This window comes from Heteronotia binoei, chromosome 18, assembly GCF_032191835.1.
Source record: "Heteronotia binoei isolate CCM8104 ecotype False Entrance Well chromosome 18, APGP_CSIRO_Hbin_v1, whole genome shotgun sequence".
In the NCBI taxonomy this organism is placed as follows: domain Eukaryota; kingdom Metazoa; phylum Chordata; class Lepidosauria; order Squamata; family Gekkonidae; genus Heteronotia; species Heteronotia binoei.
Genome location: NC_083240.1, coordinates 52,131 through 113,161, shown reverse-complemented (window position 1 = coordinate 113,161; position 61,031 = coordinate 52,131). Strand labels below are relative to the sequence as shown.

Here is a 61,031-nt window from a genome sequence, read left to right as displayed (position 1 = left end):
ATGTAGGCGGTCGCTGTCCCCGACCAAGGACCTGCTGCTGCTGAAGCCCTCTGCCTCGCAGGCCCCTCTCTCACCACCCCCACCAGCGGGGCGGGGCAAAGGAAAGGCCAATCCCGGGAGAGAGGCGGGGCCGGCGAGGCGACCAACCGAAGCGCCGAGCGGCTCGGGGCCCAGGGGAGAACAGCGCCCTCGCACTTCGGGTCCTGTGCGGGCCCTTCCTCCTCCACTGCGGGGCGGGCGGCCGGGCAGGGACTGCATTTGAGGAAGCGAGCGTTAGCCGCCTCCTCTCTCTCTCTCTCGGAGGGAGGTCCGCCCGCCCCCATCCCGCGTCCTTCCGCCACTCCCGCCCACGGTGTCGAAGGCAGCCCGGAAGTCGGGGGAGAACGCGCACAGCCGGAAGCTGGGACGCCGCCGTCCGGTCAGGAGCATGCGCGACGCCTCTAGCCCCGCCCCGCCAGAGGCCCGTATTTCCGCGCTCCCCGCTGAGATGGCGGACGGCGGGTACGAGTCGGTGCTCTGCGTCAAGCCGGAAGTGCTCGTCTACCGCCTCCCCCCCCGCGCCTCCAACCGCGGATACAGGTCGGCCCCGCCCCCCACCGTCGCCCCCGCGGCCGGCCCCAGGAACCTCCCTCCCTCCCTCCGCTGGCTCGCTTCCCCCGGGAGGGATCCAGGACCCCCAGCGCCGCCCCCTGGGACTCCCCTGGGCCACACCGCCTGCCCCCAGCCCCCCCCCCCAGTAGCTGCCCTCCAGGCCCCCCGCCCCCCCCTGGGCAAGGCGAGGGATTCCCTCTCTGGTTGTGCTTCTCCTCCAGCTGCACCCCCCATGCCTGCAGCCCCTCCCCCTCCCTCCACCCCTCCCCTCCAGGCCCTCCGCCCCGCCCCCCCCCCCCCCCGGCAAGGCGAGGGATTCCTCTCTGGTTGTGCTTCTCCTCCAGCTGCACCCCCCATGCCTGCAGCCCTCCCCCTCCCTCCACCCCTCCCCTCCAGGCCCTCCGCCCCGCCCCCCCCCCCCCGGCAAGGCGAGGGATTCCTCTCTGGTTGTGCTTCTCCTCCAGCTGCACCCCCCATGCCTGCAGCCCCTCCCCCTCCCTCCACCCCTCCCCTCCAGGCCCTCCGCCCCGCCCCCCCCGGCAAGGCGAGGGATTCCTCTCTGGTTGTGCTTCTCCAGCTGCACCCCCATGCCTGCAGCCCCTCCCCCTCCCTCCACCCCTCCCCTCCAGGCCCTCCGCGCCCCCCCCCCCCCCCGGCAAGGCGAGGGATTCCTCTCTGGTTGTGCTTCTCCTCCAGCTGCACCCCCCATGCCTCGCAGGCCCCTCCCCCTCCCTCCACCCCTCCCCTCCAGGCCCTCCGCGCCCCCCCCCCCCCGGCAAGGCGAGGGATTCCTCTCTGGTTGTGCTTCTCCAGCTGCACCCCCATGCCTGCAGCCCTCCCCCTCCCTCCACCCCTCCCCTCCAGGCCCTCCGCCCCGCCCCCCGGCAAGGCGAGGGATTCCTCTCTGGTTGTGCTTCTCTCCAGCTGCACCCCCCATGCCTGCAGCCCCTCCCCCTCCCTCCACCCCTCCCCTCCAGGGCCCTCCGCGCCCCCCCCCCCCGGCAAGGCGAGGGATTCCTCTCTGGTTGTGCTTCTCCAGCTGCACCCCCCATGCCTGCAGCCCCTCCCCCTCCCTCCACCCCCTCCCCTCCAGGCCCTCCGCCCCGCCCCCCGGCAAGGCGAGGGATTCCTCTCTGGTTGTGCTTCTCCTCCAGCTGCACCCCCCATGCCTGCAGCCCCTCCCCCTCCCTCCACCCCTCCCCTCAGGCCCTCCGCGCCCCCCCCCCCCCCGGCAAGGCGAGGGATTCCTCTCTGGTTGTGCTTCTCCAGCTGCACCCCCATGCCTGCAGCCCCTCCCCCTCCCTCCACCCCTCCCCTCCAGGCCCTCCGCCCCGCCCCCCGGCAAGGCGAGGGATTCCTCTCTGGTTGTGCTTCTCCAGCTGCACCCCCATGCCTGCAGCCCCCTCCCCCTCCCTCCACCCCTCCCCTCCAGGCCCTCCGCCCCGCCCCCCCCCCCCCCGGCAAGGCGAGGGATTCCTCTCTGGTTGTGCTTCTCCTCCAGCTGCACCCCCATGCCTGCAGCCCCCTCCCCCCACCCCTCCCCTCCAGGCCCTCCGCGCCCCCCCCCCCCCGGCAAGGCGAGGGATTCCTCTCTGGTTGTGCTTCTCCAGCTGCACCCCCCATGCCTGCAGCCCCTCCCCCTCCCTCCACCCCTCCCCTCCAGGCCCCCCGCCCCCCCCCCCCGGCAAGGCGAGGGATCCTCTCTGGTTGTGCTTCTCTAGCTGCACCCCCCATGCCTGCAGCCCCCTCCCCTCCCCCCACCCCTCCCCTCCAGGCCCTCCGCGCCCCCCCCCCCCCCGGCAAGGCGAGGGATTCCTCTCTGGTTGTGCTTCTCAGCTGCACCCCCATGCCTGCAGCCCCTCCCCCTCCCTCCACCCCTCCCCTCCAGGCCCCCCCCCCCCCCGGCAAGGCGAGGGATTCCTCTCTGGTTGTGCTTCTCTAGCTGCACCCCCCATGCCTGCAGCCCCCTCCCCTCCCCCCACCCCTCCCCTCCAGGCCCTCCGCGCCCCCCCCCCCCGGCAAGGCGAGGGATTCCTCTCTGGTTGTGCTTCTCCAGCTGCACCCCCATGCCTGCAGCCCTCCCCCTCCCCCCACCCCTCCCCTCCAGGCCCTCCGCGCCCCCCCCCCCCCGGCAAGGCGAGGGATTCCTCTCTGGTTGTGCTTCTCTAGCTGCACCCCCATGCCTGCAGCCCCTCCCCCTCCCTCCACCCCTCCCCTCCAGGCCCTCCGCGCCCCCCCCCCCCGGCAAGGCGAGGGATTCCTCTCTGGTTGTGCTTCTCCAGCTGCACCCCCATGCCTGCAGCCCCTCCCCCTCCCCCCACCCCTCCCCTCCAGGCCCTCCGCGCCCCCCCCCCCGGCAAGGCGAGGATTCCTCTCTGGTTGTGCTTCTCCAGCTGCACCCCCCATGCCTGCAGCCCCCTCCCCTCCCCCCACCCCTCCCCTCCAGGCCCTCCGCGCCCCCCCCCCCGGCAAGGCGAGGGATTCCTCTCTGGTTGTGCTTCTCCTCCAGCTGCACCCCCCATGCCTGCAGCCCCTCCCCCTCCCCTCCAGGCCCTCCGCGCCCCCCCCCGGCAAGGCGAGGGATTCCTCTCTGGTTGTGCTTCTCCAGCTGCACCCCCCATGCCTGCAGCCCCCTCCCCCTCCCTCCACCCCTCCCCTCCAGGCCCTCCGCGCCCCCCCCCCCCGGCAAGGCGAGGGATTCCTCTCTGGTTGTGCTTCTCCAGCTGCACCCCCCATGCCTGCAGCCCCCTCCCCCTCCCTCCACCCCTCCCCTCCAGGCCCCCCGCCCCCCCCCCCCCGGCAAGGCGAGGGATTCCTCTCTGGTTGTGCTTCTCTAGCTGCACCCCCCATGCCTGCAGCCCCCTCCCCCCACCCCTCCCCTCCAGGCCCTCCGCGCCCCCCCCCCCCGGCAAGGCGAGGGATTCCTCTCTGGTTGTGCTTCTCCAGCTGCACCCCCATGCCTGCAGCCCCTCCCCCTCCCTCCACCCCTCCCCTCCAGGCCCCCCCCCCCCCGGCAAGGCGAGGGATTCCTCTCTGGTTGTGCTTCTCCAGCTGCACCCCCATGCCTGCAGCCCCTCTCCCTCCCCCCACCCCTCCCCTCCAGGCCCCTCCGCGCCCCCCCCCCCCCCGGCAAGGCGAGGGATTCCTCTCTGGTTGTGCTTCTCTAGCTGCACCCCCATGCCTGCAGCCCCTCCCCCTCCCTCCACCCCTCCCCTCCAGGCCCTCCGCGCCCCCCCCCCCGGCAAGGCGAGGGATTCCTCTCTGGTTGTGCTTCTCCAGCTGCACCCCCATGCCTGCAGCCCCTCCCCCTCCCCCCACCCCTCCCCTCCAGGCCCTCCGCGCCCCCCCCCCCCCGGCAAGGCGAGGGATTCCTCTCTGGTTGTGCTTCTCCTCCAGCTGCACCCCCATGCTGCAGCCCCTCCCCCTCCCTCCACCCCTCCCCTCCAGGCCCTCCGCGCCCCCTCCCCGGCAAGGCGAGGGATTCCTCTCTGGTTGTGCTTCTCCAGCTGCACCCCCCATGCCTGCAGCCCCTCCCCCTCCCTCCACCCCTCCCCTCCAGGCCCTCCGCGCCCCCCCCCCCCCCCGGCAAGGCGAGGGATTCCTCTCTGGTTGTGCTTCTCCAGCTGCACCCCCCATGCCTGCAGCCCCCCTCCCCCTCCTTCCACCCCTCCCCTCCAGGCCCTCCGCGCCCCCCCCCCCCCGGCAAGGCGAGGGATTCCTCTCTGGTTGTGCTTCTCCAGCTGCACCCCCCATGCCTGCAGCCCCCTCCCCCTCCCTCCACCCCTCCCCTCCAGGCCCTCCGCGCCCCCCCCCCGGCAAGGCGAGGGATTCCTCTCTGGTTGTGCTTCTCCTCCAGCTGCACCCCCCATGCCTGCAGCCCCCCCCCCTCCCTCCACCCCCCCCCTCCAGGCCCTCCGCGCCCCACCTCCCCCCCCCCCGGCAAGGCGAGGGATTCCTCTCTGGTTGTGCTTCTCCTCCAGCTGCACCCCCCATGCCTGCAGCCCCTCCCTCCACCCCTCCCCTCCATGCCCTCCGCCCCCCCCCCCCGGCAAGGCGAGGGATTCCTCTCTGGTTGTGCTTCTCCTCCAGCTGCACCCCCATGCCTGCAGCCCCTCCCCCTCCCCTCCAGGCCCTCCGCGCCCCCCCCCCCGGCAAGGCGAGGGATTCCTCTCTGTTTGGCTTCTCCAGCTGCACCCCCCATGCCTGCAGCCCCCTCCCCCTCCCTCCACCCCTCCCCTCCAGGCCCTCCGCGCCCCCCCCCCCCCGGCAAGGCGAGGGATTCCTCTCTGGTTGTGCTTCTCCTCCAGCTGCACCCCCATGCCTGCAGCCCCCTCCCCCTCCCTCCACCCCTCCCCTCCAGGCCCTCCGCGCCCCCTCCCCGGCAAGGCGAGGGATTCCTCTCTGGTTGTGCTTCTCCAGCTGCACCCCCCATGCCTGCAGCCCCTCCCCCTCCCTCCACCCCTCCCCTCCAGGCCCTCCGCGCCCCTTCCCCCCGGCAAGGCGAGGGATTCCTCTCTGGTTGTGCTTCTCCAGCTGCACCCCCCATGCCTGCAGCCCCCTCCCCCTCCCTCCACCCCTTCCCTCCAGGCCCTCCGCGCCCCCCCCCCGCAAGGCGAGGGATTCCTCTCTGGTTGTGCTTCTCCAGCTGCACCCCCCATGCCTGCAGCCCCCTCCCCCTCCCTCCACCCCTCCCCTCCAGGCCCTCCGCGCCCCCCCCCCCTGGCAAGGCGAGGGATTCCTCTCTGGTTGTGCTTCTCCAGCTGCACCCCCCATGCCTGCAGCCCCCTCCCCCTCCCTCCACCCCTCCCCTCCAGGCCCTCCGCGCCCCCCCCCCCCCCGGCAAGGCGAGGGATTCCTCTCTGGTTGTGCTTCTCCTCCAGCTGCACCCCCCATGCCTGCAGCCCCCTCCCCCTCCCTCCACCCCTCCCCTCCAAGCCCTCCGCGCCCCCCCCCCCCCCCGGCAAGGCGAGGGATTCCTCTCTGGTTGTGCTTCTCCAGCTGCACCCCCATGCCTGCAGCCCCCTCCCCCCCCTCCCCCAGCAGCTCCCCTCCAGGCCCCCCCCCCCGGGCAAGGCAAGGGATTCCTCTCTGGTTGTGCTTCTCCTCCAGCTGCACCCCCATGCCTGCAGCCCCTCCCCCTCCCCTCCAGGCCCCCAGCCCCCCCCCGGCAAGGCGAGGGATTCCTCTCTGGTTGTGCTTCTCCAGCTGCACCCCCATGCCTGCAGCCCCCTCCCCCCCTCCGCCTCCTCCCCCAGCAGCTCCCCTCCAGGCCCCCAGCCCCCCCTGGGCAAGGCAAGGGATTCCTCTCTGGTTGTGCTTCTCCTCCAGCTGCACCCCCCATGCCTGCAGCCCCCTCCCCCCACCCCTCCCCTCCAGGCCCTCCACGCCCCCCCCCCCCCCGGCAAGGTGAGGGATTCCTCTCTGGTTGTGCTTCTCCTCCAGCTGCACCCCCATGCCTGCAGCCCCTCCCCCTCCAGGCCCTCCGCCCGCCCCCCCCCCCGGGCAAGGCGAGGGATTCCTCTCTGGTTGTGCTTCTCCAGCTGCACCCCCCATGCCTGCAGCCCCCTTCCCCTCCCTCCTCCCCAGCAGCTCCCCTCCAGGCCCCCCCCTCCCCGGGCAAGGCGAGGGATTCCTCTCTGGTTGTGCTTCTCCTCCAGCTGCACCCCCCATGCCTGCAGCCCCCTCCCTCCCCCCCCAGCAGCTCCCCTCCAGGCCCGACCCCCCCCCCCCGGCAAGGCGAGGGATTCCTCTCTGGTTGTGCTTCTCCTCCAGCTGCACCCCCCATGCCTGCAGAACTCCAAAGGGTTAGTGAGGCGGGACTTCCCTTTGCAGAAACCATGCTGATTTCCCCTCAGTAGGCATTATTTCTCTACATGCCTAATAATTTTAACTTCGATTACAGTTTTGTATTGATTTGCTTAGGACAGACATTCGGCTGACTGGCCTGCACTTTCTTTGTTCCTCTCTGGACTCCCTTTTAAAAACAAACAAAAATAATGCAACATTTGCTGTTCTTTGGGCTTCTGGCACAGTGGCTAAATTTAGAGATGGGGAACCTATATGGGTTAGTAAGTAGATGAAGAGTTGCACCTTTGCGTTTCCTTAGAGGCATCAGGACCTGCAGCCTTCCTGTTTTTAATTTCCCCAGCAGATGTGGAACTTCATCTGTTGTCCTCTCAACTGGAGCCCTGCATGGGCGCATGCCCACTCTTTCCAGCATATACAGATGCAAATGGTTCATTGAGCTTCTGTACCATCTCCCTGTTTCCTCTTCTATTTCTGCTGCTAGAGCTGCTGAGTGGCAGTTGGACCAGCCGGCATGGAGCGGCCGGATGCGTATCACGTCCCAGGGGAAGGTCGCCTATATTAAGCTGGAGGACAAGACTTCAGGTGCATCCAGGAGGGGAAGTGCTGTGGGCCCCCGTCTGCCTGGAAACCCCCCTGGGCTGGAAGCAGCTGCTGCATGCAGCAGGCATTGGAAGTTGGGAGGCTTGGGAAGGGAGGACGTTTTTCATGCCGGTGTGCAGACAGGGAGGCTCTTGTCCCCCGAGGAAAGGGCAGGTTCTCCTTGCCTGTGCATTTTGGACTCCAGACACCCGCAAGGCAAGCCTCCAGCTGCAGGTGTTTCTGCACTGCTTGCCCCCCTCCCCGCCCCCGAGTGCCAGTTGCTGCTATTGGCCCATGGGGAGGGCTGGCTGGTGCTGCATCGCCGACTCCTGCCCACCTGCCTTCTTCCCCCCTTCAGGAGAGCTCTTTGCTCAGGCCCCAGTGGAGCAGTTTCCTGGCCTTGCTGTGGAGGGCGTGACAGACTCCAGCAGGTATTTCGTCCTCCGGATCGAGGATGGCAATGGTAAGGGGGTCTGGAGGTGGGGCTCGTTTGCTTCCCGCTCTCCTGAGTCACAGAGATTCACAAAACCTCACAGCATCTTGCTTGGGATGGGCACAAAGGGTTGCCAACTGAGAGCCGAGGAATTTCTGGCGTTTTGGAGATGGAGCCTGGGCTTTGGCTGGGGGGGGGGGACATGGTTTATGAGAGAGGTGCTGGGAGAGGACTCCCTGCTGAAGGTTGTCTCTGGGGAAATCAGGCCAAGGGCACCTTCTCCCAGCCCATCTGCTGCCCAGTGCCCAAGATGGCGGGACTGAGCTTGGCCGCAGCTCTCCATGCCCTGAAGGAGGCCAAAGCCCTGCTCCATCCCTAGCTCCGCTGAGTGGGGCTTTGAGCAGCCCTCTGGGGCCCATGCTTGCAGTTCAGCGGAGGCAGAGAGCTGGCTTGTTCCCAGAGCTCCAGTGGCAGAGGTGTGGCTAGGCTGGCTGGGAGGGGAGGCCGGAGGCTATGCTGCTCACAGCATCTGGTTTTCTGTTCCAGGGCGCCGGGCTTTCATTGGCCTTGGCTTTGTCGACCGAGGCGACGCCTTTGACTTCAACGTAGCACTCCAAGACCACTTCAAGTGAGCCTTCACCCTCTCTTGCCTGGTTGCTTCGTGCACAGCACAGTGCTGGGGACTGGAGAGGAGTTACAGACTCGAGAGCATGTTGCCCCGGGAGAGCAGCAGCAGGGGCGTGGCCTGTCATGCCAGCTTTGGGGCGGGAGGGTGCAGCCCCTTTCTCCTGCCGCTCTCCTTCCCCGCACTGCTGTGCATCTAAGAAGCAAAGGTGGGTTTGCTCTTGTGTGCCCCTCCCCCTGCCCGCACTTCTGGGCCACGTAGGACAGAGGAGGCTGTTGGCCTCCCCCCCTTTCCCACCCGGCCGTTTCTCCTGTGCCTGGCAGGTGGGTGAAGCAGCAGAGTGAGCTGGCAAGACAGGCCCAGAATCCAGAGCAGGGCCCAAAACTGGACTTGGGCTTCAAGGATGGCCAGACCATCACGCTGTGCATTGCGGTGAGGGCTTCCCCGCAGTCTCGGGGAGGGAGCAGTGACTCCTGTGCAAAGGGAGTTGCAGCTTGTCCCCTTGGGGGGTGAGGCTGCTGAGCAGCTGGAGACAGGAGCTGCAATGCTTTTAACCCTCCTTTTAGAATATGAAGAAGAAGGAGGGGACAGCGGGGAGCAGATCTCGGCCAGGAGGCTCAGGGGGGCCCAGCCTGATCCCCCCCCCTCCAGGAGGGAAGGCGTCACTTGTCCCTCTGCCCGAGCAGCAAGCGTCATCCCATCCAGCACCGTCTCCACCAAGCGCCCAGGAGCAGGTCGGGTGGAATTGGGTGGGGCTGTGGTGGGGGGAGGAGCTGCGTGAAGGCCACCCCCCCCCCCTGCTGAGAAGGATGGCTCCACTGCCTTGCAGAGCTGGCCACTGGGGCATTTGGGGTGTTTCAGGAGCAGGGCTGCCGCTAGCCAGTAGGCAGTGAAGCTGTCTAGCTCAAGGCCTGGATGGGAGCGGGTTGGTGTGCTCCCCCATCTCTAGGCAAAGGCTGCCCATGGAGCGGGGTTTTTTTTGGGGGGGGGGGTGCTGCCAGATGCCTCCTGGACCCATGCTCTGGCCCGGCTGAGCAAGGGAGCTGAAGCACTGAGCCAGGTAGAAAGAGGACCCGGTGGTCTGCGTGCTGAGCAGCTGGGCTGCACCATCACCTCCACCGTTTGAACCAGGAGTGGATCGTTGCTCTGAGACCCACCCCCACTGGAGGGTGCCAGAAACTGGCTGTCTTTGCAAAATGCAACCTCTTGCGAGGGGGGGGGGGATGGTAAATACCTTGGCTCATCCCTAACTCTGTCTTACTAGCAGAAGCATCCATGGCTTGGCCACAGCACCACCAGGCGCTTACAGCTGACGCCGCTGCTGACACCTGGGGAGACTTCACTCAGGCGTCTGGGTGAGGAGACTGCTGGGAGAGGGGGGGTCCCAGTTGGAGGCCAGGCTTGAAGCCCTTCCTGCTCTCCTCCTCCTCCCCCTCTTCTGGAAGGATTTTGAAAACTCCCAAACAGGGAGGAGGGCCTTCTCTGAGGGTCTGCGTTTCCATCATGCCCATGACGGGGGGGGGGGGGGGGGGGGGAGGGGAGCGACATCTCTGCAGGAAGCTGCCCCTCCCTTGAGCCCTGTGCTAAAAGCCCCTTGCTTCTCTGCTTCCTCGTAGGGCTGCTTCTGGACCTGCTAAGCAGACAACAGGCTGGGTCCAGTTCTGATCCAGGAAGGCCAAAGGCCAAGAAGAGCCAGCCCCCCCCCCCCCCCCGATGCCTTTCAGCATTTGCCTTGGGCAGGAGGGGAAGGAACGGGGGCTTCTTTCCACTGCTTATAACTGCTGAAGGGAACTCTTTTTCCTGTGCTCAGATCAGCGTGGATGGAGCCTGAGGGACATGGAAGCGCTGCAGTGGATGTTGAGCCTCGGGGCTGCCTCCTTGTGTCTCTGGTGAAGCCCCTCCCCCCCCCAGGAGAGGAGAGCAAGGCGCCCTTGAGGAGGGGGGGCTCTGTCTTTAAGGCCTTGGGCTATTGTAGCCACCCCCATGCACTCAGGAAGATATTGCTGGATTCATTCCTCCTCACCCTCCCCCCCGGGCACTGAGGGGGGGTCTGCCCTCTTGGCTGCTCTCAAGGTGGCTGGACTGTCCTGCGTCTGATGGGCTTTTAGTTTCCCGACTTCCTCCGAGTTGGACCGCAGGGCAGATGGTGATGTGGGGGCTGAATCTTTAGTCTGCGCGTGGTGGTGGGGGCCAGGAGCGAAGGTGGGCTGAAAGCTCCCCTCCCCGGGGTCCTTCCCTCTTTCCGCCTGCTGCCCCAGTGCCTCCAACTGCGTGAGCACCTTGTCCCATTCCCTCTGGTTCTGGCGGGGGAGCCCAGTCCCAGCCGCCCCAGGGCAGACGTTCCGCAGAGCTCCTGCTAGGCAGCGCGGCTCAGATGTCGTCTTTGGAGGATTGGACTTGAATTCTCTCTTCAAAACATCTATTCTGATCTATTTATACTGAGGCAAAGACCTCTTTTTCAAAAAGTTTTACTCTTTTGCAGCCATGCAGAGTATTTTGCAGTGTTTAAAAAACTGGTTCCTAATTAAAGCAAATGCTGAAAGGCTTGTCTCAGTGTGCTGGGGAGGGAGGGGGCACTTTCTGCAGGGGGGGCACTTTCTGCAGGGTGGGGGTTCCTGACCTTGCAGCGAAAGGGAGGCTGCATGCCTGGTGCCCGCATTCCCAGCAGCCCAAAGATGGGGGGGACACTTTCTGAGGGGGGGGGGGTTCCTGACCTTGCAGCGAAGGGGAGGCTGCATGCCTGGTGCCCGCATTCCCAGCAGCCCAAGATGGGGGGCACTTTCTGCGGGGAGGGGGGGGGTTCCTGACTTTGCAGCAAAGGAGAGGCTGCACTCCTGGTGCCCACATTCCCAGCAGCCCAAGATGGGGGGGCACTTTCTGCGGGGAGGGGGGGGGGGTTCCTGACTTTGCAGCAAAGGAGAGGCTGCATTCCTGGTGCCCGCATTCCCAGCAGCCCAAAGATGCAGGGGGGGGATGAGGGAGGGGGCACTTTCTGTGGGGGGGGGGGGGTCCTGGCCTTGCTGCATGCCTGGTGCCTGCATTCCAGCAGCCCAAAGATGCAGGGGGGGATGAGGGAGGGGGCACTTTCTGTGGGGGGGGGGTCCTGGCCTTGCTGCATGCCTGGTGCCTGCATTCCAGCGGGCAGCCCAAAGATGCAGGGGGGGGGGATGAGGGAGGAGGCACTTTATGTGGGAGGGGGGTTCCTGGCCTTGCTGCATGCCTGGTGCCTGCATTCCAGCAGCCCAAAGATGCGGGGGGGGGGGATGTGGGAGGGGGCACTTTATGTGGGAGGGGGGTTCCTGGCCTTGCTGCATGCCTGGTGCCTGCATTCCAGCAGCCCAAAGATGTGGGGGGGGGGGATGTGGGAGGGGGCACTTTATGTGGGGGGGGGGGTTCCTGGCCTTGCTGCATGCCTGGTGCCCGCATTCCCAGCAGCCCAAAGATGCGGGGGGGGATGTGGGAGGGGGCACTTTGTGTGTGTGTGGGGGGGGGGGGTTCCTGGCCTTGCTGCATGCCTGGTGCCTGCATTCCAGCAGCCCAAAGATGCGGGAGGGGGGGATGTGGGAGGGGGCACTTTATGTGGGGGGGGGGGGTTCCTGGCCTTGCTGCATGCCTGGTGCCTGCATTCCAGCAGCCCAAAGATGGGGGTGGGGGGGATGAGGGAGGGGGCACTTTATGTGGGGGGGGGGTTCCTGGCCTTGCTGCATGCCTGGTGCCTGCATTCCAGCAGCCCAAAGATGGGGGTGGGGGGGATGAGGGAGGGGGCACTTTATGTGGGGGGGGGTTCCTGGCCTTGCTGCATGCCTGGTGCCTGCATTCCAGCAGCCCAAAGATGGGGGTGGGGGGGATGAGGGAGGGGGCACTTTATGTGGGGGGGGGGTTCCTGGCCTTGCTGCATGCCTGGTGCCTGCATTCCAGCAGCCCAAAGATGGGGGTGGGGGGGATGAGGGAGGGGGCACTTTATGTGGGGGGGGGGTTCCTGGCCTTGCTGCATGCCTGGTGCCTGCATTCCAGCAGCCCAAAGATGGGGGTGGGGGGGATGAGGGAGGGGGCACTTTATGTGGGGGGGGGGTTCCTGGCCTTGCTGCATGCCTGGTGCCTGCATTCCAGCAGCCCAAAGATGGGGGTGGGGGGGATGTGGGAGGGGGCACTTTGTTTGTGTGTGTGTGTGGGGGGGTTCTTGGCCTTGCTGCATGCCTGGTGCCTGCATTCCAGCAGCCCAAAGATGGGGGTGGGGGGGATGAGGGAGGGGGCACTTTATGGGGGGGGGTTCCTGGCCTTGCTGCATGCCTGGTGCCTGCATTCCAGCAGCCCAAAGATGGGGGTGGGGGGGATGAGGGAGGGGGCACTTTATGGGGGGGGGGTTCCTGGCCTTGCTGCATGCCTGGTGCCTGCATTCCAGCAGCCCAAAGATGCAGGGGGGGATGAGGGGGGGCACTTTCGGGGGGGGGGGGTTCCTGGCCTTGCTGCATGCCTGGTGCCTGCATTCCAGCAGCCCAAAGATGCGGGGGGGGAGGCACCGGCGGGCAGGGCAAGCTTCCTTCAGTGGCGCCGGGCCGGGCGAGGACGGAGGCTGGCGGGAGGCCGCGGGGTGGCATGGAGCTCCGCCCCGGAGGAGGGCTTGAGCTGGGGCGCTCCTCCTCCGGCCCAGGCGGCCGCCGCCATGGCAACCCGGGCGCGGGAGGCGGCCCAAGGCCCCGGGCCTGACGGGGAGGCGGCGGCAGGAGCAGGAGCAGCAGCGCTCGGCTGAGCCGGAGGGAGGGAGGAGCAGGCGCCCCCCGGCTCTTTTTGCGCCTCGCCTCGCCGGAGCGCCCGGGGGCCGGAGCGGCGGTGCAGGCAAGTGCGTCCTCCTCGTGCAGCTGCAGGCGAGGCCCGGAGGGAGGGTCCTCTGGGCATGTGCGGAGGGAGCGGGGGCTGCCTTTGGCCGGGCCTGGCCGCGGGGGCGAGCCAGAGGCCCCCTCGAGGGGCCCCGCAAGCCCTGGGCATCACCCAGGCTGCAGAAGGCGCAGGGCCGGCGGAGCGCTCTGACCCAGCGGGGGAATCCCGCTCTCCCTCCCTGCAGATGGATCCGGGGAGGCCCCTTGGGCAGCCCCCTCCCCCTGGGAGAACAGCCCGCCTCACGGGGGTGGGGAGGGAGACAGTGACGTCTGTCCATGGGGGATTTTCAGTTGCTGGGTCCAATTCTCAGCCCTCCCCTTGGGGCCCAAAGAGACCCTCCCTCGGGATTCTCAGGGTGTGCCTTGCCTCTTGGGTGCCTGTGTGTGTGGGTGTCTGTGTGCATTTCCCTCTTCCTGGAAGACAGGCCACTCTGCCCCCCTTTTATTAATAGGGAGGGGGAGTTGAGTCTGAAACTGGTCCTCCCCTGCCCTCCCCCCCATGGTGCACTCAGAACCCCTCCTCCCCCTTGGTCAAAGCAGCCCCTGGTGCTTGGGCCTGAGCCTCACATTCCGGGGGTGGGGTGGGGTGAGGAGGTCTTCAAGAGGTCCATGCCCCCCCCCCCCCGTCTGCGCAGGCAGGATAAAGCCTGCATCTTATAGAATTATGTAGAATCAGAAGGGATCTCTAAGGTCATCTAGTCCAGTCCCCTGCACAGTACAGGGAATTTACAAGTTCTGCCTAAGTTCACAGGATCTTCATTGCTGTCAGATGGCCATCTAGCCTCTGTTTCAAAACCTCCAAGGAAGGAGAGCCCACCACCTCCCGAGGAGGAAGCCTGTTCCACTGAGGAATTGCTCTAACGGTCAGGAAGTTCTTCCTAATGATGTAACTGAAAACTCTTTTGGTTTAATTTCAACCCATTGGTTCTGTTCCTACCTTCTGGGGCCACAGAAAACAATTCCACACCCTCCTCCATATGACAGGCCTTCAGGTACTTGATGATGGTGACCATATCACCTCTCAGCCGCCCCCTCTCCTGGCTAAACACGCCCAGCTCCTTCAACCTTGGTCTCCAGACCCCTCACCATCTTCATTACCTTCCTCTGGACACCTCCCAGCTTGTCTGTGTCCGCCACCTCCAGCCGCTGTGCCCAAAAGTGAACCTGATGCTCGAGGTGCTCCCCTGTCCAGCTGAGGTGCTCTGTTCTTGTTTGGCAGACACTGGAGAGGGCCCTCCTGGTCTCTGCGGAGAGCAAAGGCCTTTCCCTCCGGGGCTCCTGTGAAGGCTCCCCACCCACCAGCTTGCCAGCCCGGATCCGAGAAATCATCACCAAGAACCTGACCAGAGGTGATAGCCAAGGCAGGCTGCCCTTCCGGGGACTCGGGGGTGGGGACAGCGGTGTCCCGGCTGCTGGGCGTGAGATCTGCTGTGGCTCCAGCACGGCCCTTCTGGCCCATCGCCTGATTCTCACTTGGGGCAGTTCTGGAGGCAAAAGCAGTTTTGGCAGGACGGGGGGATGGATGGCTGAGGAAGTGGGTGGTGCCATTGAGGGAGGGCAGGCGGCGGGGGAGGCTTGGCCTTTGGTTGCTTCTGTGAGCAGCCTGGAGAAGGTGGGGCACAACCCTTTGAAGTGGGTGTTTGAAACAGTGAGGAGTAGGAAGAGGTTGGGATCCAGCAGAAGGGATCCTCCCCCTGAGGGGCAAGTGGAGGGAGGAAATGGGCCAGGCACCAGCCAGCTGGCCCGCTCTCTTGGCGCTTGCCGGCAGCGGAAGGCCAGCAGGGGCAGTCCCCTGCCAGTATCTTGGTGCCAGTCCTCCAGAGCTGGCAGGCTGTTCCCTCGCAAGCACTAGTGAGGCTTCGGGACAGATGGACGAGGACAGAGAAGCAGCTGGGCGAGGCGAGAGGCAGGGAGTGAGGTGTTTGGCTTGCCACCTTTTTGTAGCAGGGGGTTTGGGATGCCTTCTCATGGTCTTCAAATGGAGGAGGAAGCTGGTGGAGGTGCTGGCCAATCCCAAGTCAGCTTTGTGGGAAAACTGCCGCAGGATGAGGGAGCCTCGATAACTGTTTGTCCTAATAAATGGCAAAGTGGAAGAAAACCATGGCACTTCTTAGTTGAAAAGCTGCCCACCGTTCTTTCCTGTGAGAAGCGACCTGCTGCCACCATTCTGGGCCCCCAGTGCGGCCTGCAGAAGCACCTGTCCTGGCTGGCCCTGACCGCTCTGCCCTCTTTCCCTCCCCGCAGCTGCTGCCACCGCCGCCCTGGAGATGTCAGCCTTACTTTCCCCGCAGGAGGAGAACCAGCTCTTGCAGCAGGAGCTGTCCCGGGTGGAGGACTTGCTGGCGCAGAGCCGTGCGGAGCGGGATGAGCTGGCCATCAAGTACAATGCCATCAGCGAGAGGGTGAGTGCCACGGCTCTTGCCTTCATCCTGCCTGCTTGGGAGGGACACCTCTTTGGCATGGCTGGGGGAGGGGGGCCAGGAGCAGTGGGGTTGCTGCTGCCCAGAGGAGGTCGGGAGAGGGAGAAAGATGTGGGGGGAGGGGGGCATGCACGGGAAGGTGGCATTCTGCCCATGGCCCACTCCCTCCCAATGAAGGCAGATTCTTTGCAGTTGTCCTCACGTGTCCATCAGTGAATAATGGAGAGGAAAAGTGCTCTGCCTCAGGGGGCTATTCTAGCTGGCCTTGCAGCCCAGGTGCTCATGCCCACTGCATCCCCACCCCACCCCCTCCAGGCATGGGAGCTTGGGATTCCTCTCTTCCATTTCTGGGCTGGAGGCAAAGGCATTGCCACACTGAGCTCTTTTTGTGCTTCCTTTGCTTGCTTTTCTGTCATGCCACGTTCTTTCTCCTCCACTTGTGTCCTCCCTGCTGTGCGCAGAGGAAAAGTGACCTGCTTGGTGGAGTATCTTTGTTGGCTTGCCTGGACATCTTGCCCATCTGAGTGGGACGGGGGCTTGCTGGAACTTAGCAGCTCCTGTGAGGCTCCTGTGGATCCCTCACGGTGTGTTGCAGGAGGGGGGTGACTTGACGCGAGGACAGTTCTGAGCCCTCAAGCGTGACTCTGCTGCAGCAACCCCGGCAGGCAACCGGGCAGGCCCTGCGCAGCTCCCCCCAAATGCAGGCAGGAGGGGCAGAGGCAGAGAGGGTGATTTGCCCGAGGAGGGGGAGGGGAGATCGCTCTCAGGGGACTTTGGGTCTCTTAGACTCAAGGGCTGGCTGCTCGCTGTGTGCGTCTGTAGCACACTTGTTCCTGCGACTGCTGCGTTGCATGTTCTGTCCTAGACCTTTGCAGCACTCCACTGCTTTTCGGCCCTGGGCACTGCTCTCAAGGGCAGGGGTGTGCCATCTATTCTGCCAGGAAGGACCAAGACACTGCACTTTTTCTTTACACACCCTCGCTGTGTGCGATTGTGGCACTTTCAGCCAGGGGAGAAGCGGTAGCCTCTAGCTTGGATTGCTTCAAAACAAGACTCAACGGTCATGGTGGCTCATGTTTGGAGGCAGTCTACCAGTTCCTGGGAAAGCTTTGGACTCCGTGCCTCAGTCTGTGCTTTAGAAAGGGGAGTGCTGCTTGGCCTGACCCAGCAGCTCTATTCTGCATGCTTGGCCCTTCCTTATGCCCTTGCTGTTGCTGCTGCTGCTGGCCCTGACCCCTCCTTCTGGAACAGAGTCTGCATGGGGCGAAGAAGAGGAGGGTCTTTGGGGGAGGAAGGAACGGCTTGTGTGTGCCTGTGCTAAGCAGCCCTGGGCAGAGGAAGGCTGGGGGGTGGTTATTGCCCCCCCCAAGTCTTAACTAACAAACAATCAGCATCGTAGTACATGGTCTTGACAGAGAAATACAAAATGTCATGGAAACAATGATACAAAATTGCAAGTAATATATTGAGCCATAATTATCACAACTCCGGGCCAGACCATGTGTGTCGTAAACTGTAATGCCAGGTGGCAGAAATGTAAACTTTATAAAGGGCACAAAGATTTTTTTAAAAAAACTTAAAACATGCTTAAAAGATTAGCACCCTTGCAATATTTTGTTTATTTAACAGTCTCTGATAACTGACACAATTTTCTCTGAATTATTGCATCAAACCTGGATGTCTGTGCTGTAGCAATCTTGACTATGCTGTTCTGGTGTTGCTCAGGTGTGTATCTGTAAGTTGCAAACCTTTTTTTTTGGCAATTAACATTTTATTGGAGTTTTCCAATACAAAAAGCAAACAAGATTGCAAAGGAACAAGGATGTAAATAACATTGTTAATAACATTGCAGTGCAGTTAATAACTGATTTATTGCCATTCATTACAGAAATCTCAAGGTTAGTGCTCTGTGCCCTAGGACCCTGGGGGATACATGAAATGGCTGGGTATTGTGAGCTTTTGTGCATAAATTGCTTTTTGTACTGGTCAAGAACATGTGAAGGCACCATGACACAGACTGAGGGCTATGTGCTTGTCTACAAAGCTATTGTCTTTCCTATAAAAGTAGTCACAAGAAACTATCGTAAGGTCCATTCCACATGCAGATCTTTGAAGAGTCCTAGAATTGAGTGTGCAGCATATACGGAGTCTCTCAGTTATTTGTAATACAAAACTTCACTTTGACTGGACTTCTCTTCCGCCAAGCATGTAGCAGCATTGATAGGATCCAGACAGCCCAACAATGTATCGATATGGGTTGTTTCGATATCTCTTTTTATCAAGAGCTTGAGATCCTTACAATATATGCATAGAAACAGCAGTTGGATTAGCTGCTGTATATCATTACACCATACAGATGCATGAAGAAGATACAAATTACTGACCGGAAGACTTACAGTTACTGAGGCAGTTAACTAGTTTAAGTCTCCAAACAGAACAATATGCAGTGCAAATAATTCCATTAGGCTGCACATTCTTGAGGACTCTGCTTAAAAACCACATAAATGGCTTTCAGAAGTCAGCAGGTGTCTCAGAGGTTCATGAAACACACATTGCTCACCAAAAACAGACATTTTCCTGGTTCAACAGGATAGTGTTCAAACAGAACAGGAGGCAAGATGAATATTTTCATTAGGCTCCACGTTCTTAATGAGTGATTACAAACTACACTAATAGCTTACGGAAATCAGCAGTAGCAACAAGGGAACAGGTGTCTTAAAGACTTTCAAAACGCAGGTTGTATCATTTTCCTGGTTCAGCCTGTGAGGTTCACGACTATTGAATTTAAAGATAAACTATGCTTCTTGCTGTTATAAACATCTCTTCAAACCTGTTCTGTTAAAAGGATGTTTTCTAAGTCTATCTCTCTCTCGGCTTGACTTCGCGAACGAAGATTTAAGAAGGGTGCAGTAGTCCACATCTGCTGCAGGCTCGCTGGTGGCTGACAAGACCAATGCGGGACAGGCAGATCCGGCCACAGTGGCTGCAGGGAAAAGTCTGATTTGGGGTTGGTGCTGTAGCAGTGCGATTCTTCCTCAATCTCCTTTTGTCCTCAAGACCAGCTATGCGTGCGTTCTCAAAGGAAGAGACAGCCTGGTGGATGGTGTGCCTCCATGCTTTGCGATCTGAGGCTAAGTCAGACCACTGGTGATGGTTGATGCGACAGGTGCCAAGGGATTTCTTCAAGGAGTCCTTGTACCTCTTCTTTGGTGCCCCTCTATTTCGATGGCTGGTGGAAAGTTCGCCATACAGAGCAATCTTGGGAAGGCGATGGTTTTCCATCCTAGAAATATGCCCTGCCCAGCGCAGCTGCGTCTTCAACAGCAGTGCCTCGATGCTTGTAACCTCTGCCCTCTTGAGGACTTCAGTGTTGGTCACAAAGTCACTCCAGTGGATGTTGAGGATGGTGTGAAGGCAGCGCTGATGAAAGCGCTCAAGGAGTCGCAGGTGATGACGGTATAAAACCCACGATTCAGAGCCGTAGATGAGGGTTGTCATCACAACCGCTTTGTAAACATTGATCTTTGTGCCTTTTTTCAGATGCTTGTTGCTCCACACTCTTTTGTGCAGTTGGCCAAATGCACGGTTTGCCTTTGCCAGCCTGTTGTCAATCTCCTTGTCGATCTTGGCATCTGAGGAGATGATGCACCCCAGGTAGCTGAACTGCTGGACTGTCTTCAGAACTGATTCACCCACAGTGATGCAGGGAGGGTGATAATCTTCCTGGGGTGCAGGCTGGTGGAGAACTTCTGTCTTCTTCAGACTAACTTCTAGGCCGAATAGCTTGGCAGCCTCTGCAAAGCAGGATGTCATATGCCGCAGAGCTGATACCGAGTGGGAGACGAGTGCAGCATCATCAGCAAACAGTAGCTCTCGGATAAGTTTTTCCATTGTCTTGGAGTGAGTCTTTAGTCGCCTCAGGTTGAACAGGCTGCCATCAGTGCGATAGCGGATGTAGATACCATTGTCATCATCTAGATCTACTGCGGCTCTTTGAAGCATCATGCTAAAGAAGATTGTAAAGAGAGTTGGCGCGAGAACGCAGCCTTGCTTTACACCTGTGCCTATTGGGAAGGGCTCCGAGAGGTCGTTGCAGTGTCTGACTTGGCCTCGCTGGTCTTCATGTAGCTGGATGATCATGCTGAGGAACCTTGGGGGACATCCTAAACGTTCCAAGATTTGCCACAGGCCTTTCCTGCTAACGGTATCGAAAGCTTTGGTAAGGCCTACAAAAGTCACATATAGACCCTTGTTCTGTTCCCTGCATTTCTCTTGGAGCTGCCTGAGAACAAATACCATGTCGGTGGTGCTCCTGTTAGCTCTGAAGCCGCACTGGCTCTCTGGGAGGAGTTCTTCTGCAATGGTGGGTACCAGTCTGTTCAGGAGTATTCTGGCAAGGATTTTGCCTGCGATGGAGAGCAGGGTTATCCCCCGGTAGTTGGAGCAGTCTGACTTTTCCCCTTTGTTCTTGTGTAGAGTGATGGTGATTGCATCGCGAAAGTCATGTGGTAGTTTGCCTTGTTCCCAGCAGGTGACAAGTACTTTGTGAAGTGTGCTATGTAGTACTGTGCCCCCATGCTTCCAGATTTCTGGTGGGATTCCATCAACTCCCGCTGCCTTGCCACTTTTCAGTTGCTTGATGGCTTTAACAGTCTCTTCTAGGGTGGGGATCTCATCCAACTCTGTTTTCACTGGTTGAAGTGGGATGAGGTGGATTGCTGAATCTTTTTTTTTTTTTTGGATTGCTGAATCTTGAACTACGCGGTTGGCACTGAAGAGAACCTGAAAATACTCCGACCACTGGTTCAGTATGGATGCCTTGTCTGTGAGGAGCACTTGGCCGTCTGCACTACGCAAGGGACTCTGAGCCTGATATGATGGGCCATATACTGCCTTCAGGGCTTCGTAGAACCCTCTTAAATCACCAGTGTCTGCACACAGTTGGGTTCTCTCTGCAAGCTTGGTTCTGAATGTCTCGAAGCTTGCGCTGGAGGTTGCTACATGCAGTGCAAAAGATTGCTTTTTTCCCGGGACAGGAGGGCTGAGCAAGATGTGCTTGGTAGGCAGATCTCTTTTTCGCTAGTAATTCTTGGATCTCTTGATTGTTCTCGTCAAACCAGTCCTTGTTCTTCCTTGTGGAGAACCCGAGGACTTCTTCAGAGATCGACAGGATGGTAGTTTTTAGGTGTTCTCAGAGTGCTTCTGGAGAAGGGTCTGTGGCGCAACTGAGGTCCTCAATTCTTGACTGGAGTTTTGCCTGGAAGGCAGCTTTAACTTCGGCTGACTGAAGGCTGCCAACCTGAAGCTTCCTCCGAGGGATACCTCCTCTCCTGGGTGTGGGTTTAAAGTGAAGACGGAGATTTTAGCGTACAAGATGATGATCCGTATGACATTCCGCACTGGACATTACTCGGGTGTGTAAGACATCTCGAAGGTCTCTCTGGCGCACCAGAATGTAGTCGATAAGGTGCCAGTGCTTGGACCGTGGGTGCATCCAGGTTGTCTTCAGGCTGTTCTTCTGCTGAAAGATAGTGTTGGTGATGGTGAGCTGGTGCTCCGTGCAGAATTCTAGCAGGAGGCGCCCGTTATCATTGCAGTTGCCAATGCCGTGTTTGCCAAGTACTCCTTTCCAGGCTTCCGAGTCTTTACCTACTCTGGCATTGAAGTCGCCAAGGATGATCACCTTGTCCTCTGTAGGGGTCTTCCGTATGAGGTTGCGTAGATCAGCATAGAACTTGTTCTTTTCTGTAGGATCTGCTTGAAGGGTTGGGGCATACACACTGAAGAGTGTTGCATGCTGCTTGTTTTGAAGTGGGAGGCGCATGGACATGATGCGATCTGAGTGACCTGTTGGCAGGTTTTCGAGTTTGGAGGCAATGGAGTTCCTGACCATGAAGCCAATGCCAGAAAGGTGGCTCTCAGCCTTTGACTTACCCGACCAGTAGAGGGTATAGCCAGCACCATGTTCTTGAAGACTACCTTCCTCAGGGAAACGGACCTCACTGAGAGCTGCTATGTCAATATTCAACCTGAGAAGTTCGTGGGCAACTAGAGCAGAGCGTTGTTCAGGGCGACCACTGTCTACTGTGTCAAGCATGGTTCTGATGTTCCAACACGCAAGCTTTAGTCTTTGCACACTTTGTGAGGCAGGTGCATGCCTTTTCTTTGTTGTTATTTTTTGACTGCAAGTAAGGATGCTCGTTGACCGCGGCTAGCCAACTGGGGTGGGGGAGACAAGCTTTGTTTAGGCCACGTTTTCTAGGCCCCTCTCCGTGTGGAGCAAGCAGTGCTGTCCCTAGATAAGGCTGCTTGGTCGTTCAGGGTGCTGCCGAAAGATGCTTTCGTCTCCGGGTCAGCATCAGGCGACCAATACCCTGAACCGCCTACATGCAGGATCAGGACTGCGGCTTCCAGTGGCATCTTCCACCTGCCGTTTCGCCCCTTGCCCATCGCTGCAGGACTTGGTGTGTTGTGGGGGGTGTATGTGGATATGCCCTTCAGGCCTGCGCAGAGGAATTTTTAGGTGAAGCACAGTGTGCGCGGTACTGGCTCCACCCTTTCACCTTGGGGTCATCTGCCATGGCCCAGTAAGCCGGGACGCCGGCAGCGAGTCCTCCAGGTGGTAGGTGTTACATTAACGAGCTCTATCTGCCCAGGTTTGATGTTAGAGTTTTCCTTCTCTTGGCTGGCGAGGTTGGTGAGCCCAGCCTGCACATCCGGTTATACCGCCGGACAATCGGTCGCACCATGATGTGGCAAACTTTGTGAGAAACAGGGGGGACCAGCGGGAAGGTGTTGCCACGGATGCAGTAATGCAGGAGAGGCCATTGCAGTGACCATCTGCCAGGCATAGCCAGACAGTGACCACGCGGCGTTCACTACACCGGGAAAGGAGAGGCTATGTATTGCGCATACACTTTCCCTGGGGGGGGCAGGATACCCAAGAGGGAGCCCTATATCTAAGTCTATATAGCACTACAAATGGTATGTCTTCTGGTGAGTGTTGTTTGATCAGAAAATGGTTTACTAAAAGAGCATCTTTACTTCTTGTAATGCATAATTTGAGTTCCAACACACAGGTTCTCACCTCCTTCATGATGCTCCCTATATATGCCAAATTACGGGCACAAAAATGGCATAAATAATCCTTGTAGATTTACACATGAAGAATTCTTTAATTGAATATTTCCCACCATTGGGGAAGCAGACCTCTGCCCTCCTCGAAGCTGGCTTGCAAACTGCGCCACTCCCGCAGTGCTGTAGATCTGGGGGCTGGAACATGCCTGATAAAGACAGAAGGCAAAAGCAGGCGGGGATGGCAAAAGACATCTAACTAACATGAATTTGAGTGGACTTTGGAGGACGGTGGAAGACAGGAGGGCCTGGCGTGACCTGGTCCGTGGGGTCGCAAAGAGTCAGACTCGACTGTGCGACTGAACAACAACAAAGATGTTGTGTACATTGAACCCCCCTTGCGTCCAGGCAGGCCAGAGATCATGAGCCAATGTCAGGAAGTTGTTTTCCTGACTGAGTATGCTAAACAGGTGAAATCCAAACTCCAAAATGTATCCTCTTTTTTCTGAGGCTTGTTTATGAACATCCAAGTCCTATGAGTGCAAGCACCTGGGCAGGGTTGTTTTCCTAAAGAAATTGACAGGGGATCTGAATTCCTTTTACCCTCAAATATTGTCCATAAGGGAGGTTCTTCCTTTGGTGCTCTGGATGGAACGACGAATGGTGCAAACGGGAATTACAGACTGCAGTTGCCTTGTCAAATTCAAAGGCTGTGGTGTCATCTGAGGCGCTCTCTCTCGTGGTGTCAGCAGGAAGCATCCAGTTCACGTCAGAATGGCCTTCAGACTGAATGATCCATTCAAAGAACAAATTACTCTGACTTGCCCCTTAAACAAAACAAGCATCATCAATATATCTCTTGTAACAAACGATGTGGTCATAAATGGATTAGGTGTGGAGTGCAAAATCCCTCTCAAGTCAAAACTTTCCATAAATAAATTAGCAATATTGGGGACACTATTCCTTTAATCTGAAGAAAGAGTTGGTTGTGGCATCTAAAATAGCTATGTTCCAGAATGATATTTGCCAAACCAAGAAGAAAGTGCATGTGTGTGTGTGTGTGTGTAGAGGGGGGAGGGTATGTCAGAGCCTCTTTTATTCAGTAGTGCTTCCAGTACATTGCTAGCCTCTGCATGAGGAAGAGTAAAGCAAAATGACATCTGATGAGATCCCCTCTGGGGGAAGAGGCTTGCCTTCCAGTTTATTAACAAGGGATCCCTTAAGTAAGAACCTTATTGCTCTACAAATGCCTTCAAGATCTGATCCCAATATTTGGCAGGGGCTTCCAATATTGAGCCACATCTTGAAGCAATAGGACGGCCAGGTGGAGGTCTTGTGTTTTTATGGATTTGGGACACAATGTAAACACTGGCACCCTTGGGAACTCATTGCTCCTAGAGCTAGACATAGACTCAGCCACGTGACCCAGAGCTAACATCTCCTATGGTGGAGTTACTTTCAAGACTCATTTAATGTGCTCAGTAGGGTCAGAATCCAATTTTTGATGATATTCAGAGTCATTTAATTGCTTCAGATTCTCACATTTCTAATTGTTTTATTCAATATAACAATTCCTCCTCCTTTATTTGCCTGGTGCATGATGATGCTAGAATCAGCAGCCAGATTCTGTATAGCCTCTTCTCTTGTTTAGTGAGATTATGTGTATTGCAGTATTTCTGTGTCCCTGGGGCTGCCAAATCTCTTGGTATCCCCTTCTAGAGAGCCAATTTGGTGTAGTGGTTAAGTGTGCAGACTCTTATCTGGAGAACCAGGTTTGATTTCCCACTCCCTCACTTGCAACTGCTGGAATGGCCTTGGGTCAGCCATAGTGGTTAAGTGTGTGGACTCTTATCTGGGAGAACCGGGTTTGATTCCCCCCTCCTCCCCTTGCAGCTGCTGGAACGGCCTTGGGTCAGCCATAGTGGTTAAGAGAGCGGACTCTTGTCTGGAGAACCGGGTTTGATTCCCCACTCTTCCACTTGCAACTGCTGGAATGGCCTTGGGTCAGCCATAGCCCTGGCAGAGGTTGTCCTTGAAAGGGCAGCTGCTGTGAGAGCCCTCTCCAGTCCCACCCACCTCACAGGGTGTTTGTTGTGGGGGAGGAAGGTAAAGGAGATTGTGAGCTGCTCTGAGACTCTTGAGTGGAGGGTGGAGTATAAATCCAATGTCGTCATCGTCTTCTCAAATGTGTGCATTGCTGGGTTTGTAGTGGGAGGAATGAAGGCTGATTTAGTGCATAAGGGATTTATGTCACCAGACTCGTCTTGCCCCCCCAAAAGTGTTTAATTTCAGAAGTCTAATCAATTTATACACATAAATCCTTGATTGAAATGGATCATATTTTGGGGTGGAGACAAAGGAAACACCTAAATTCAAAACCTTAAGCTGTGTTGGGGTCAACATTCTGTCTGCCAAATTAAAGACAATCTTCTCCATTTCTGCCTTTGTTTTTCGCATGGGTGTTGCCTGTTTTTAGATGATCTTGGTGTGTCTGGTCTTCTCCGGCACCCACAGCCCCACCCAAGCCCTCACCCTCCATTTCTGATGTAGAGTGAATGGGCACAGGCAACATGTCTGCTGGTCTTGGCCTTAGCTGAAGCATAATCTTCACAGCCTCATTCAGACTTTTTAAACTTTCAGTCTCCGATTTTAGTGTCTAGCTGCCCTGAGCCACTTGCTGGGAAGGGCGGGATATAAATCATAAAATAAATAATAAATAAATGAATAAATAGAGGCTTCCACCTTCCTCATTTTCTCATCAAAGTCTTCAGGAGATAACTCTGCCTTCACCTTGTTCTCTGCCTCTCTAATCTGGCTCTTAAGTCAGTCTATCTCCTCATTAGATTTTTCTATTAAAAGTAACGTCAGGTCCTGGGAGAGCAGCCCGCTTGGCTCATCCCCAGACAGAGCTGGGCCATCTTGTGACTGAAATGCCTGTGGAATCTCTTGTGTCTTAATATACTCCAGGGGTGGCCAAAGGAGCCACCTGTGGCCCTTGAAGCCCCCCCCCCCCGCCCTGTGGGCTGGCTTGGAGAAGGCATTCTCTCTTGCAATCACTTCTTCGAGCGAGCCAGCGGCTTGGAGAATGCACTTAACGTTGCTTTCTTTCCACATCTCCCTCCCCCATCTATTTGCCTTCCTTCCTTCCTTGCAGTTCTCAGACATCTGATGTTCATGTCTTACGACTCTCAAACATCTATTCTGTGTGGCTCTTATGTTAAGCAAGTTTGGCCACCGCTGATATATTCTGTTAATGAGACTTTGTGGTAATTATTGTTCAAGATATTGTGACTTTGTGTAATTGTTTCCATGGCCTTTGGTGTTTCCTTGTCTTTGCAGGAGGTGAGGGAGGGAGGCAGCCTGGCTGGCAGGAGGTGGAATGGGATTGTTTGGGGGTCTCTTCTTTCAAGGCTCACATGCTCTGGTGGTGATGGCAACCATCAGCAGGGGAATTTGAATGGCCCGCAGGTTGCTATGGCAACAGTTGCCAAGATTATGGTAAACTTTGCTCAGACGCGCTGCCACCAGTGCCAGGTCAACCTCCCTCCCCCCCAGGTGGCATTTTCTTTGGCAATGAGGAAAGTGGCAGCAACAGAAATTGCCAAAGGGGTGTGTGTGTGTGTTGGGGGGCGGAAGGAATGGCTGGGCAGACCTTTTATGCTTAATCTGTTGCAGATGGCTGGGTCCTTTGGTTTTATATTAATTCTGGCAGGGGTTTTTTTGGGGGGAGAGTGTAGTCTGTATCCTGTTGCATCCTTGCAAATGGCCTCAGAAGTGGGCAGTGTTTAAACCATAGAAAAGACTCAGGAGAGGAGACTGGGGAGGCATTCACAGTGGGGAGTGCCTGGACTTTCAGCAGGGGTGGGGGGCGGGTTGAATGCAGCCCCTGGCAAGTCCCTTCTCCTCCTGTATGCAAGGATAACCGCGGGGGAGGGAGAAAGGCTAGATTTAGGTGGCTTGGGGTGGGGGCCCTGCAAAGAAGCTCCAGCTCCTGCCCGCGGAGCCCCCCAGAGGAGAGAGACCGGATCATTGGTGTGCTGAGTTTTCAGTGCTGGCCAATCCACCATCCTCTTGCCCCAGCGAATGAAGGGAGAGCCACCCTCCCCCCACCCCCCGCACATCACTCCAGAGCTCCCATCTCTTCCACCACGTCTGGGGGCCTGCTCCCAGGTGGCAGCAGGTGACTTCAGGCAGGCATGAGCCCCTTGGGGGCAGGCGGTCCCAATCCCTTCTCCAGCTTTCTGACGCGTGCAAGACTTGACTGGCTCATTCACACAGAAGAACCCTTCCCCCCTTCCAGCCTTGCTTTCCACAGATCTCCCCCCTCCCCCGCGTTCCTGCTTTTCAGGCCACACCCCTCTCTTTCCTTCCTTGCTCTTTGGCTTTCCCTTAGCGGTCTCCCCCACCCCACTTCAGCAGCTGGGCTCTCCAAGCTGCCCTTTCACCCGCCCCCCCTCCCAGTCCCCTGCCCATCTGAGGCCTTGTAGATCACTTCCAAGCAGGGCCATTGATTGGCTTCATTTCGAACCCAAAGCAGCTCCTTCTGTTTCTGGTTTTCCTCCTCTCAGCAACCCTGCGGGGTGGGCGAGGCTAGGCCAAGAGTGAGTGACCCAGCCGTCCTCCGTGACTGAGTGGCAAGTCTGGCTGGTCTGACCCTTTTCACTGGAGGGCTGGAGCTGGAGTTCCCTGAGCCACACCCCTTCCTTCCCCACGGGGGGGGGGGGAGCCTGGTATGTTCCAGACAGGGCCGAGCCCAGCTGGAAGCACTTCTGGGGGTTGCAGTTGCCATCACCCAAAGAGCACCTTGCAGACAACTCCAGGTGCCATTCCTCGTGGAATGTCGAAGGGCAAGGGGAAGCCTGGAGTGGAAGGAATGGCAGAGAAAGGAGCACTGACCTGGGCGAGGCAGCAGCAGAGCCTGGCGGAGGACGTGAGCTCCCCCCTCTCAGACGGGTAGCAGCACTGGAGGAGGGGGCTGCTGAGGGGTCTGGCCAGTAGCCCTTGCTGCTGCCACTCAGGCATGGAGGGGGCTTGGCTTTTGCTTGCTCCTGGCCACCAGTGGCCCAACGGGGCATTTCCTTGGGAGCTGAATGGCCAGCCTGCCCCAAGCAGTGCTGCTGGGAGTGGGGGGGCCTCTGTGCCACCTTCCAGGGAGGCTGCTGGCTGTTGGTTTCCTTTGCTGGGCACCAGCCTCTCAGGAGTCTTTTCTCCTCCTCCCCGCCCCAGTACTGAGGGCTGCTGAGCGCTGGCAGAGTGTGGGCCACTGGGGAACCAGGGGCCACGCAGGCTGCTCTGGACTGTCCAAACCAGGGGTGACCAAGCTTGCTTAATGCAAGAGCTGCATAGAATAAATGTCAGATGTTGGAGAGCTACAAGACATGAACGTCAGATGTTGGAGAGCCAGGAGAGGAAGGAGGGAGGGAGGAAGAAAGAAAGGAAGGAAGGAAGATGGTGAAAGGGAGAGGTGGAAAGAAAGCAGCTGTAATTTTATTTTTAATTTTAAATGTGTTCTTCAAGCCAGCCAGTGGGGTGGTAGGGGCTTTGTGTGTGAAAGAGCCCCTCCCAGGGGATTCCCAGGCAGACTGGAATGGGCCCAAGAGTGAACATTGCAAGGTCTTGGAGGGGGGAGGGGCTTAAACTTCCTTGCCTTGTAATAAAGTTTTCATTTTCTTCTCTGCAAACCCACGGCTCATGCCTACTCTGCAGAAAGATGGCTTTTCTGTACCTGGCCCGAATCCGCAGGTTTCATTGGATCCACATCGAGGGCTGGGTCCAGAATCACATAACTCTCTGAGTGTGTCTTTGAGTGAGAACTAGATAAGTCTTTGAGCATCAGCAGCATCCTGGAGCTGTGGACCAGCGGGCAAGGAGGCCCATGGCGGTGTGAAATGATGCTGGGGAGATTGGTGCTGCCAGCTCCAATAGCAACAGCAGTGCTGACCCGCCTCCCGCCTCGGCCCAGGTGTCTGCAGAGATCATCTGTGAGGGCAGCCCAAGTTGTCTCCCTCCCATAGGAGGAAAGACTCGAAACTGGGCAGTAGGAGCCAAGGATGGTTCTTTTCAAGAGCAGCCTCACCACGGCTTCCCCGGGATGGTGCCTGCATTCAGCTGTGAATGTATCCTGGGGTGACCTATTCCATCACCCTGGCTTTCTCCAGCCGCGAGGGGCAAGGGCTGGCCCAGGAGGCAGGCGGGGGCTTTGCAGCATCAAGGGTCCTCCTGGGAGTGTCCGCTGAAGGCGCCATGATGGGGCCTCCCGTTCCCGTCCTGTCTCTATATGGGCAGGCAGTCCTGAAGGAGCAACAAGCGTCAGAGCTCACAGGGGCCTCACATCTAATTGCCGAATCCCTCCCCTCCCCTGATCCGCCTTCCCTTCCCTTCCCTTCCCTACAGCTGGAGCAGGCCTTGCGTCTGGAGGTGGGGGAGCAGGAAGCGCTGGAGGGCAAGGGCTTGGCCCAACACAATATTGAGCTGCGCCGGCGGCTGGAGGAGGAGCAGGCGGCCTACAAGCGCAAGCTGCAGGCGTACCAAGAGGGGCAGCAGCGGCAGGCACAGCTGGTGCAGAAGCTGCAAGGCAAGGTGAGGCCTCTTTCCTCCCTGTGGATTGGCGGCTGCTTGGAGTGAGGGGTCTCCAGCAGAGCTTGCAGGGGAGGGGTGCGGCAGTCGGGGCAGAAGCAGGACTGGCGGGGCCTGAGTGGGGCTGGCTCCTCGACTAGCAGACCTCTCTGTCCTTGCCCTCCATAGGTCCTTCAGTATAAAAAGAAATGTGTGGAGCTGGAGCACCAGCTGGGGGAGAAGTCGGTGGAGCTGGAGCAGCAGAACCTGGCAGCAGTGAGTGTCTTTCTCTCCTCTTCAGCCCGCTGGGCGCAGCCAAAAGGCTGGCGGGGGGGGGGGGGGGAGGCTGCTATCCTGCTTGGAGCCGCAGCTGGGCAACCTTGACAGCGGTGTGTTTCCCCCTCTTTGGATGGGTGGTCGCTGTCTCACTGTAGCCTAGCCTGGATCCTCTCAGTTCAGGGTGCGCCTGCACATGTGTGGAAGCCAAGTTCTTCTGAGGCAAACGCTGGTTGATGCCCCGAAGACACTCTGAGACGTGTCACTTGGCTGGAGGAAACAGCACTGAGAACGGGGAGGGGGAGGCGGCACTTCTAATGGGGGTCAGTTCTGCTGTCCCAGTGGCCCCCCCTCCACCCCTTGCCTTGCCTGCAGGGATGGGGGGGAGGGGGGCATTGCAGCGGGTCTCTCTGCCCTCCTTAGCTCCTCCCCCTTCAAGAAACTACAGTTCCCAGGGTTCACTTGACTGTGACTGGACAAGTGTTTCAGCCCAGGGGGGAGGCCAGAGTTGGGCAGATATTTCAGCCCTGGTGGTGGTGGGGGGATAGTGGGTGATATTTTGAGGGCTGGGCCTGTGGGAGTGTTCAGCCTGGAAAGGGAAGGAGGGGGACTCCGTGCATGCTCAAGTGGCTTTGTTCTCTGCCTCTCCCGGGGCTGGAGAGCATGGGTGTGGAGTTGGGGGGAGTTCTGCCCCACAGTGCAGGGGTGGGCATGCCAGCCCTTCTGGCTTCCTCTTCCTAGAGCCGCCTGGCCATTGCGGAGTCCCGCCTCCTGCGTCGCGAGGAGGATGGCGGCGGCAGCAGCGACCTGGAGAACGCTCTCATCCGCCTGGAAGAGGAGCAGCAAAGGTTTGTGGAGGGTGGGGGGCTTGGGGGGCAGCATCTTGAAAAGTCGAGGGGGCAGGGTGTGGGGGGCACCTTAGAGTGCTCAGCAGGAGGAGCCGTGACTAGGCGTAGGGGACCCAGGTTCGAATCTCTCTGCTGTGCTGTGGAAGCTCTGTGGGAGACCTCAGCCAGTTGCTCTCTCCCCCTCCCCTCAATCTGCTTGACCTACCTCAAGGGGGGGGGCTGTGTGGAGGCTCCCCTCTCAACCCAAGCAGGTTGGGCAGCGGCAAAGCTTCTTTGATCTGGGTTCTTTGCCCCTGGCACATGAGGGTGCCCCTGTTTCCTCCTGATGCCGCCTAGGAGTGCCAGTCTTGCCCAGGTGAATGCCATGCTGCGGGAGCAGCTGGGGCAAGCCAGCGCTGCCAACCAGGCCCTGAGTGAAGACCTCCGGAAGCTGACAGCGGATTGGTCAAAGGCCCGGGAGGAACTGGAGCAGCGAGAGGGCGAGTGGCGCCGGGAAAAGGAGGTGGGCAGGGATGGGGGTGGGGGAGTCAAACCACTCTTCCCTGCCCCTCCCCATAGCCCAGCCACGGGGTCGGGTCAGGGTGGCCTGGCTGCAAGCCAGAGGCAGAAGTCTGCCAGGGGTCTGTTGCTGCTGCTGCGGCAAGTTCTCCCTGTTTTCCTCCGCAGTCGTTCAACACGTATTTCAGCAGCGAGCACAGCCGGCTGCTCATGCTTTGGCACCAGGTGGTGGGGTTCCGGAGACACTTCAGCGAAGCGAAGAGCATGACGGAGAGGTCAGCACTGGAGCCCTTCAAAAGGGCTGCCTTGGAGCTGGAGAACTCAGGAGCTCTGACCGGTCCAGGGCTGCACCTGCTCTGCCCACAGGCAGCGGCCACCTTGTGTCCCATGAGGGATGCCGAGGGGGTGCTCGTTGCCTGGAGAAGTCTGCTACTGCTGTATCATGGAAGGAGCACAAAAGCCAGAGCTGCCCCCCAATTCCTGGGACTGGCTTTGGACTGGATGGTGCCCATGCTGTGTCAAGTCTGTCTTTGCATCCTGGGGGTGGGGTGGGCAGGCAGAAGTTTATGGAAATGGCTATCTTGGGGTGCTCCATTCAGCCCTCTGCTCCCCGCCCCCCATTTTGCTTGTGGGGATGGTGGGCCCAGCCCTCTGGACTCTTCCTGGAACGACCTGGGGTGCAGTTGGCATTTGTGGGTGGGAGATGGAGCCCCTCCCCTTCCAGTGACTTTGCCCCCCCCCCGGCAGAGACCTCCTGGAGCTGAGTGGGGAGCTGTCGCGGTCCGGCCGTCTGGTGCACGCGGCCTGCCTGAACCTGAGCAGCAACCTGCGCCTGTCGGAGAGTGACACCCGGGCGGCCCTGGAGAAGCAGGTCCTGCTGATTGCCCAGCTGGAGGAGCAGCTGAAGGACAAGGTGCACGACATGATCCAGCTGCAGGTCCGGTGTGATGCAGAGAAGGCGGAGCTGAGCAGCAGGTAGGTCTTCTGGCCAGAGCCGGGGAGGTGCGCTGGAGGGAAACGCTGTTGCCACCCCGGGCAGGGCAGGGCAGGGCGGGATGGGTGGTCCTAGGCAGCTCCCGTAAACGATGCTTCAGTCAAGCCTCCCTTTGTTTCTTGCAAAGAGGCCAAGGCCGTGGGTGCTGGCAGGGCTAGCTAGCAGCTCCAGGCTGGCCATGCTTGCAGGAGTGGCGTGGCTTCAGCACGGCGGGGGCTGGGGTCGTGTTGCTCACGCAGGTGTGTGCTTGCCTGTGCCTCCCCCCCCCCCCAGAGTCAGTGAGGCCACCTCCAGCTTGGAGCGCCTGAAAGCCCAGAATGCGGAGAAGGCCGACGCCCTGCAGGGGCTCATGCGGAAGCTGGAGGTGCAGGTGAGCAGAGGGGCTGTGGGGCCCCCAGAGACCTGGGTTCAGCTGGAGGTGAGCGCCTCTGCTTCTGCCACAGCAGACGAGAAGCCAGACGCTCTTGGAACTGCTCATTTCCCCGTTGCTGACCAGCAGTGGTGGGGAGGCTTGGTTGGGGTCGTGGGTCATTGTGTGTGGGAAGAATCCCTCTCTCCCCTGAGACCAGCCGAGGGAAAGTCTCTCCTCTGCTCCTTGGAGCTGGCTGGTCGTGGTTTGTGTTGGTGAAACCATGCTGGGGGTGGGGTGGGACCCCTACCTACCAGGAGTGGGGCTAACCCTCCCACCCCCCACACTGTAGCTCCCCTCCTGCAGCTTTGAGCCTTCTCTGAAGGTGGGGAAGTCCCAGCATCTCCCTGCAGCAGCTGAGCCCTGCGTTCCTTTGGCATGGGGGCGACAGTGGAGGAGACCCACATCCCAAGCTGGAGGGGGGCGAAGAGGTTCTCCCCAGGTGGCTGACTGTGCCAAGCGAGCAGGGTGGGAGTGCCGTGCGACTCCCTCTGTGCCTCACCGGGGGGAGGGGGAGGTTTTCCTCCAGGTCTAATGCTGATGATGCTTGGAGGCGATCACAACCCGCAAGCTGGGGGTTCCGGCAGCTGTTTCCAGGGTCCCGTGGAACTCATGGAGCTGTGGCCCCCTGCTCTGCCTGTGATCCCCTCTCTTGCTAGCCCCCCCCCCATCTGGTTACAGGAAGTGGAGCGTGCCCAGGAGCAGGCAGCCACGGAAGCGGAGGAGGGCAGGGCCTGGCGAACTGAGTCGGGACTGCTGCTGCAGCAGACCTTGCGAGACCTGGCTCAGGTATGCAGGAGCCTGCGGGAGGAAGGCAAGCCCTGGGAGGTGGGTTGGGCCTGCTGGCTCTGGGGGGAGTCGGGGAGCCACGTGGACAGGGCAGCGGGCACAGCCAAGCACTGTCGCCTTTCCCTGCAGGCAGTCCTCTCCGATGCGGACAGTGCGGTTCACCTCTCCTCCACTGACCGGACCACGGATGTCTCAGACAGCGACGTCACTGAGGTCAGCCTGTGTGCCTTCTCCAGCAGCCTGCGGACACCCTCTCCGCGGCGGCGCTCCTCTCCCCGCCGCAGCCTCTCCCCGGTTTTCTCAGACTCCACGTTCCTGGCAGTGCGCTCTGCCTTCCACAAGCGCCAGCTGCAGCTGCAGGTAAGGAGAGCGCCAGACCTTGTGGCCTCCTGGGAACAGCAAGCTGAATTGCTGCTGCAGGTCAAAACCAGGAGGGAAAACTTGGGGGGGGAGGAGCACTCCCCCCCCCCGGTTCTTATTCCTGATGGACTTTTCCAGTGTTTCCAGCAGAAAATTTGGAGACATTGGGGTACGTTGGGGAAGAAAGTATTTTCTTTTGAAATGAGGGAATTGCTTTTCAAGTCAAGGTTTTAGCCACCCAGAATTTAGATCATGACGATTTTATTGTGAAGTAAGCCACAGCATTAGATAATGACTGTTCCTGTATACACAGAGGATATTCAAGCTCTATATTCTATTGTTTGTGATTTTGCCCACAACATGTTGTGTAGTACACAATTTAAAGCTATATGTGCTTCTAGCCCTCTTTGAATTGTATGAGATTCTTTCTGCTTGTCACTATGGAATTGGTGCTTCCTTGTTCCCAGCGTCCTTTATCTTGCCTCTCACTTGGCAAAAACAAAGAGGGGGGGCTGCTTCTTCTCCTCCTCCTCTGTGGGACAGTTTTGCATTGATTCTTTTAAACTTGTTGAATAGCACAGCTTGCGGTTGCACAGACTCAGTCGCTGCCTCCAACACCATTGGGGGCTGGTCCGTGGGACCCCTTCTTCGGCCAGAGTTGCCAGTGGATCTGCCTAACCCTTGATGCTTGTGCCGCCGGTAGGAGGCCCGTGGGAAGTTTGAGGCCAGCCAAGACCGGGTGGCTTCCTTGAAGAGGCAGGTGGCCGAGGGCGACCGTGACCGCCATTCCCTTGAGCAGAAGCTCCTGCAGCTGCGGGACGAGGTGGACAGCCTGGCACGGGCCAAGGAGGATGCCCTGCAAGATGCCAGCCACTTCCAGACATCGGTGGATCTTCTGGCCAGGTGGGAGAGCTTGATGAAGCAGCAGCAGCAGCCGCAGCTGCCAGAACGGTGGAGGAGGGGGCTTCTCTCTCTCTCCCTCCCTCCCTCCTTTGCTCTGTGTGGCAGCGCAGTGTCAGACCTAGAGTCAAGTCAGTTGAAGTTCAAGATTCCAGCTTTATGGGCAGACACACACCTTGTCGGAACTTACCTCTCTGTCAGTTCCCCCAACTTCTAAGCCTTTGCCCTGACCATTATAATTCAAGCCAAAGAGCGCCAAGCAAAAGCAGGGGTTTTGTGCAGGGTTTTTGCTAAGCTCTCATCACCACAGGTGCCCACTATCAGTTCATGGTTCCCATCTCCTCCAGCTCTTTGACCTTGGTTACCTAGCAACTAGCCAATTCCCAGACATGCCATCCTCCCTCCAGATAAGCAACATGTTACAGTTATATCAAGGGCATAGCAAGCGCAGCGTAGCATTGAAGCACAGCATAGCATTGTACAATTGAATACACATGACAAGAGGAACAAGATGGAGTGATTCTTGACATGCAGAAGGAAGGGTGTCTCCACAGCCTCTCCTAGGACGCCTGGTAGTTCTTGACAGTCAGCGGTCCTTCTGCTGTGTTTCTTGTTCTGCCCAGCCTTTCTTTGCAAGACGTTTCAGAGGAAAGAGCCTGCATGCTGCTGCTGAGAGAGAGGGGCTGGGCTGGGGGTGAAGCTAGGGAGACTGGAGCTCACTTCTGTTCGGCCGGCCAGCCAGGTCCTTGGTGGGGCTCCCTCTCCCAGCTGACCTGCCTTTGAAGGGGGAGCCCAGAGAGCTGCGTTTTGTCTTGCGGTGGCCACCTGGCAGGGTTGCTCTGGCTTCGGACTGCCTCCCTGGGACAGGGGGTGGCTTCTGCGGGTTCCCTCTGGACCCACTAACAAATGGGCGAGTGAGAAGGGAGCGACAGCCCCCCCCCCACCAGCAATGGGGTCTGTCTCTCTCTCTCTCTCTCTCACTCACTCTCCCCCCCCCACGCCAGTGAGAAGACGCTCCTAGAGAAGAAGCTGGGAGGCCTGCAGGAGAAGCTCAACGTCTGGGGGAAGGAGAACGAGGAGCTCTTGCGGGCCAACCGGGACCTCCAGTGCCGCCACGAGGCCCTGGAGGCAGAGAAGAAGTCCCTCTTGGCGGAGCGGGAGCGAAGCCAGAAGGAGAGAGAGTGGGGGTGTGTGAGCAGTCCCAGGGTTGTAGCAGCTGGGATGGGGAGGCGGTGGGGCTAGGCAGGGCCTTGGCCAAAGAAAAGCTGTCACTCTTGGGGGGGGGTCCTCTTACCAAAGGAGGGGGGGTCCTCTTACCATCACACAGTGGCCCCCTGGAAGGCATTTCCACGTGTTCCATTCCAGATGGCCCCAAAGCCATCAGGAAGGTGGTGTGCCCTGGGAGACAGGCCCTTCTCCTTGCAACATGCTCAGGTGACTGTTGCAGGGTGCCTGTAACACACTCCCCCGGCTGCCCCCCCCCCCCGCAGGCACAAGCAGCTGGAGCAGCTGGAGGGGCAGAAGTCGGCCCTGAAGAAGGAGCTGCTGCTCGCCCGGGAGGCCCTCAGCCAAGCAGTCCTGGAGAAGGAGGTGGCCGAGAGCGAGAAGGCACAGGGGGCCGATGCCCTGGCCCAGGTGAGGCGGAGGGGGCGGGGAACATGCTGCTCGGCACGGAGGCTCCAGAGGAGGCGGCAGCCACCCACCAGGTGCTCCCCCCCTGCTTGGAATGGGCCGGGAGGGGGTGGCGGCATCAGGTTTTCCCTCCGTGCAGCGCCTGGGGCAGCTGTGTTGCTGGCTCCATCGGGTTGTTGCATCCTTACGTGGCTGAATGACATTCTCAAAAGATCACTAGAAAGAGACCACGTGGATGCCCCTGCCCCCGGGGTCCCAGAGCCAAGCTGCCTGCCCCATCCCTGAAGGGCTGGCAGCAGAATCGAGTCTCTGTGACTTCAGGAAGAGCCACTCGCTGCCTCCCTCCCTCCCCCCAGGCCGAGGGGAGCCACACGGAGCTGGAGCGGGCGGTGCGCAGGCTGAGGGCGGAGGAGGCCTCGCTGCGGGACTCCCTGTCCAAGATGAGTGCCCTGAATGAGGGGCTGGCCCAGGATAAGGCTGACCTCAACCGGGTGGTCAGCGAGGTATGGCTGGGAGAGGGTTGCCGGGAGGGAGGGAGAGGACCAGAGGCGCTGCACAGAATCCCGCCTCCCGAAGAGAAGGGGGTTCTAGCCCTCAGGGCTGTGCCCCGGTGAGGTCAGAAGCAAGTCAGGAGGCGTAGTTGCAGCCGGATGCCCAGGGCTTGCTTCCAGGGTGCCTCTCTGCGCCTGCGAGGGAGGAGGCGCAGACGGGCCGCTTCCAGGGAGCCCCGTGGTGCCCCTTTGTCTGCTGAAGGGAGACTCTGGGTACAGGATGTTCTGTGGGGGAAAGTATCCTTTCATCGTGGTGGGGTGGGGAGGGGAGGGGAGGGGCCTGTTGCCAGTGCCCGCCATGCTGAGCCCCCCTTTCTTTGCGGGGCCAGCTGGAAGAGGAGAAGGCAGCCCTCCTTGGAGGCCAGCAGGAAGCTGTGCGAGAGAAGGCCATCCTTCGGCTGGAGCTGGTGCGGCTGGAGCAGGAGAGGCTGGACTTGGCTGCAAAGTGCCACACCTTGGGGCAGACACTGCAGGCTGCGGAGCAGAGCGTGGAGAAGCTGGAGGGGGAGCGCCTGGTGCTGCAAGGGGAGCAGGAACGGCTGCAGGGCCAGCTGGGCCAGGTGAGCTACAGGGCTGGCTTCCTTCCCTCCCACTGCCAAGCCAGAGGGGGGTGGGGCTGGAATTAGAACCATGGAGTTGGAAGGGACTTCCAGGGCTGTCTAGTCTGACCTTACCCCCCCCACACACACAATGCAGGAAGTTCTCAAATGCATCCCCCACACCCCTCCAGTGCCCAGAAGGTGGCAAAAGAAGAAACTCCAGGCTCCTTGGCCAAACTGGCTGGCCCCAAAGTGGCAACCAGCATTTCCCTACTAGGCATGTTCAGAAAGGGCCACGATGCAACTCCCTTCCTGCCCTCCCTCTCATGGTCTGCCTAATTCACAGAATCCGCATTGCTGTCAGGTGGCCATCCAGCCTCTACTTACAAACCTCTAAGGAAGGAGAGCCCACCCACCACCTCCCCAGGAGGAAGCCTCTTCCACTGAGGAACTGCTCTCACTGTCAGGAAGGTCTTCCTAATGTTGAGCCAGAAACTCTTTTGACTTAATTGCAACCCACTGGTTCTGGTCCGACCTGGGGCCACAGAAAACAATCCCACACCATCCTCCATATGACTGTCCTTCAAGTACTCGAAGATGGTGATCCTGTCACCTCTCATCCGCCTCCCCTGCAGGCTAAACACACCCATCTCCTTGTAAAATTTGGTCTCCATATTTTGTTGTCTCCTCTGGACCCGCTCCAGCTTGTCTGTGTCCTTAAATTGTGGTGCCCAAAACAACACAGTACTCTAGATGAGGTAAAGCAATACCATTACTTCACATGATCTGGACACTTGACTTTTGTTGATGCAGCCCAAAATTGCCTTGGCCTTTTTAGCTACTGCATCACACAGTTGATTCATGTTCAGTGTATGGTCCACTAAGACCCCTAGATCCTTTTTGCACATCCCACTACCAGTAGGCAGTTGCTGTTGCCATTTTCAGGGGCAATTGTGTCTATGTGAGTTTGTGTCAGCAGCTGACTTCCTTACAGAAGGGCACTGCTGCAGACCCTTTTCAAGCAGGCCTTGCTCTTTGCATGAGCTCCACTTGTTTGAAGGCAAAGGCAAATGTGGCAAAGGCTTCCAGGTGCTGAGCGTGTGTTTTGCTGCCCCTCTGTTGCCAGGAAGGGTCTTGCAAAGAACCCCGGCAGGACTGCTGATTCCTTCCTGGTCCAGCTCCTCAACCTCTGAAGGTCGCAGGGGTGCAGCCTGCCCGGGAGGGCTGAGCTCTGTCTCTGGCTGGCTTGGTGGGTTGGGGGCTTCACAGGTGGAGAAGGCCTGATGGCTGCTGCCCTCCTTTCTCCTCCTCCCCCTCCTCCTCTCCCAGCTTTCTGGCCAGAGGGACGCAGTGAATGAGGCACTGGCCCAGGTGCACGGGGAGGTGGAGCGCCACAGTGAGGCCTTGGTCCGGGCAGCCAAGGAGAAGGAGGAGCTGATGAAGGAGAAGAGTAGTCTGGCGGTCCAGCTGGCCGCCTTGGAGCGAGACAATCGGGGACTGGCAGAGGAGATCGCAGGCCTCAGGTAGGGTGGCAGCGCCCGATCTTGAGGTGTGCAGGGGGAGGGGTCTGCTGGCAGACTGCCCATCCCATTGAACTGGTCGCCAGGTGGCAGCAGGGTTTGCAGCCGGGCAGTGGGGCACGATGCTTAGCTCCCCCTGGCGAGCAGGAGTCCCAGCCGTCCCCCATCCCACAGTCTCACTTTGCTCCTTTCCTTCCTCGGCAGCTGCCCTCCTGCAGCAGCCTCAGCCCCCTCCCTCGGAAGGGAGGCATGCTGTCCCCCCGCCAAGCACTGAGGCACCGTTGGAGGTCCCAGGGCAGGGCTGGGGGGCTGTTTTACACCTCTCTCTGCCCAGGGGGGAGGAGTTCTAGAAGGATTGGGGGAGGAGCCCCCAAGAAGAGGGAAAGAGAGGTCACAGCACAGGGCCCAGCCAAGCCGAGGAGGGATTTGGGCTGCAAGTGGCTGGGGTGGGGAGGGGGAAGCAGGACTCGGTAGGACTGGAGGGTGTGACCAGCTCTCTGCCAGTGCCAAAGGCTAACCCAAAGAGAGGGCCTGAGCTGCCCATCAGGATTGTGCCCCCAGGAAGACCAGATGCTGCGGGGGGGGGGGGCGGGGAGGCAGCTGTAGGAAGGATGGAGGATGCCGTGCTGAGGGCTCTCGTGGGAGCTGGAGGGCCGGACTCTGGTGCTGTGGCTGCCCCAGGAATCCCTCATGCAGTTCTGGGCCCAGCAAGGCCGACACAGCAGGGGGCCGGCAGGAGAGGGTGGCCAGGATGGGGGGGGGTGGCCAAGGAGCCCACGAGCACCAGAGGGCTTGCAAAATGATGCTGGCTGAGGGCGGGGGGGGGGACCTTGTTGCTAATGAGCCAGGGGTTGCGGACGGGCCTTGAGCCCCATGTCTGTTGATCCCCGTGAGTGTCGCCAGCATGCCCCGCCCCCTTCCCTCCTGGGGGAACTGCACCTGTGGGTTTCTCAGGGGCTCTCCTTGTGGTCTTCTGAACTTTGTCCAGGTCAGGAAAAGATGCCTTGGAGACAACCCTTTTTGACGTCCAGCACTGCCTGGCTCAGGTGGACACCCGGAAGGAGCAGCTGGAGTCCCAGAGCCAGGCCTGGCTGCTGGCCAAGGAAGCCCTGCAAGGTGGCCGGGGGGGAGGGGGGCTTGCTGTGTCCTGCCCTTTTCTCCCTCGAGGCCGAGCTCTGGGCAGAGGGTGTGTGCTGGGTGGGTGGGGCTGTGGCAGGTCTGCTGTCCTAAAGCTTTGCTGGAGAATCCTTGGCCCCTCCTGTTCCAGCTGCTGTTCTTTGGGGGGGGGATGTTCTGTCCCTTCCCTGACTGACGTCTCCCCCCCCCCCATCTGTGGCAGTGGAGCTGAGCAGTGTCCGCAGGCAGATGGAGGCTGAGGTGAGCCGGCTGGAGAGGGAGAAGCAGCTCCAGGCTCAACAGCTGTCCCAGATGGAGAAAGAGGCCCAAGCAGCCCTGAGGACCAGGCAGGCAGCACAGGAAGATGCCATGTCCCACCTGCAGAGGGAGAAAGTAAGTGCAGTCTAGAGGCTGTGCTAGGAGTCTGCCTGCTGGAATATTCAAGTCTCCTCGCAGGTTGATGAAAAAGGCATTTCAAGGGCATGTTCCAGATGAAAAATGTCGTTTCTGTAAGCCATGTTGGATCCATCTAGTTCAAAATCCGATTGCCACCTGTGACAGCCAAGCTCAGAAATCTGCAGCAGGGGGCTCAGAAACCTGCAGCAGCCCCAGGGTGGGTGTGGGGGGGGGGATGTTCCTGAGCGTGGAGGAGGTGCCGTGTTCCTTGGGGGGCTGGCGTTCTCTGCCTTGGCCTCCCCTCTTGTGACTCCCGTCTGAGTCCTGGCTGGGAAGGCTTGCTAGAAGCCTCCAGCCCTTGGGATGGTCTTCCTTGCAGGAGGCACTGAGGAGGGAGCTGGAAGGCGAGCGGGAGGAGCTGCTGGGCCGCTTGGCGCGGGAGCGGGAGGAGCTGCTGGCCCACCACGAGGCCGAGAAGGAAGAGCTGCAGGAGGAGCTGACGGCGCTGCAGCAAGAGCGGGACGAGGGCCTTCTGCTGGCAGAGAATGAGAAGCAGCAGGTGGGGGGGAATGGGGGGGGGCTGAGGAAGAGAGAGAGGCTCTGCGCTCACCCTTGTGGGGTGGTGAGCATTTGGCCCCAGAAGCGACTCTGATGTCAGCACGATTGTGGTCGCTGAGGCACTCTGAGAGCTCCAGAGCAGGTCTGTGGCCCCGCTAGACGGGGGAAGGATCAGGGCAGGAGAAGACTGCTGGGGTGTCCTGCATTTGAGATGCTTTTGCATCCACCCCCCCCCCCACCATGGGAGGTTTCAAATGATGGCCAGAAGACAGATCCAGGGGGCAGCCGTGTGGGTCTGAAGCAATGCTCCCTCTAAGCCGCAGAGTCTTGTGATCAAAAATTCTGCTTTGTGAGCTACTGGCTTGAAAGTTGTGAGCTCCTGCATAAATTAGTTTGCTCTGGGGCCATCTTTCCTGAGCTAGGACAAAAACATGCGAGCTGGAGGCTAAAAAACTGTGAGCCACCTCACGCTTCCTCAGCTTAGAGGGAACCCTGGTCTGAAGCAGCAGAAGCACCGAGTGAGTGGGGGTCCCGTGAGACTTTCTGGCGTCTCTTGCGTATTGAGGGCAAGTAGTAAATCAGCGCACAGAAGAATGAAGATGTTTTTAACAGATTAAAAGAGTACCAATATGCTTGGTTCTGTGGCTGTCACCTGCTGAGGGAAGGAGGGAGGAACAGCGTGACAGGACTGCAAAAAAGGAAGAAGGTGCCTCTTGGCGCTGCAGAAGGCTTATTTGGCGGTGGGCCCCTCCGGAGGGCCAAAGTGGGTGCAGAGAGAGAGCCAGCGTCAGCTCCACCAGATGCCTGACTGGCCCTCCAGGTGATTTCGCCCCCTGCCTTGTCCCCAGGCCCTCTCCCTCAAGGAATTGGAGAAGACGGTGGTGCTGGAGAAGCTGTCGGGGGCCCAGCAGAGTCTGGCCGCCCTGGCTTTGGAGCTGAATGGGCTCAAGCGAGAGGCCCAGAGCCGACAGGAGCACGAGCGGGTGGGTGTGCAGCTCACAGGTCTGGAGTCTTTGCCTTGGGGACAATCCTTCCCCCTTCTCCCGTCTTTGTCCCCATGTGGAGCACTTCCTCCCCCTGCTGCTGTTGCTCAGGCCAGGACGAGTGCCCCCCACCCCCCGAGGGGAAGAGGCCATTTCCTGGGCTGGGGGGGGAGACTGCTGGGATTGTGCTGCCCGAGGCCCCACGGGCTCAGCTCTTTCCCCCCTCCCTCTGCAGGCCGCAGTCACTGCCTTGAAGGCCGAGCTGCAGAGCCTGCGCAGACAGCTGGAAGAAGCTGCAGCAGGCCACGAGCAGGAGGCGAAGGCGCTTCGGGAGCAGGTCCAGGACCTGGGGAAGCAGAAGGAATCTGCCCTCCGAGAGGTGAGCAAGGGGCCTGGGCTGATTCCCCCCCACCCCCAGTCTCTAGCTGTGCTTCTGGGGAAGGCCGCAGGTGATGTTTGCAGCAACTAGCCCCCAGAGGAAGACAGCCCCTTTCTCCTGACAGCTCATGGTCATTCATTCATTCATTTTATCCATTTGCCTAGCCCCTTTTTCAAGCTGTCTACCTCCTGGGGCTATGAGTTCTGCAGGTTAAATGTTCATTAAGATGTGGTTTCTGTTGCTGGTCTAGTATCTGCTGTCTATCAGCTTCATTGTGTGAAGTTCTAGAGCAGTGTTTCCCATTAGCAGGGTTGTGACCCAGCACCGGTCACAAGAAAAGCCAAAGCTAGCCCCGCCCCCAGCAAGGCATGAGCTCTGCTCTTCCCCCGTCTGCCTCCTTCTCCCGTCTCTGTGTTGTGCAGAGAAAATCTAGCCTTGAAGACTGACACAAGCTGCAAAGCCTGAGCTCCATTTGGCTTCCTTCCTTTCCCCGTCTCTGTGTTGTGCAGAGAGGAGCTGGGCTGCCTCTCCTTCCTTCTCCCCACCTCCCAGTGTTTGAGAGAAAAGCTGGAGTCCACTGGCACTTTAGGCCCATGAAGTGTTCTTCAAGGTATGAGCTTCCATGTGCCTTGCAGTATGCTCTTTTGGGGAGATTTCCCTGGGAGGCCTGGGTGGCAAAGAAGGGTGTGTGTGTTTTTTCCAGCTGGGAGGGGTGGGGAGTGGGCATTCCAATAGCTATCTCTTTTTTTTTGCCAAATGACCCCTGGGCAGAATTGTTGCTGGCTGGGGTCATCTGATGGTGCAACTGCAAAACGCTTTTCTTTGTGTCTCCCCTTCTTTCTTTCCCTGCAAGTGATGCTCTGTCTGTATTCTTGGTGCTGGGAGGGGGGGAAGCAACAGTGGGAGGGCTTCTAGTGCCCTGGCCCCACTGGAGGACATTCTGGTGCTTTTGGGGCATTGTGTTAGAGAATTTTGGACTGGATGGTCCACTGGCCTGATCCGACATGGCTTCTCTTATGTTCTTTCTTTCCATGTCTTTCTTTTCTTTTCTTTTCTTTTCCTTTCCTTCCATTTCATTCTTTCCTTTCTCTTTCTTTCTTTCCTTCCATTTTTACTGGATGAAACTTTTCTGTTCATCATACTGTTGTTGCAGACATAGGAGCTCTGCCAATGAAAAGTTGGCACCCGCAGTTGTAGCCAGCTGGCATTTCTATGAGATTTCTGTGTGAGTGAGTGAGAGTGAGAGGTGCGAAAGAGATTATTGGAGATTACTGCTGTATATCTCAACAACACTGGAAGTGATGGTACTATGACCTTGGCACCATTTTACTGGTCCTGCTTTTAACAACTGTCTGACATCAAAATTAAACTCCTTCTGGAGCAATTACAGGTTTTCCTGGATAAGACATCTGCCTTGGACCCATTCCAGTCCAGCTTTCACCCAGGCCATGAACAGAGACTGTCTTAGTCGCTCTCACAGGACTTAGGATAGCACCTGGCTCAAGGCGGGTCAGCACTGCTGATAGTTCTCAATCTGTCAGCAGCATTTGACGTGGTCGATTATGACCTTATGATCCACTGCCTCGCCGGATTTTGGGGGGTGGCCTTACAATGGTTTTCCTCCTTTCTCTGGGGATGGGGACAAAGTGTGGTGCTTGGCGAGCAGACTTCCTTGCGGCATCCACTTATATGTGGAGTGCCACAGGGAGCCATTCTCTTGCCAATATTATTTAACATCTATATGTGCCCCCTTGCCCAGATTACCCGAGGTTTTGGGATGGGTTGCCACCAGTACACCCAGCTCTATCTGTTGATGAGTAGCTGGCCAGTTGCCGCCCCGACCATTTGTCTGAGGCATTGGGAGCCGTGGCTAGGTGGTTACAACGGAACCAACTGAAATTGAATCCAGCTAAGACGGAGGCCCTGTACCTGAGTCGGGGTGGGGTGGGTATGGGCATCGAGCTCCCAGCTTTGGACGGTGCCACATTGGTGCCAGCCCAACAGGTGAAGAGCTTAGGAGTGACCTTGGATGCCCCCCTTTCCATGGAGGCCCAAATCACGATGGTTGCCAGGTTTGCCTTTTCTTATCTTCGGCAGATCAGGCAGCTAGCACCATATCTATCCCCCCGGGACCTGGCTACAGTGATCCATGCAATGGTCACTTCCAGACTAGACTACTGTAACTCGCTCTACACTGGCTTACCCTTGAGATTGATCTGGAAACTGCAGTGGGTGCAGAATGCGGCGGCTCGCCTGCTGACTGCACTACCTTTACTGGTGGGCATTCGGCTGGCACTCCACAGTCTGCCCATTGAGTACCGGATCCGCTTCAAGGTTTTAGTTCTAACGTTTAAAGCCTTATGTGGCCTGGGACCAGCATACCTGCGGGACCGTCTCCTTCCATATATGCCCAGGAGGTTGTTACGTTCGGCCTTCCAACATCTGTGGGCCGTCCCCAGCCCAAGAGACTCCCGCCTCGCCTCAACTAGGGCCAGGGCTTTTTCAGTCCTGGCCCCGACCTGGTGGAATCAGCTCCCTTTTGAGATCCGGGCCCTACCTGGCTTATTAGCCTTCCGTAGGGCCTGTAAAACGGAGCTGTTCCACCAGGCTTTTAGCTGAGGCTGCGGCGTCTAATCTTGATCTGGTTGGCCTCCCTGGCCAGCGCTGTCATCTGTGCTAGGAAATGGCATAAAAACTGCCATGATGTGAAACGGCTAGGCTGGGTAATATGTGATGACATGGTAATCTGAGTGCTGTTGTCTGCTTATAGAATGTTTTTATTGTATTTTATTGTTTTATCATATGTTGTACTCTGCTCTGAGCCCTATGGGGAATGGACGGAATAGAAATATACTAAAATAAACTAATAAATAATCATAATATTAAAAAGGATGAAAGAAGTTCACTGGCTAAATATCTGCACATCAGGTTGCTTTTAAAGGTATGGGAAACGCATCCAGTAAAAAGCTGCAAGCCCCTCATAAATATCCTTTTTGGGATAACTGCAGAAAAGCTTGTATGAGCTTCATACAACTTGAAATTAATCCATTAATTGCAGTACAATTCTCTGCTACCTTTCACAGCAATCTCCCAGTGTTTCAGCCAAGGAAAAGCATGAAAAATAGCTGTTAACAGATTTTCTTGAAAACAAGCATGCTTGGTTGTAGCTTGAGGCAGGGTTCCAGTAGTAACAGCTGAAGGAAGGGCCTACTAAATGTGTCAGATATTTTGAGGTAGAGCAGCTGCCAGGCCCCAGTGTGGGTGGTACACAGTGCTGGCATTCCTGATGGCAGTGGCAACAGCACTCGCAACTGCATACACTGGCCAGTGCTGTTGAGGAAGGGGTGTGTAGGTGGTGCAGGCAATTGAACATGGGCATTAGGAGTGCTTGCAAGCTGGGGAAGAACACACAAACAGATAGGTGCATGCAGTTGTGGGGGTGGAAAGAGAGGACCCTGGGAATGTATGAAAAAGTTGCAGACCGCCCACTTTCCACCCCCGTTTTGGCTCAGCATGAGTTTCAAGAGATTTTTCTGAAAATGAAGTTACTTCAGAAGATGAGGCAGGTTTGGGGGAGTACCCTGGAAGTGATATCTTAGGAAAAGGTGTTTTGGTTCAGTGTGCCTCAGAAGTGACATCACTTGGCCCTTGACCCGGAAGTGACACCACAGGAAATGATATAATTCTTATCTTCTGGCTCCACCCTCAAAGTATCCTGGCTCTACCCCCGAATTTTAGTGGGCCACGAAGGAGAAGTGTAAAAATAACCGAGCCATAGGAAAGAAAAGTTTGGGAAACCCTGTTCTAGAGGAATAGAGTTCTCACTCTGTCTGGTGTGGTGGTTAAGAGCGTGGACTCTTACGTGGGAGAACCGGGTTTGATTCCCCACTCCTCCACTTGCAGCTGCTGGAAGGGCCTTGGGGCAGCCATAGTTCTCACAGGAGTTGTCCTTGAAAGGGCAGCTTTTGAGAGAGCTCTCTCAGCCCCACCCACCTTGCAGGGCATCTGTTGTGGGGAAAGGAGATTGTGAGCCGCTCTGAGACTCTGATTCAGAGAGAAGGGCGAGGTCTTCTTCCTTCTCCAAGTTCTCCAGGCCTCTCTCCCGGCCCTGCTGGGGGTCAAACCAGGAACACCCCCTGGGCCGCTCTGCCCTTCGGCTCATTTGGCGTGCTCTTTTCTGCCCTCCACCATCACCCGTTGGAGGCTGGCAGACAGACCTTTGCTCCGTCGAGCTGCACAGAAGCCTTCCCTCCCCCCCTCCCTCCCACAGAGCTCCCCACCTTGGCCCAAAGACCACTTTCCCTTTCCTTCAAACGCCAGCAGCAGAATCATGTTGGTCAAGGTGGGGCTTTCTGCCCCAGGATGCATCACTTTCCAGTTGGCTGCAGTGGTCCTCCTTTGCTGCACCATTTCCTGTTTGGCCAGATCCTCTGGGGGCTCCACGCTGCCCCCCCCCCCCCGTCTTTCACCATCCGGAGAAACTGGGTGTCCTCTGGAAGCTTGGTCGCTGCCCAACTGGTCTCCCCGCCCCCCCCCCCCCCCCCCCGAGTTCACCAGCCCTGTCTTCATATCCTGGGAACCCCCAACCCATTGCAAGACGTGTCCCTTTAACCTCCTCTCCTCCACCACCTGTATGTTTTTAGGACCAAGGAAAGCTTGGGGGGTGGGAGAGGCCAGGTGTCAAGGAATAATGCAGTCCAACAATTCAGCAGTTTATTCCATAAGCATCTTAAGGCAGTACACCATCTATGCTAATACTGCTGCCTTAGCCCAGGGACTCTCCTTTTAACCCTTTGCCCCAACCATTACATTTCAAGCATATAAATGTGGCAAAGCAAAGTGGGAATAGCTTTTGGTGGGACCCCCTCCAGGTGTCTAATCTTTACTTCACTAGCATCTGACCTTGAGGCTGGTGGAAACAGCTTGAATAAGAAGTTCCCCAGAGAAGCGTGCAGGGAGGAAAGCTAAGCAGGAATGCACCCAGGCAAAATTACAGTACAGAATACATGGCAAGAGGAACTCAGAGGGGATGGATTGGTGGAGCTGAGGGCTCCGTTTCACACTCGGGGCTTGGGACTCTGCTGGCCTCCGGGTCCTCGGGGCTTTTGCGAGTGTTACCTGCCGCTGCTGCCCCCCCCCCAGGTGGAGGAGCTGAGGATGCAGCTACGCTTGGTGGAGGACACAAGGGACATCATGCATCGGGACTTGCTGGATGCTCAGCACCAGGTGCTGGAAGCCCAGGAGAGTCAGGAGAGCCAGCGCAAGGAGGCTGCGGGCCTGCACCGAAGCCTGAGTGACGAAGCCAAAGAGAAGGAGGCCCTGCAGAGGTCCAACGTGGAGTTGCGTGCCAGTATGAAGCGTGCCGAGAGCGACCGCATCAGGTGAGAGAGGAGTGCCTGTTGCTTCTTTCGGTTGATGTGAGGAAGCCTGGAGTGGGGTGGCGCTTCTTGACCAGACCTGTGATGGTGGCTGCAATGTCCCTGCCAGTTTGAAGCGTGCCAACGAAGAGAAGGAGCAGAAGATCGCCATCCTGGAAGACGTGCAGGCCGCTGTGAGCAAGGAGGCAGCTGACCTGCGAAGCAGCCTCCAGGAGGTGGAGCGGTCCCGGCTGGAGGCCCGGCGGGAGCTGCAGGAGCTGCGGTGGCAGGTAGCCAAGGGGAGGGGGAGGGAGCCTCTGCTGTGGGCAGGCCTGGGTCCCCCCAGTGGACTGGGAGGGGGCACAGTGGGCAGCACACTCTGCTCTCCCCCCTCCCCCCACTTTGTACCTCTCTGGACCTGTGATGTCCTCCTGGGTGCATAAATTAGAAGGGAGATGGGGGGGGGCAAGCCTCTCCTTGCGCCCTTTTCAGAATCCCAACCCCTTATGTGCACTCCCCGTGCCTGCATACACTGCTGTCCCGCTCCCCTTTTTCTTTCTGACCCTTTTGCTGTTTCCTGTGTGCTTCCCTCTTCCTCTCTGGTTCCCCACTCCTTGTAGCCCTTTTAAAGAGGCTTGAAGGTGTTTTGGGAGCCACTGGCATGCACACACGCCTCTCTGTTGACCGAAGAGGTTGGGCAGGTTTCTGAAGCAGCTGCAATGCTGCCGCCCAAGCCTGCGTCCTGCCTGGCCCCACACCTCCAGGCCCTGCTCACCCGCTGCTGCATTGCATTGCTGCTCCACAGGTCAAGATGCTGGACAGCGAGAAGACCAAGAAGCACCAGGAAGTGGCAGAACTTCAGGCCCACGTGGCTCGCGAGGAGCAGCGCGAGGAGGAGAGCAGGAGGGAGTCCTTCGGCCTCAAGCAGAAGATTGTGGCCAGTGAAGCAAGCAGGGAGTCGGCCAGGAAGGAGGTGAGGGAGGGAGGGAGGGAGGCCACACTCTTCCCGGCTGCTTCTCTCCTCCTGCTTGCTTCTCCCCTGGTCTCCTTTGGAAGAAAGCCTCTGAACAAAAGCAGTTTCCCAACTCATGTGCCAGAAGAACAAAATGTCATGGAAACACCAGGGGCTCTTGTGATCCCCCCCAAAGCCCCAGCCTTGCAGGGGGACACCTGCTGACCTCACTGGGGGAGGGGGGCTGCCAAGAGGAAAGCCCAGCAAGGACTCATTTGCATATTAGGCCACACTCCCTGACATCACCCATTCAATAGGTTACTTTCTGCATATTGACCCAGGACAGTACAGTGCCATTGGCTGCATTTCATGGATGTGTGTTCCTCTCACACAGCCCAATGAGAGACTTTGTTTCACTTCCCCCCCACAAGAGAGAGCCACGTGTGGCAGAGCAGGTGGCAGCAGGCCCAGCTTCTCCCAGGAGGGGGCGCTCATGGGTCGCTGTCTTCTGTCCTCGTTGGAGGCTGGCGCGCGTGGCTTGGGAGCGTGGGGCTGCCTAGTGCCTTCCCTCTGCCAGAGACCTTTTGGGGGGCCGCAGCCCTGTGTGGTGCTACTCTAACTTCCCCTCCAAATAACTGCTGCTGTCTCTGCATTGGACAGATCAGCAGGGATGAGAGGAACAGCCGTGGTCAGGACCAGGCCTGTTGTCTCGGCTCTCTTATGGAAATGCGTGTTCCTCCAACAAGAGAATGGTGCTTTGTGCAGAAATGCAGCAGGGCAGACTCTCTTGCAGAAAGATCTCTCCTATATACCAGGGGTGGGGACTGTCTGATTGGTTGTGGTTGGGTACCCTGTGCTGTGTCCAGATTCCATAAAAATAACAAATGGATTCCTTTTGTCCATCCTGGACATGCTGCCCCTCCCCCCCGCCCCCCACTGCTAATATGGGGAAGAAGAAACAGGCTTTCCCTGTCTTGTGCCTGATTTTATAGCGCCTCCCTCCGCCATGTCTCACCCCCCGCCCCAGCAGAGAGTGCTAGAGGCTTTTCTCATGGGATGCTGCTGAAGCCCCGGATCGCCTTGATTGCCCTCCGCTCTCCTCCTCCTGGGCGTGGCATCCCTGATGCGGCTGCACTGTGGGGCTCTGCAAGGGCATTGCGTTGTTGGCTCTTGGACCATCAGTCCCGTTCCTGATCAGCCCCAGCCCAGAGCTTGCCTTTTGCATGGTGGCTGCTGCTGCATTTGCCAAGCCTCGCGGTCTCCCTCAGTCTTTCTCACAGCCATTGCAGAGGGCATCTCTTTCAGTGCATGTGATGGAACCAGCCCAATTCTGCCTTCAGACCCGTTCCGTCAACTCCCTTTTGAGAGCTTATCTTCCTCCCACCCCTGCTGCCACCACCTGCTCCTGACCGAGAGGAACAGGACTCCCCGGCCCCCTTGCCAGCTCTGAGGCCTGGCCTCAAGGTCCTCTGCCAACCCTGGAGGATTGGCACCCTTGCCAACTACATCCTTTCCCTGGACTCCCCTCTTGCGGTGGCGTGGTCTAAGGCGGGTAAGTCCCCATTGCAACCCCAGTTGCCAACCTGGTCTTGGGGTCCTGTTCAGTCAGGTGGGCCTCGTAGCGTAGCGGGCTCGACAGTTGCACCGCCAGGGCAGTCGGGGTCTTTCAGGCAGCAGGTGCAGCCCGGACCCTCCTGGGCTTATACAGCACCCCAATATCAAGGTTTGGCTGGGCCTGTCACACAGCCCCCTTCACAAGTAGCGGCCACGACATCGTCGCAGGGCACCGCCGCTTCTGCGGTGGGGAGGGCAGCAGCAGTTGTCGCAGCAGGGAGGGTGGCCTGGTTACCAGTGGGGTATGTGGCATTATCCTCACGGGTCCATCTCCTTTCATGTCCTTCCGTACGGCGACACGGCTGCTTCCCGAGCGGAGGGGAGGGGGGAGGAGGAAGAGACGAGGCCCCAAAGCCTGCCTAGAGTTTGAGAGACTCCCCCAACCTCTCCCAGACAAGAGCGTGTGCATCGTTACCCACCTTGAGGGTCTTTCTCACCCCTCCCCAGGTTCACAGCCTGCAGCGGAAGGTGGCCGACCTGGAGCGTGACTTCCAGCGGAGAGAGAGAGAGTTGCTGGCACGGCTGGAGGAGGCCCGGGCCCAGGAGAGGAAGCTGGCTGGGAAGGGGCACAGCCTGGAGGCCAAGCTGGAGACCGCGCAGGCCGAGGTGGCGGCATTGAGCCTGCGCCTCAGTGCGGCAGAGGGGCGTTCCCAGGGCCTGGAGGCTGAGCTGTCCCGCGTGGAGACCCTGAAGCGAGCGGTGGAGTTCAGGCTGGGCAGCCTCTCCTCGGCTCTGCGGCGCACCCTGGGCGTTGGCCGGAGGGGCCCTGGCCCCAGCTCCCCCCCTCCCAGAGGTATCCTTGCTGAGGGGAGGGCAGGCTGGCTTGTCTGCCTGGCCCTGCGAAGCAAGCCCTTCTCTCTTTCCCTCGCTTGCTGTGGCTGCAGGTGGGCCGAGTAGCCCCGGCTCCCGACCCCCGTCTCCAGAGCCTGCCATCTCCCTGGGCCGCAGTGAGCAGCTGGCAGCGGACGTCGACCCAGAAGCGGTGCAGGTGGCGCTCCGGGACTTCCTGCAGGAGCTGAGGGCGACGCAGCGAGATCGGGTCTGTGGGCAATGAGCCGTCTGCTGGGGCATCAGGTCAGCGCCTCTCCTGGCTGCTGACAGTGCCGCCTCTCCCTTTGGCAAACAGGAGGAAGCCCAGTCTCAGCTAACCGCCTTGAGACACCAGCTGGCTGACCTGGAGGGACAGCGGGACGTGGTGGGGGCCCAAGTGCAGCAACTGCAGAAGCAGCTGGCCGAGTGCAGTGAAGGTACGGGGTGTGTGTGTGTGTGTACAAGTGTGTGCTTGTGTGTGCCTGGAGCCGCCCCGGGAAGGGCACAGACAGCTAGCTTTGTGGCAGTGCCAGTGGTCGGGTTCTGACGGGGGTTCCTGCAGCTCTGTCTGCCCGAGGAGGCTGGGGAGGGAGGGGCTGGGCAGCTTCCAGACCCCACCCTCCCCCGGGCACCCGGCCTTCTTTCCTGGGATGAGGCTCTTGTTACCTGGCTGTGTGCACCTGTCATGCTCTTTGCTTTCCTAGGCTGTTTGCTTCAAATAAAGATGGAAGCAGAGAGCTGGAAATGGAGCTTGTTCTCCCCCCCCCACCCCCCCCCACTCCCCATTCTCTGCCCGGAAGGGTGTCACAGAGGCCTGTCTGGATCAGACCAGTGTTACACCTTCACTCGCTGGGTATAAAGGACTTAATTTGTCCGGTACCTGTTACCTCTCAGCTCCATCCGATGCCCCCAGCTTCCTAGTATTTTGGAAGACAGAGAAAAGCCCCCCCATCCCCCTTCATAATTGATCCACCTCTATTCTGCTCCCCTCCCCCGGTCTTCTGTGATCTGATGTTATTTTCCAGTCTTCAGCGAAGTGCTTGTTTGGTGGCAAGTTCCATGTCCTGGTTAGAAAACCGACACTTCCACGTTCCATGTCCTGAAGAACACGCGGGGCAGGCCATCCGGCTCATGGGTTCTAGTCCATCCCTTCCATTTCATCGAAACATAGAGTTGGAAGGGACCTCCAGGGTAATCTAGTCCAATCCCCTCCACAGTGCAGGAACTTCAGATACCTTTTCCCACACACACCCCGTGACCCCTGCAGGCTTCATGCCCAGAAGATGGCAAAAACCGTCCCAGATCCCTGGGGCCAAACTGGCCTGGAGAAAAATTGCTGCCTGATCCTAAAGTGGTGATCAGCATTTCCCTGGGAGTGTCAGAAAGGGCCAGGAGAATGAAGCCCTGATGCAGCCCTTCCTGCCTTCCTTCTCATGACCAGCCTGGTTCACAGAAACAGCCTTGCTGTCAGATGGCCATCTAGCCTCTGCTTGAAAAGCTCGAAGGAAGGACAGCCCACCAAGAGGAAGCCTTCCACTGAGGAACTGCTCTAATGGTCAGGAAGTTCTTCCTAATGTTGAGCCGGAAACTCTTTTAATTTCAACCCATTGGTTCTGGTCCAACCTTTTGGGACAAAAGAAATCAACTCTATCACCTTATTTGACACAGTCGTTCAGATACTGTTCCCGAAAACAGCACCTCCAGTGTGGTTATCTGCCCCAAGCATTTTGTGGTGAGCACAGAGACAAGTAAGGCACTCAGCTTCTCTGCTCTCTCCCCATCTTCCTTTAGTGATTGTTTTGCTCTTTTGTCATCCAAAGGGCCCACCTGCTTTCCTGTTTCTGATATACTTGAAGAAATGTTTATGGTTTTGCCCAGACAGACCTCCTTTCTGTTCACCTTCCAGTTTTTCAGGGAATCCCCTTGGCCTTTTATAGCCTCCTTCACTTACGTCATGAACCACACTGGCTTCCTTTTAGGTTTGGTTGGAGTTGCAATTAATGTTGTTTTAAAGATCTCCCAAGCAGCCGGGAGAGATTTAGATTTTCTCCCTTTCAGCATCCCCTCATTTTTGGAAAGTGCCACCTTCTCGGTCGAATGTTGTGGTCGAATGTTGTTTGCTTTGCAACTGATGTCACCCATTTCTATAACATAGTCAGTGATTTCCTCCTCCATTTTGAGGTCACCTGCAGGGGAATTATGTCCAGGTGGGCAGTAAAGGTACTTTCTGGGCCCAGGGTGCTTGCACAGGGGCCCTGATTCCCTTCCCCGGCTTCCCCTCACTGGCAGTCTCTATGCAGCAACTGGACAAATCCTGCTCAGGGAGGCTGTTGGTGGATCCTGCACTGAGCAGGGGCTTGGCCTAGTTGGGGTCCCCCTTCCAACTCTGCGTCTTCCTTGAGATGCCCCCACCCTGTCTCCAGAGGGTCTGTCCAGGAGGCATCTGTCTGGCTCGTGGCCCGGGAGCATCTTTCCTTTTCCACGGAGGGTCCTCCATGGCAGCCTCTTATTCCCCAAGTGTCTTGCTGCCTTCTCATTCTCCTCACAGTGGTCTTGCGGACATGGGGGAGGGAGGGAGAGGCGTTTGTGGGAAGGCAGGCAAAAGAAGGCTTGGCTGAGTGCCTGAAGTGGGCGGCTGCCAGTTCCTGCCCTGGCCTCTCTCAGCTGCTGACGGGAGCAGCCCCCTCCTGCCTTGGGGCTGGTGCCCTCTGGTGCCACCGCCTCTCTCTCTCTCTGCTTCTGGCAGGGAGGCGCACTGTGGAGGGGAAGCTGAGCAGTGCCCAGGCAGCCCTGATCGTGCAGGAGGAGACCCTGTGCCGAAATGAACGGGAGCAGGCAGCTTTGCTGGACAAGGTGGCGCTGCTGGAGCGGAAGCTGCAGGCGACCGAGGATGAGAGGAGGGCTGCGCAGGTGAGGGGGGGGGAGCTAGGAGCTTCCTGGGCAACTGGGCTGGGGGTCAGTTTGAAGGAAGCCCCCATGGCTGGGTTGTGTGCGCGCACATACGTGGCTTCTGTGGTTTCTGTTCCATCTGAGCCATTTTGGCTCAGGTGTTGCCCTGCACATTTCTCACCTTGTTTGCAAGGGACACCCCCTCCCCTCCGCCTTCTGGAGCTCGCTGCGGCAGAGGGAAGGAGGGAGGGAGGGGCGTGTTTTGTCTGCCAGGAGGGTGGGGGAGGTGGGCTGGAGGAGGCCTAGGAGGGGGAGATATTAACTCCTGCGCTGGCCTGGTCCTGAGGCCCTGTGCTTCCAGGCAGGGAGAAGAGGCCAGGAGGGCTGGGGTGCCCCATGTAACTGCCCAGCCTCAAAAGGGGGGCGGGGATGCTTGCTTCAGGAGCCGCCTCTGCTGGGGGGGGGGGTTGTGCAGGGGGAAGTTTAACTCTTCAGCTTCCACTAGAATTTTGTTCTTGGAAATTAGTTCTGTATTGGCGTTTTATAGAAGACGCTACATGTGTCTAAAGGGCAGCTCCGCAATTTGTGTTTTGTGGAAGGAACCAATGTTCCCTCTAAACTGATTTAGAGTGAGCTAGCTCAGAGATTTTTAGCCTCCAGCTCACACATTTTTGTCTTGGCTCAAGAAAAAAGGCCCCAGAGCACACTAATTGATGCAGGAGCTCACAGCTTTGATGCCAGGAGCTCAACAAGTAGAATTTCTGCTCACAAGACTCTGCAGCTTCGAGGGGACATTGGAAGGGATTGTTGGACTCCTTATGTAGTGAGTTCCAAAGAATAATCTTACATAAGGCATCAGCACAGCCTGGATCCTGCCCAGTGACCTTGCAAGGGGGAGGGGGGGGGTTTGGCCAAGTGAGTGAGCTCCCCCTCCTGGCAGAAACGAGAAGCCGATGGAGAGCTTGGTTTTGAGCTGGACCTGACCTTGGTTCCCTTCAGGCAGACCACTTTTTCATCCGCTGCCACCTCCCTTAAAGGCCCCCTGAGTCGGGCGGTGGTCGTGGCCTTCAAAAGTCTCCCTTGGCCTCCCCCCCCCAGGAGAAGCTTGGCAAGATGAAGGCTGGCGAGGCCAAGCTGGAGGCGGACAAGCAGCGCCTGAAGGCCATTTTGGATGCAGCCGAGAGCCGCTGCACCCAAGTGGAGCTGTCAAGACGCTCAGTGGAAGGAGAGCTGCAGAGGGCCCAGCTGGGGCTCTCCGATCGCCAGGTGGAGCTCCAGGAGCTGCGGGACCAGGTGGACACTCTGCAGAGACAGGTACTTGTAGTGCCTGGTAGCTTCGGCCTGTGCCCGGGCTGTCCCTGTGGGCCATTTTGACTGGCTCCTCTTCTGTGCTGATCTGGGTGCCAGGGGTGAGGGAGGGAGGGAGGGAGCGTGAGAGGTCCTGCATGACTTGCTGTGGTCTCAGCTCCTGTGCGGCTTACCGATGCAGCCCCGCAGACGAGAAATTTGAGCTTTTATTTCTTGCTTGTTAAAGGCTGATTGATTCCCAGCAAGACGACTGGCTCTGTGCCTTTTTTGTAAGCAGAAGATCTGTGACCTAGCAGGCATTTCAGAGGGCAAAATGAATGGATAGGGACTGGTTATGCCAGAACAGAAATTCTGTAGACAGGAGCAGGGAAGGGGCAGGGAGGCTGTGAAACATTTGGCAGGTTGACATGTTAAGAATGTTGAAAAGATCCTTCTTGTTTAATTGGCCAATCCCATGAGGGCAGATGGACTATTCCTCTCCCCATGCCAGAGGAGGACAGGCCTTGCTCCACCCCGGAAACAACCCGCCGTCCCTCCCCCCACATGGAGTCCACCCCCACCCGCCAGCTGGCACATCTTGCCCCCCACAGGTGGCCGAGGGGGAGACAAGGGCTGGTGCCCAGCAGCTGTCCTTGGACCGCCTGAACCTGGCGCTGGTGAAGGCCGTGGAGAGTGAGAGCTCCCTCCGGGAGAAGTGGCAGGCTCTCTCTGCCTCCCTGATGGAGAGCAAGGCCACTGGCAGTTCTGCCCAGGAGAAGGCACTGGAGCTACAGAAGGCACTGACGGCCAGTGAGCACGAGCGGCGGGTGCTGCAAGTATGCAGATTCCCTCCATCCTTTCCTCCCTCCCTCCCTCCCTCCCATTCTGCTGGATGACCCTTGTGCTCTTCTGCTGTGGGGCAGGAGCGGTTGGAGGTGGCCCGCCAGGCCCTCTCTGGGGCGAAGAAGGAAAGGGGGCTGCTGGCAGAGCACCTCCAGGCCTTGAGGGCGGAGCAGGCGGAGTTGCAACGGCAGAAAGAGGAGCTGGGCAGTCACCTACGGCAACAAGAAGAGGCAAGGCCCGTGGGGTGGGGGGCCTGGGCTCTGCCCTCCCTTGTGCCCAGCTTTCAGTGCTTCCGAGGGGTTGGGGGAAGCAAGGCCTCACAAGTCTTCCTTTCCCGCTTCCTGCCTGAGTGAGGCCTTGGCGCGCCAGGCAGGATTCTTATCTCCTCCCCCCCTCCAAAGCTCTCTCCTAAAGCCAAGGGCTGGGGGGGGGGCTTGCCCAGTCTCACACACACACTCCCCGCTGTGGAAGGGAGGAAGTCTGATGGGGGCAGTGGGAAGCGAGAGCAGCCCTGGAGGTGACCAGCCACTTGCATCCATGATGCCCACTGTGGGCACTCGCTTGCCCAGGGCCTCCTCCTGGAAACTGGCGGCATCAGCACAGCATGGGGCGGGGGGTCACGCCCCCCACCAGGCACTGGCCGACTTGCTGGCGTTTGGCTTTGTTTGCTCCTTGCTGCTCTCCCCACCCCTGGAAATGTACTGGTAGGCTCAACAGCTGACCCACTCCAATCCAAATCTGACCCCCTTCCTGAAGGGGGGTGGGGTAGCTGCTTTGCACACAGAAGGTCCCAGGCTTCAAGCCCAGCAGTTCTGGGGGTGGCAAAGGCTGCCAGGAAAACCCACCATTGGGCAGCCCCTTCTAGGACTGGAGCTCTCAAGCTGGCGCAGTCTGCGCCTGGCCCTGAAAAGGGGGCCGCCCCCGGGGGTGGGAGGAATGAGCCACAGAGCGCCCCCCTCTTGGACGCCTTTCTGAGCCACGGGGTGGGCCACGGCCCCCCACCCTGAATTTGGGAGCAATCGCTTTGCTGGAAGGGAGGGAGGGAGGTCCAATGTCCCTGGGCCCTTTGAGCACAGCCCCACCCCCAGTAAGGTGTGGCAAATATTGGTCAGCAAACTAACTTCCGAATCAGGTGGGATTGGCCAGCGAAGGCAGACCAATCCAAGGGCTCCAGTCCTTGCCTCAAGCAAGCTGGCCTGCCCCCCCCTTTCCAGTCCCTGGGAAGAGCACCCGAGGGGGAGGGGGGTTGACCCTGTCTCTTACAGATGGTCCCTGCCCCTGGCTCAGGAGGGGGGCCAAAGGGGAGGGTGGGTGCTGGAGCTGCGCTCAAGGGCACAGGGCTGCTCCTCTGTGGAGCTAATGACCCTTCCTCTCGGGGTGGACCACAACACTTGGCCTTGGGGGTTCCAGCCCTGCAGGTCAGTACAGCACCTCCCCACCCCGCCAGCCCTTGCTGCGAATCGGTGCCCTGCAGCCTGTGCTGCCTAGGTGCAAGAGTGACGCTGTGGAGAGCGGGTGCCTTGACACCACCCCCCCATGCTCCTGCAGCTGCTGCGCCAGCGCCAGGAGGGCGAGGCGGTGGCCCTGAAGAAACTGCAGAAGGTTCAGGAAGACAAGCGCCTCTTGCAGGAGCGGCTGGGCAGCGTGCAGAAGGTCCTGGCGCAGGTGGAAAGTGAGAAGCGAGAAGCCGAGCGGGCCTCCCTCCGGCTGGAGAAGGACAAGGCGGCCCTCAAGAGGATGCTGGACAAAGTGAGGCCTCGGGGGGAGGGGAGTGGGTGGACAGTGAAGCCCATTGCAAAGCCACATGCGTGGCAGTAGGGGAAAGATGAAGCTGGCCACAGACACAGGCTTGCCCCCCGCCCACATCCAGGCAAAGAGGAGCTCCCGGGGGGTGGTGCTGTGTTTGTGCCCTGGCACAGCTTGCGGACTCTGCTTGTCTGCTAGGTGGAGCGAGAGAAGCTCAAAACTCACGAGGAGTCCGTGTGGCTGTCAGCTGAGAAGGGGCGTCTGGATCGCTCCCTCACCAGCGTGGAGCAGGAGTTGGCTGAGGCCTGTCAGCAAGTCCAGCTGCTGGAGGTAAGCCTCCCTCTGGGTGCTTCCAGGTTGAGTGACCCCAGTGGGTCAGGCCGGGGTTGGGAGGAAGAGAGGCCGGCTGGTCCTTCAGCCTCCTCCCCCTGCCCTCCCCCTAGGCACAGGTGGTGGAGCTTGAGCGGGCCCCAGGACAGCAGAGCGCAGCAGCAGCGGAGGCTTCTCTCCGGGGGGAACTGGGCCGCCTGCGAGGCTCCCAGCTGCAGACAGAGTGCAAGCTGGATGCCCATGAGCATGTCCCCTGGCAGTGGGGCCGAGGGCTGGAGGAGCAGGTGAGCTGAGCCCCCTTGCAAGGTCTCAATGGCCAGAGGTCTTGGCTTCTGTGGGTTGTGGGCAGGACAATGACTGGGAGCTCCGTGTTGCGTCCTCCCCCTGAGCGGAGGGAACTGGCTTCTTTTCGAGGCTTCCCCGGTAGGCTGAAGGGCTGGAAGGTCTGATCTGCACCCTTCTCCAGGGTACAGTTGGGAGAAGACAGGGTTGCCCCCCCCCGCCAGCCCTGCCTATTTCAGGCACGTCCTTCTCCTCAGGGGCTCTCCAAACTGGGGTGGGGGTTCTGCGCCCCAGTCCCCACAAGAAAGCTTTCCCCACCTTCTGTTCTCCTGCAGGTCCTGAAGCTGAAGGAGCAGCTCCACGAGGCCCGGGAGGGGCAGCCCATCTCCCCGGGCAAGTAGCCACTGCTGCCCGTCTGCCGGCTCCTTGTTCCAGCCCCCAAGGCCCACGGGTGGGGGGGGGATGACCGGCCAGCCCTTCCTTCCTACCTTCCGCCCCTTCTTCCCTCCCTTCTGTCCATTCCTCCTTCCGTCCCTTGCTTCCTTCCATTCTTTCCTCCCTCCCTCCCTTCCATTGCTTCCTGCCTCCCTCCCTCCCGTCCTGCCTCCCTCCCATCCCTTCCCAGACTACATCCTGAAGTGAAGCAGCTGCTGGAGGGAGGGAGAGAGGAAAAAAGAGGAGGACCCCTGCTGTGTCTCCCTCCCTCCCTCTTTGGGTGGTGGGAACTGGCTTTACTTTTCCTGCAGCTGTGATAATGCCAGACTGGACTTGTATTCCTGGGGGGGCTGAATGTATACCACCACTCCCTGCCACAGCTCGAGGCTCAACTAGCAGGAGCTTCCTGGGAAAGGTGATGGCCCATACACACACACACAGCCAGGTGTTGGGAGGCACCACAAGGGCTTTCTGCTCCACGGGTGGGAGGGTTCAAGCACAGGTGTGTCCTCCCCCTGCTGCATTTCCCTCTGTGGAGCTTTGTAACATTTTAATCAAGAAATGCAAGACGCTTTATTTTTGTATGGGGGGTGGGGAGTGGTATTTGATAGTGGATAAGTGTGGCCTCTGCCCGTACAATAAACGCATACAATAAACGCTGGTCTCTGCAGTTGTTCCCACCAGGAGCCTCCCCTCGCTCCCTCCCAGCTGCACAGTTGGTTGGTCTCCTGGACTGCATGTTGGCTTTAGCCAGAAGGGGCAGAAGGCAAAGTGATGGGGGCGGGGGAGGCAGATAAGGAGCATCCCCCCCTCTGCTACAGAAGGTCTGCTTTGGGAGAGGGGTCAGGCACTGGGCAGAGCTTTGCTCTCCCATCACTGTGGAGACGAGCAAAGAGGAGTCGGCTGCGAGCTGTGATAATACTTTTGGTTTATTCAATATTGCGTAGAAAAGGAATGACTCCATTATACTAAGTGAGACAGGCAGATCTTGGGAGCTGTGTGGGGGGACAGTTGCTTCTTCCTCTTGGGTGACTTTAATCACAATGTGTACCCCCCCACACACACACCTCCCCCAGCTGCCTGCTGTGTGGCTTCAGAAGCCAGGAATAATGGCAGAGGCCCCTGAGCATGAATTCTGCTGGGTGGTCAGTGGGGTGCCACTCCTTAGCAGCCCCCACAGCTCCTGGCACAGGAGGCTGCCACGCTCTGGCAGAGGCCGCTGGTTGCCATCACGCCGCACCGGGAGAAGGTATCGCGACAGAGGTCAGCTGCGGGAAACAGAAGGCAAGCAAAGGGACGTGTCAGCCTCTCCCGCCTGCTCCAGCCTTCCCCCCCCGTGGAGGGGCAGGGGGTGCTGGGCCAAAGGGTGGACCTGCACTGCCTCAGACCTCCTTGCGCCTTCTTTTCCTGCCTGACTCGCTTTGTGACTGGCCCGTGGTTCTTGGAAGGGGGGGGGGAGCCAGGGAGCCAAATACAAAACTTGCCTGACCTCTGAGCAGCTCTTCGTGGGCGCAGACCGTGCGGATACAGATCTCCTTGTTGATCACGTAAACCCGCCGCAGGCTGGAAATGGGGGTGGTGGTGGTGAGGGGTTAGAGCATGGGAGAGGTGGGCCCACCCCCAGTGGAGAAGGCCCACCCCCGGCGGTGTATTGCTGCCTCTCTTCCCCCCCACCCCCTGGGGCCTTGGCTTCCCTGCTGCAGAGTGACCAGCAGGGCTCTCTCCTGCAGTGGGGATCGACTGGAGCAGCAGCACCCTGGACCCCCACCTGCCCACCCTCTGGGCATGCTCTCTCTTGAGGAGCCAAAAAACCAAAACCCCACCTGGAGCCTCCAGTTTTCCATGCTGGGGGGGAGGGGGCTGTGAGGTGGCAGAGAGACAATGAGTGGGGGGGGGAGTGAGGCAAGGGAGTGGAGTAGAGCATAAATTAATGGGGGGGGGGGTCATTTACAAGGCTCAGACCATAATTGGCTTGAAGAGCTGTGAAGCCCCTTGCAGCTGGATAGTCAATAGCCCCCTCCCTCTCCTTTGGGGAGGCCTGGACCTCCTAAGCTCCCCCCTGGGCAGAACGGCAGCCCCTCCCTCACCTGTAGAAGCAGAGCTCGTTCAGGCATTGCTTGCAGGGCTTGTGGACCGAGTACAGCCGGGTGCAGGGGTACTGCTCCTCCTGGCAGTCTGGGAGAGGGGGGGAGGTCCTCGCGTCAACTGAACGGCCTTTGGCAGGAGCGAGCAGGCCGAGTGCCCTGCGCCAACCCGCCGCTCCCCATCTGCCTGCTGCTGCCAGCCACCAGCGCTGCCGGTTCTCCTCCTCCTGTTCTCAGCTGGCTCATCTCGTCCAGCGCTCTCCCAGCTGCGTGCTAGGACATCCCCCCCCCAGGCCAAGCCAAGGGCAGGCTGGTGGCGGAGACCCCCCAAAAGGTTTGGAGCAGCAGGCTGTGCCAGCATTGGGAGGCGCAGTGTGTGCCTAGAGGGAGCCCCAGTTGTGGAGGGCAGCGGCCTGCTCTGCCTCTGACTTACCAAAGGGCCCGGGCTCCGTGGGCTCCGTCTCAAGAATGCCTAGAAGAGGGAGGAGACGACAAACCGCCTGAGACCCCCGAGTGGGGAGGGTTGCTGGGGGGGGGGACGCTGCCGCAGGCGGACTGACATGCTGGAAGGGGTGGGGCGGGGAAGAAGGGGTGGCCGCGAGGCTCTGATGCTAGGCGGGGGTGGGGCGGAGTCTTGTTCCCCCTGGGGGGTGCAGGCTCTTGACTCGGACACGCGCAAAAGGCCGTCTTGC

General features: G+C 58.9%; 3 protein-coding genes across 4 annotated transcripts in view; 2 read left to right on the top strand and 1 right to left on the bottom strand.

Moving 5' to 3' along the window:
• Window positions 1–472: 472 nt before the first annotated feature.
• Window positions 473–10,578, top strand: NECAP2 (NECAP endocytosis associated 2). Of its 2 annotated transcripts, XM_060258859.1 has the most exons (9): window positions 475–579; window positions 6,881–6,981; window positions 7,337–7,441; window positions 7,958–8,039; window positions 8,360–8,468; window positions 8,603–8,770; window position 9,205; window positions 9,301–9,391; window positions 9,653–9,701. In XM_060258859.1, the coding sequence occupies exons 1-9, from the start codon at window positions 488–490 to the stop codon at window positions 9,699–9,701; spliced, it is 798 nt and encodes a 265-aa protein (XP_060114842.1). In that variant the 5' UTR covers window positions 475–487. The 2 variants fall into 2 exon arrangements, with proteins under 2 accessions (XP_060114841.1, XP_060114842.1); XM_060258858.1 differs by lacking the exon at window position 9,205 and having other exon boundaries at window positions 473–579; window positions 9,653–10,578.
• Window positions 10,579–12,930: 2,352 nt separating this feature from the next.
• CROCC (ciliary rootlet coiled-coil, rootletin) lies at window positions 12,931–58,221 on the top strand. Its single transcript, XM_060259572.1, has 38 exons — window positions 12,931–13,181; window positions 14,090–14,262; window positions 15,093–15,106; window positions 15,181–15,315; window positions 28,801–28,986; window positions 29,152–29,238; window positions 29,980–30,086; window positions 30,423–30,588; window positions 30,753–30,859; window positions 31,332–31,559; window positions 31,852–31,948; window positions 32,669–32,776; window positions 32,906–33,136; window positions 33,840–34,039; window positions 35,041–35,223; window positions 35,527–35,671; window positions 36,025–36,171; window positions 36,549–36,779; window positions 38,088–38,281; window positions 39,267–39,394; window positions 39,618–39,787; window positions 40,170–40,349; window positions 41,197–41,331; window positions 41,567–41,710; window positions 46,853–47,091; window positions 47,198–47,357; window positions 47,873–48,040; window positions 50,081–50,426; window positions 50,479–50,672; window positions 50,760–50,880; window positions 53,190–53,353; window positions 54,431–54,646; window positions 55,231–55,455; window positions 55,543–55,692; window positions 57,011–57,211; window positions 57,407–57,538; window positions 57,652–57,822; window positions 58,156–58,221. The coding sequence occupies exons 1-38, from the start codon at window positions 12,931–12,933 to the stop codon at window positions 58,219–58,221; spliced, it is 6,300 nt and encodes a 2,099-aa protein (XP_060115555.1).
• A 945-nt stretch (window positions 58,222–59,166) lies between these two features.
• The window catches only part of MFAP2 (microfibril associated protein 2), an 8,633-nt gene continuing 6,768 nt past the window's right edge, over window positions 59,167–61,031 (bottom strand). The window contains exons 6-9 of the mRNA XM_060258867.1: window positions 60,773–60,811; window positions 60,343–60,430; window positions 59,745–59,818; window positions 59,167–59,523 (exon numbers count right to left, since the gene is read on the bottom strand). Of these exons, the coding sequence (XP_060114850.1) occupies window positions 59,420–59,523; window positions 59,745–59,818; window positions 60,343–60,430; window positions 60,773–60,811 (305 nt within the window). The 3' untranslated portion in view covers window positions 59,167–59,419. The remainder of the gene's footprint in view (window positions 59,524–59,744; window positions 59,819–60,342; window positions 60,431–60,772; window positions 60,812–61,031) is intronic.

Coding starts and splice junctions, on each gene's coding strand:
- CROCC (XM_060259572.1), top strand. CDS start 12,931: ATGTGCGGAGGGAGCGGGGGCTGCCTTTGGCCGGGCCTGGCCGCGGGG. Junction 41,332..41,566: donor GCCGACAGGAGCACGAGCGG/GTGGGTGTGCAG, acceptor CTCCCTCTGCAG/GCCGCAGTCACTGCCTTGAA. Junction 50,673..50,759: donor GGGCGACGCAGCGAGATCGG/GTCTGTGGGCAA, acceptor TTTGGCAAACAG/GAGGAAGCCCAGTCTCAGCT.
- NECAP2 (XM_060258858.1), top strand. CDS start 488: ATGGCGGACGGCGGGTACGAGTCGGTGCTCTGCGTCAAGCCGGAAGTG. Junction 8,469..8,602: donor CCATCACGCTGTGCATTGCG/GTGAGGGCTTCC, acceptor CCCTCCTTTTAG/AATATGAAGAAGAAGGAGGG. Junction 9,392..9,652: donor GACTTCACTCAGGCGTCTGG/GTGAGGAGACTG, acceptor GCTTCCTCGTAG/GGCTGCTTCTGGACCTGCTA.